We start from the raw sequence: 72,089 nt of genomic DNA on the forward strand, positions 1-72,089 counted from the left end.
CTGTTTTATCATTTCTGCTTGACTGAATTGATAACATGTTAACCTTTGCTTTATTGTTCCACTGAGTTGATCACTCACTCCCACGTTATGGGACGGTGTTGTACACACCAACCAGACCCTGTTTTAGTTTTAGATGATGGTGATGCGTATGAGGCGGAGCCGGACTTTTATGATGATGAGGAGGGTATCTCTTATATGCAGCTATCAGGCGGGTCTATGTAGACCATGTTCTGATCGACGGGGTTACAGGGATGCTGATTAGATACCATTACACTTGCTATTTTGCACCTTTGGAACACCCATGTATTTTTATTTTGTTCATTTTTGGAGTATACATGTATATGTTTAACCTAGTAACCTAATCATACTTCGGAGACTTACTACAGTTCATATATCTTATACATCTATTACAGTCTTTCGCTTACAAAAATTCACTTGTCTCTAGAATATGATATGCTGTTTTGGTATAATCCCATTCATGTTTAATGCACTAATACGGACAACATTTAATCATCATTATCTATGTTGCATAAGTGATGCGTTGGAACTCGGGGGTCGAGTTTGTGCTCAATCTCCAATTTTCAGGGCGTTACAATTTTGCTCATATAGTAAATGGGATATTGTTTATTTCCTACCTCCCTGATGAGGGCAGAGCTGACGGCCGAAGCCGAGATCACCAAGTATAAGAGTAGGGGCTCACCCTCTTTTGGTTTCGACAGTAAGGGAGGTGAACCCAGGTATTGCTTCAGCTCCTGGAATGGCTGCTCGCATTCAGAGGTCCACTCAGCCTTCTTGTGACCTTTTAGTTGCTAGAAGAAGGGGAGATATCTATTGGTAGCTCTGAAAATAAACCGTCCGAGCGCTGCCACTCGGCTGGTTAGGCATTGGATTTCCTTCGTTGTTCATGGGGAGCTCATGTCGAGTAGCGCTCTTATCTTCTCGAGATTTGTCTCGATGCCTCTCTGGCTGACTTGAAACCCAAAGAACTTGCCAGAACCTACTCCAATGACACATTTGGATGGGTTCAGCGTCATGTGATACTCCCGGAGGATTGAAAATGTCACTCTAAGGTCTGCGAGGTGGTCGGATGCTTTGACGCTCTTAACGAGCATGTCATCATCGTAAACTTCCATTGTTTGTTTGATCTGCTTGGCAAACATTTGATTCACCAATCTCTGGTATGTTGCTCCAGCATTTTTCAAGCCAAAAGGTATGACTTGGTAATAGTAGAGCCCTTTATCGGTGATAAAGGTAGTCTTCTGCTTGTCTGGGGGATGCATCGAGATCTGATTTTACCCAGAATAGGCATCCAGGAAGGATAGGCGTCCGCAACCAGCCGTGTTGTCCACCAGTTGATCGATTTAAGGTAATGAGAAACTATCCTTCGGACACGCCTTGTTCAGGTCCGAGTAATCCACACAGACCCTGCCATTTTCAGTTGGCTTTCCTGACGAGGACCACATTTTTGATCCAATCGGGATAGTGTACCTCCTCTATGAAACCGACACCGAGAAGTACGGAGACTTCATCAGCTATGGCTTCATATCGCTCGCATCGAATGGTCTTCTCTTCTGTTTCACGGGTTTGTGATCCGGGTCCACTTTAGCCTGTGGACCTTGACATCCAGAGAGATCTCGGGCATGTCCTCATGCGACCATGCGAAGACATCCTTGTGTTGTCGCAGGAAAGCCAACATTTCGGACCGCTGCTTATAATTTAATGAAGTTCTGAGCTGAACAGTTTTACTCGGGTCTGCCTCATCGAGCGGTACTTTCTCCAGGTCTTCCACAGATGAGTCCTCTATAGGTCCTCTAGGATTTAGGACGTTGACGGTAAGCGCTTGCTTCACGGAATCTTTCTTTACTGCTATCGTGTAACATCTCCGAGTCTCGCACTGATCACCTCGGAGGTAGCCTATTCTGCCCTCGGTGGGAAATTTCATCATTAGATGATAGGTGGAGACGACTACCCTCATTGCATTGAGAGAAGGTCTACCTAGGATAACGTTGTGGACTGATGGCACATTGACAACTAGGAAGTCTACCATGAAGGTGACTTGACGTTGTCCTTCTTCTGCGGTCACAAGGAGGGAGATGGCTCCCTCGGAGATCACCTTCTCTCCGGCAAAGCTGTGTAGGGGGTCTTCACAGGTCTGAAGCGTGACCTTGGAATCCCCATCCTTTCAAAAGCTTCGGAGTAGATAACATCAGCTGAGCTTTCGGTGTCGACCAAGATGCGATACACCTTTTGGTTGGCTATGGTCATAGTCACTACCAAGGCGTCGTCATGTGAATGCTGGATTCTACGCGCATCATCTTCTGTCAAGGTTAGATTGCATAGGCTGACTCGAAGTTCTTTTCTTGGCCTCTCAATTAAGTTGATGAAATGTTCTGGATCAGGCTTTCGAGAGTGGGCTTTACGGGCCTTATTTGGGTCTCCTCCACCGGATGAGCCACCGAAGATGGTGCTGATTTCGGTTGGCTCTTCTGCGGTGTTATTCGGTTGCTCTCGCTATTCTTTCCAAGCTGTTCTCTCTTCCTTGGTGTACCGGTACAGATGACCCTTACGAATAAGAGTCTCAATCTCATCTTTGAGATCCACGCAATCGGCTGTGTTGTGGCCGTGATCTCGATGAAAACGGCAATACTTGCATTTGTTTTGATGATCTGGGTCGGCTCTCATACAAACAGACTAATTCAAAAGCTTTTACCCTCTGATGTCCAATAGAATTTGCTCGGTAGATGTGTTGAGGGGGGTGTAGGAACGGAATTTACCCTCTAGTTTCCTGCTCGGACGACGATCGCGAGGAGCGCAGTCATTTGACCCTTTGCTAGATGGCTGAGGTTCTTCATTCCTTGGCCTCTTCTCCTTACCAGTCGACTCTGTTACTTGAACATTTTTATGGGCGTTGGAGAATTCTTCGGCATTAGCGTACTTTTGAGTTCTAGTGATGAGCTCAGCTAACGTCTTCAGTGGATTCTTCCCATTGGAGAAGGTGAACTTTCCCTCTTTCAACCCACTGAACACTGTAGAGAGCGCCATCTTATCGTCGTAGTCTTCCACCTCTAATGCTTCCTCATTGAAACGAGCGATGTAGTCCTTCAATGACTCCTTAGGCTCTTGCTTGATGGTGAACAGATGAGTATTTGGTTTCCGACTCTTCTTACCGCTTATGAATTGGGTAAGGAATAATCGGTTGAGTTCTACAAAGGAACCAATGGAATTGGGTTTGAGCTGACGGTACCAGTTCCGAACGGATCCTGTGAGTGTGATCGAAAACCCCCTGCACATCATCGCGTCCGTCGCTGTCTGGATTTGCATCCACGAACAATAAGTTTCCACGTGCTCGGATGGGTCACCAGACCTAGAGTATTGGATGATGAGAGGTATCCGAAACCTTTGTGGCATCACCTCGCTCATTATCGCAGAGGTGAAGGGAGGCTCGGTCTCTTCCATCATTGCTTGAACGGTGGTGGGAACTAACGACGGCTGCTGCTTCTTTTCTAGCGTCAAAATCTTATTGTTGAGCTCCGCAAACTGTGTCTCCCACGGATCTTTGTTTTTAGCCACCATCTCTTGTGTGTTTTCTACTTCGGGAGTTCTCCTTCCCCTCCTCCTTTCTAATTCATGACGAAGATCCGTTGGTACCAGGGCCAAGGTGACCGAGGCATTCGGCGGAACTCGAGTCGCTGTATTTCAGGCCGAAACTCGGATTTGGGTCGGGGGACCGAAACTGGTGCCCGAGCGGGTTGACGTTGAGGCCCCTCGGGTCTCATACTCCTCGGCACGGAATGAGCTTCCACTACCGGACCAACCAGTTCTGGAACAGGGTTTTCCTGAGCAGGATGTGGCTGTGGCTCCTGTTATTGATTCATCTAGTTAATTTCGTTGCGCAGGACTTGTATCTCACTTTGCATAGCTCGATACTTGCATAGCCGAATGCAAGAACGCTGGGAAGGCCTTGGGGCCGATTCAGCGTGAAGTAGTGAAGAGGAACGGGTCTGATCATTTTGCTCCGGTTCCGCAGCTGCCACTTTCTTTATTCCTCTCACCATAGTACTTGAGAATAGGAACTTGACATTTCGTATCAGATTCCCACAGATGACGCCAAAAAATGTTGAGGTCAAAATCTAGACCAACCTCCACTCAGTGCGGCGGACCTTCGACGAACCCTGAGCCTGTACAAGGGATGAGCAAAGGAGAACTTGGCTGAGTCGGGGGACCCTCCGATGCCTAAGTCAGGTCAAGGGAATCTGGGTCTAAGTTAAATGTAGGAAGAGGGGGTGAGATATTACGTACCTGTAGCAATGGGGTCCCTTGGGTATTTATACCTATGGGTTAGATGATCTACGTCTATTAATCTCGGCACGATTCGCTCAATCAGTGGGATATTGCGATCGTGGAGATATCGTCTGTAATCCATGGATTGTGTAGCGTATCGTGTCTTAAGAGAGCGTATCCGCGGTGGAGACATTCAGTCACGTCCGCGTTGGGTAGTTTCCTGATTCGATACTCGGAATATCTACATCTGGCCTCAGGCTCGGCCTTACCCGGCCCGATGCCGAGTGTTATTAGTCAGGACTGGTCAAATCCCCTTTGCTTCGGCTCTGGACTTCGGACTAAGATGGCCTCGGTTCCAAGCCTGGGACCAAGACTAGTACGCAAATTGACCTTTTTGTCGAGTTTTTAAACGAGGATAGTGGCTCGGAGCTGAGATGTGCCGAGAGAGGACTCGACCCTGCTTATCCTTCATACATTCTCGAGGTCTCCCCTCCGAGCTTTGAGGTCCGTAGCCGGCTTGACTCGTCGAGTTGGATTTCCCCACAACAGTTTCCATGGTCGAAGACATTTGAGGAGCATATTAACAATTGTGCTAAGTTGACTGATATCACATCGCATCATTCACATTTGTGTTGAGAAATGTATGGTAGCTCAAAACGTGCGTGCAACTAATGAGCAACTTATGACAAATGATTAATATACATGGCATAGTTTGATAGACCACGATTGTCTATGAATTCAAACAATTATCTCTACATTAATAGATATGAAAAGTGATTATAAAGATTCCTTACAACTGTTATTAAGGTTTTATAAATAGAAGTAATATCAAAGAGCTTCATACCCTTCCAACCCAACATAATGTGCATGTATTAATTTTCTTATCAATTTTATCTTTTATCTTATTTTAGTGTAGGACAACCTATCCGCACTGCTTTGTTAGACTAGACTTAGACTGTAAAGTAGTATAATCTCATCTATCTACGCTACTATGCTGGATCGACTTAAAATAAGACTAGTGTAATTTTCTTTCATCTACACTGATCGCTTGATCGTAAGAAAGACTTTTACCTTTACTTTTAGTAATGTAATTCCCTTCGTGTACACCCAAGTTGCTGGACTAGGGAATATTTAGATTTATAGTCTTGCCATCTACGCCACAGATGATGCTAAATTTTTGAGGAACATCCTTATAAGTTTTATTTCCATTTTAATTAATATGATTGGGTTCACGTATGTGTTGGACGTATCGAATTATCTCTGCTATCACAATGAGAAAAAAGTCATTTCCTCCTAAAGGTGAAAAGAATTCAATAGAAGAATGAACCCTCCTCCTTGCAAATCATTTGATTGTGCATATGAGTAGCTGAATAAACAACCGAAATATTTCAATTCTTAGTCATAGATGATTGCCTATAATCTCTCTGTCTATCTCAGCACTTGGCATCAAAGGCATTCAATTCGGGACAAGGTGTAAGAGGCTATAATATGCCTGGCATTATACGCATATATGCACAAGTAAATTTAAAGCCAAATACGTTCTTTGATATGCTCAATAGACCTATGTCAGTGCTTGATCTGATTCTGTAACATGATGAGCAGGAGATCCACAAGAACTTTTACTAACCCCGAGGACCAGGAGAATACAAATCCGCAAGAAGAAATTCCTGTGAAGGTTGGACCACACCTCCCAATTTTACCAGAGTTAGTTCTAGTAGAAGTTGGCTCCTCGTCATTTAGTAACATGTTCAAAAGTGTTACAAGCACCTTGTATAGCGTACCAACAAGCCTGTAACAACTGTGGTGGATTCAAATTGAGTAAACACAACTTCAAGCCGACTAGGTAAGACTTAAGGCTTACGGACCTTTTTGTTTGAAAGGTTTCAAGATACATATAAGGGCCTAGCTTACAAAACACATTTATAGAGAAGAATGGTGATTACCTGGGAATCTTGCATTTGTGGTGGTGAATGCAAGGTTCCTATGGAGGAAAGGTAGGAGGTCCTTTAAGCTTCTAAATCCCTTGGCCCCACCTCCTTCTACCTCTCCTTCTTTTTCTTCCTTCTCCCTTCTCTTTCTTCTCTCTCTTCTCTCTCCCTTATTGCTGGAACTTGTTGTGGAAGTGAGTGAGAGAGAGGGAGTGTTAAAAGGTTTTATTTCCTGGATTTGGGCCAGATGGCCCTGAGTTATATAATATCCTTCCAATGGCCCTGTGGGACCCCTTTTTGGCCGCTATGGCCACCCTGATGGGCCCCTGGCCACCAAATTTTTAGGATAGGTGCCTTATAGCCCGATGAAGGGCTGTGTAAAATTTGGCGGTAAACAGATGCGAAGTTTTTCCGTGTGGGTCCGATCTTCAAATGGCCCTGTGGGGCCTAGTTTTGGTTGCTAAGGCCACCCTGATGCCCCCTTGGCTATGAAATCTGTAAGATAAATGCTCTATGGCCTGATGAAGGGTTGTATAAAGTTTGACGATAAACAGAAGTGGGGTTTTACCGCACGGGTCCGATTTGCGATCAACGATCATCATCGCTCAATCGGGGTCCAGACTCTGCAGACGAGTGTGGGGAATTAATTTCAGCATTCGGCATAAATTTAGAAGAGATCCGACGGCTGAAATGCCCTATATTAATATATTAAGAAAAGAACCAGTGATTTTGAGTTTCAAGTCTCAGGCCAAGATTATGGCGAGTCGCACTTGGCAAGTGCCAACTGGACGATGCAATAATCTCATTTCCAGGCATCATCTAAATCCGTAGTCCACAATGAACTACAAGCCCAGTGAGGGAGACATTGCTCTAAAATTTCAGAGCTAGTGGCCCATTAACGGGCAGTCTAGATCTTGTTCGGGTAATTGAGTCATTTCTGGAGTAAACTGAGTAGGGAGATTTCTTGGGTACAGTTGTTGAGGTATGGATTGAATAAGTTCACAGTATAGCCTACTCGAAATTAATGAAAATGGTGATTCGGTCCTGATCATTCTAAACTTTCAGTTTTAGGTTAAAAGAGTGACTGGGTTGACTTGGTTTCATTGGTTTTTTACAGTTGATCAATCTTATTTGTATGGTTCTTTATCGGTACCAGCCGTGTATAAGCTCCCCTCGAGTGTCAATGGTTCATAAGTGATGACGTGGTTAGTTATTTAAAAAAAAAAAAAAAAAAAAGGATTTTTGGCAGACTCAAAATGACAAAAATTCGATGTGTTACATTGCCCGAATAATGCTAAATATGACCGCACAACTAACAACTATTGAAAAAGCTTCGACTTTGCGTGGTCCCAAGAAATGAAAAAAAAAAAAAAAAAAAGAAAGAGGAAGAAGGATATGACCAAATGGCCTCGTGCAGCAAGAGCCTTACATTTTAAATCTATCCACATCTTTTGTAAAATTTATTAGATTGTTTTGAAGCAAATCCAACCCGTTTATAAGTAGGGATTTTAATTTCATGTCATTAGTACGCTCTACAAAACTCCTTGTTACAAACCTCCCTACCGATCTCGGATCGATGGAGTAGTTAGGCTCCACAAAGCTCCCTGTTACAGCCCTCTCTGACAAACTCTCACGTGTAAAAGTAAAAAGCAACTCCGAAAAAAATCTTTGATACGCTAGCAGGGCGTGATGGATGATATGCGGGTACTTACAAGTTGCTTATTGTAAATCCAACCAATTTAAACTAAACTGTACAAATTATGAGCTCTAATTTAGACGTGTAATCACCCAGAATTTACGTATTTAATTATTTGGACTAGTCTAAATTCATTGTACCGACGAAACTATCCTTTTGTCGTGTTTCAACTAACAAGCATCCACGAAAATCATAAGTTGTGATTGCTTAGGGCCTGTTTGATTTTTCAAGATACATGTGAATCCCCGTAAACAAGTAATTATTATCTTTCCACCTTGTTTGAAAACGTAGAGTAATTCCACCTCCAAAACCAATACAAAAGTGTTGACTTAAACATGTGGACCCTACCGTAATGTATATGATATCTCCTCACCGGCCATCTATTTTATTAGAAACTTTTGAGGCATCAACCAAAAAATGAGGCAAATCCAACGGTTAAATGGCCCACATGAAAGGAAACAGTGACCTTAATTCGTCCATTATTGAAAGTTATTTCCTTCACTTAGCCCTAGATGGAGGTTTTTTTTTCATCATCTAACCCATTCATAGGGTTACACGGACATGGATAAGAAGAAAACACAAATATTAGCTCGATCTGAAACTTTTAAGGGCCCTAAGAAGCTTTTAATGGTATGTGTTCAATTCCCGTTGTTTCCTATGGTGTGGTCCACTTGAACTTTGGATCTGCCTCATTTTTTGTCTCATGCCCTAAATTCAGCTGACATAACAAATGAGCAGTGTGGATAAGTCACATACATCACAATGGGCCCCACATTGATTTCATAAATTTCTCGATATAAATATTAAAAAAGTAAATTGTTACATCAGCATTAGGAAAGATGCATTAACAAGCCTGTAACAACTGTGGTGGATTCAAATTGAGTAAACACAACTTCAAGCCGACTAGGTAAGACTTAAGGCTTACGGACCTTTTTGTTTGAAAGGTTTCAAGACAACCGTCCTACAAATATGCATGTATCCTTATAAACCAAATTCTCTTCAGGATCAACCGATGCTTCCTCAGTCGAGGATTAATCTGTTTGGAAGAAATTTACCACAAATTGAGTGAAAGACTCATTCGGCCAATAAGATCAAGATGCCTCAAAACTAGCCCTTGGCGCGTAGCACGTCCTAGGAGCCAAAGAGCCAATGCGGCAACCTCCTATGCTATTGGCATCTTCTAAAGGTAACCTGATTCCACCATTACTTAACCCAGCCACTCAGGAGCATCGAGAGCCTGCTCCTGTACCTTAGATGGCATGTGATGATTTTCTTAATTTAATTCAAGAAGTTGTAATCCACCAACAAAGTTGTCATATGAACATACCAACTTATATATAGCAAACTTTATCTAGAATGGATCAATCGGTACTATGAGTTGTCGAAAGGCCACCGTCCCCTTGAGTTCACTTTGTTCTTAGGAGAGTGGTTAGTCGACCACTGAGTATACCAATTGCTTCACCATCCAATATGGTGAGCTATCAAACCAAAACTTCTTAAAGCTTCAGCTATTCAAAAATTTTTCACTGAAATGACATTTACATAGTATATTAATTCGTCACCTAACTATAGTAACACATGGTTGAAAATGAAAAGTTCCATACACAATTCTTCATAACCGATCCAAAGGTATCCATGGCCGATCTATCTTGCTTAAGATAACTACCGAGTAAAACGGTTGATAAGTACATTACTCGTTTTAAAAAAAGGTAAGAAATCAATGTCTGCTCATCATGCTAGATGTCAAGTTTACTAAATTAGCTTAAGATAGCTTTGGATATCAAGTCGTGAAAAAAAATATTCAAAGGCATGTAATTTGAGGATCATTTTGATCTCTCCGTCCCACTTACTCACTACGAGTGGCTACTTTCATAGGAAAGCCAATGTAAATATTCCCCAATGAGGACTTATAACAAGGACCATAGTTGGAGTTAGAGACGGCAGAGGTGATGGATAGAAAGTCATTCATCTGCCAATTTCTAACTAAGAATGATACGGTTGCTCCATCAAGCCAAAATACATGAAAAAATATGTTTGAAGCCGGCAAAACATATTCTTTTTACATACTCATGTTGACGAGATCTTCGATCATTTATCAGAAGGGAAAATTATTAAGGTTCCAACAAATTAGAGAATTCTCTTGATGAAAGAACTTAAAAAGATCTAATACCGTAAGTGATATGGCACACGTTCTCACTCCATTGCATGGTTTTAAAGAACATTGTACAGGCCAACATTGACATAGGATTGCTCAAATTTCCCAAGAAAGAATATGGTGATTGGCACTAAGCCGCTTTCACACGTGAGCGTCCACATCAAAGGTTGGCTTCTAATTATGAATGGCCCACATCCAAGCTGGCCCTTATGATGGACGACCCACATTGATGGTGGGGTCCACACAATGGACAATATATATCAAACCTGGGCTCCATATGATGGGCAGTGAATATTGAAGATGGGCCCCACATGATGGATAATCCATATTAAAGTGAGCCCCACAAGGAAAGTTCGCATCAAAGGTCAGCTCCCAATGATGAATGGCCCACATTCAAGGGCATATAATGGATTGCCCACTTCAAAGTTGGGCTGCATGATGGACGGTCCACATTAAAGGTGGGCCATTCATGATGCACGACCCACACCTAATGTCCAACATTATGGACGATCTAAATCCAAGATGGCCCACTGTGATGTCCGCGATAGATCCCCTCGGTCCATCAGTTTTACAATTTCACAACAGGACAAGATCCCAAAAATGAGGCAATTCAAAAACAACAGTGGGCCACACGAGAGGAAACAGTGAGAGTGGAAAACCACTGCTGAAACCTTCACATCATACTTGCGGAGCCTCCGCACGCACACGCACCCGGCGCGGCTTGAGTGGGAGGTGGATGGGATCCCTTACCGTGGGGCCCACCATGATATATTTTCCTTATATCCACGCCGTTCATTCGTTTTGAAAATTTATTTTAGTGCAAGATCCCAAAAATGAAGTAGATCTAAGCCTCGGGTGAGCCATAACACAGGAAACAGTAGTAATCAACCATTAAAAACTTCGCATGGGCTAACGAAAGTTTTTGATGAAGCTGATATTTGTGTGATCTTTGTGACCTTATCAACGTGTTGGATGTCAAGTAAACATTCCGGTAGCCCCAACGAAGTTTTAAATGGTGGCCAACCCGAGGTTGGGCTGGGCTAGGGTTGAGCACCAACCTGACCCAACCCGCCTGACTTTCAACCCTAGTTAAATTGAGCGGTCAAAACGGATGGACAGTGTGGATGTAAGGATTATACATTACAATGGGCTCCACAGAGATACACCTGAAACTTGTATTTGCTTCATTTTCGGTTTCATGCTCTAAAATGAGCTGGGAAATTGGATAGACGGCATAGATTTACAGTAAATACATCTAGGTGGGCCCCACGTTCAGGGCTTCACCCACATTGCTGGCAGCCAAGTCGCGCTCCTCTCTTTCGTTACACCCACAATGCCCTGACCGTGATATATCTGTTGTATATCCACGCCGTCCATCCCTTATTTTAGATTATTTTAGGTCGTAGTCCGAAAGATGAAGCAGATCTGAATATCAGGTGGACCACACCAAAGGCAATTAAACGCCTATCATTAAAAACTCCGTAGGGCCTATTGTAATGTTTATTTGCCATCCAATCTATTGATAAGGTGGCACAGACCTGAATGAAGTGAAACCATAAAAAACAGTTTGATACAAAACTTGTGTCCTTAAGAAGTTTTTAATGGTGAGAATTTAATCCATACTGTGTGGTCTACCTGAGATTTAGATCTGCTTCATTTTTGACATGGTGACCTAAAATGATCTGGTAAAATGGATGGACGGCGTGGATATACACACACAAAAAAAAAAAAAAAAAAAAAAGGGGGAGAGAGATCGCCCCCTATGGTCAGCCTGCTTGGCTGTTACACCTGCGTCAGGCAATCCGCGCCCCCTCACCAGTACCGCAACCGGACTCAGCTTCCGTACTTACCCCTCCCGTACCAAGTTCGGTACCAGTCAGTTCTGTGGGCCCCACTATGACATATATATTTTATCCACACCGTTCATACATTTTTCCAGCTCATTATGATTTTAATACCAAACTTTAGGTATATCCAAATCTCAGGTGGGCCACACCACATGAAACAGCTGTGATTGAGTACCCACCATTAGGAAATAACTTCCTAGGCTTAACTGTATTGTTTATTTCCCATCCACCCCGTTGATAAGGTCACACAGACCTGGTTGAAGGGAAAACACAAATATGTGATTGATCCAAAACTTTTATGGCCCCCAATGAGTTTTTAACGGCCTGATGCGAGTGGATAAAACACATACATCACGATGGGTTACCTTCCCAGTACCGAGCTCATTACTGTTCAGTGCTGTGTGGGCCTCACCATGACGTATGTGTTTTGTCTCTTATTCCAAAATGAGCTTTCAAAATGAATGGACGGCATGGATAAAACACATATAGCATTGTGGGCCCACATAGCTTTTCCACCGTTGATCGGTTCCCCAGGGGTCACTGGCGAATCCGAGTCCTTGATTCCCTTTTATGTGATTCAACCTGCATGAATTTTGACCTTGCCTACGTTAAGAGGGCCTTTTGCCTGATGAATGGCCTGGATCTCACAATCACGACCATATTGGCATATATGCCATGAAGCCCCTGGTCCATCACCACGAAGGTGGTAAACTTGGCATTGGCCATCTGTCAGACTATTTTCATCTTGACTGTCCATTTATAGTGGCCACCATGCCCCATCAAACTGGTGGAGCCATCCTCACCATCCAATCCGTGGCTTTTAAATGGACACCTACAAACGAAATGGTCTACAGTTTACTTTTCCAATTAAACGGGTAGAGCTGAACGGTTAGGATCATCCGGACCATCCAAACCGCGGGTCCCGCTCTGCAAGGAGTATTGGTCGAAAACCAGATTGATCAGATAAACCTGAAAATCATTTGGTGGCGCCATCAGATGGTCGGTTTAAATAAAAATACCTACAGTCCAAATTTGAAGGAAAAAATTGGACGGTTAGGATCATCAGATTAGTATGATTCTTTTACATAAGCACCATCAGAGTGTTGATGATTGGACGTTCAGGATCTAGGCACGTTTATGCCACTTATGTAGTATGACCCACCATCCTCTGCCCGAGGATGAAATGAATCCGCAGATTCCCAAGGTTCTTTGCATGTTGACGTAGATACTCTGGCAAACTGTTGCTGAGCTGGCGTAGTTACTCTCTCTGGCGTAGTCACAAAAGAGGAAAGAGAATAATGATTTAATACTCCGGCGGAGTATGCTGAATGATACACAGGTACTTTGAAATTACTTAGGAATTGCATACATTGGATATAAGTCAAATGAACTGTCCACATTTTTTTTTTTCAGTTTGGATGTATCATGAACCAAAATTTAAACTTATATGATTACTTGAGTATCGGATTGATGGACATTTATTGAACGGCTAGAATTGGGAAAAAAAAAAATCCAATGGTCCCATTTCAATAAATAAGTGTCCATGAATCAGAAATTAATTGTTCAAACAATCTGATTCTGGGATTGTGACTTAATCAACAGTGGCTTCCACAATTTAGTCATTTCAATTTGAATTAATATATGCCACGTGTGTAATTTCTGATGCCTGCGTACCAAGCGTCATACACTGCCGAGTATATAATGGTCAGCGCGGAAGCGCATTGACTGTGACCATGGATATATTCCATTTCCCGGGGCTGCGTGGGGCCCGAAGAGATATCCGTGAAGAATCCGGAAACGGATTGATGTGTTTTGAAAGACTAAAAATAAGAAAGATCCAAAATTAATATAGGCCATACCACACGAAACAGTAAGGATTGAATGTATGGGGTTGACAGAAGTCTTGTATCAGAATGATATTTGTTCCTGAGATTTATCTCGTTGGTAATAACCCTATGAACGGTTTGGATGGCATACAAACATCATAGTCAGATCCAGGAAGGTTTCAACGGTGGACGTTTCCGTTCCCCCTTTTTCTTTTTGTATAGCGTACCAACAAGCCTGTAACAACTGTCAGAACAAGGGTGGATTCAAATTGAGTAAACACAACTTCAAGCCGACTAGGTAAGACTTAAGGCTTACGGATCTTTTTGTTTGAAAGGTTTCAAGACAACCGTCCTACAAATATGCATGTATCCTTATAAACCAAATTCTCTTCAGGATCAACCGATGCTTCCTCAGTCGAGGATTAATCTGTTTGGAAGAAATTTACCACAAATTGAGTGAAAGATACCTCGATTCAACACTGAGGTCTTGGTATCGATTCCCTAGTAGGGGTGGCTAACTGTGAATTGTGAACGGACAACGGGTGTACTAACAAGCTACAAAAATAAAATAAATAAATAAATAACCCACGAATTGCCATAATAGCCACTCATACGGCCAATAAGATCAAGATGCCTCAAAACTAGCCCTTGGCGCGTAGCACGTCCTAGGAGCCAAAGAGCCAAGGCGGCAACCTCCTATGCTATTGGCATCTTCTAAAGGTAACCTGATTCCACCATTACTTAACCCAGCCACTCAGGAGCATCGAGAGCCTGCTCCTGTACCTTAGATGGCATGTGATGATTTTCTTAATTTAATTCAAGAAGTTGTAATCCACCAACAAAGTTGTCATATGAACATACCAACTTATATATAGCAAACTTTATCTAGAATGGATCAATCGGTACTATGAGTTGTCGAAAGGCCACCGTCCCCTTGAGTTCACTTTGTTCTTAGGAGAGTGTGGTTAGTCGACCACTGAGTATACCAATTGCTTCACCATCCAATATGGTGAGCTATCAAACCAAAACTTCTTAAAGCTTCAGCTATTCAAAAATTTGTCACTGAAATGACATTTACATAGCATATTAATTCGTCACCTAACTCTAGTAACACATGGTTGAAAATGAAAAGTTCCATACACAATTCTTCATAACCGATCCAAAAGTATCCATGGCCGATCTATCTTGCTTAAGATAACTACCGAGTAAAACGGTTGATAAGTACATTACTCGTTTTAAAAAAAGGTAAGAAATCAATGTTTGCTCATCATGCTAGATGTCAAGTTTACTAAATTAGCTTAAGATAGCTTTGGATATCAAGTCGTGAAAAAAAATATTCAAAGGCATGTAATTTGAGGATCATTTTGATCTCTCCGTCCCACTTACTCACTACGAGTGGCTACTTTCATAAGAAAGCCAATGTAAATATTCCCCAATGAGGACTTATAACAAGGACCATAGTTGGAGTTAGAGACGGCAGAGGTCATGGATAGAAAGTCATTCATCTGCCAATTTCTAACTAAGATTGATACGGTTGCTCCATCAAGCCAAAATACGTGGAAAAATATGTTTGAAGTCGGCAAAACATATCCTTTTTACATACTCATGTTGACGAGATCTTCGATCATTTATTAGAAGGGAAAATTATTAAGGTTCCAACAAATTAGAGAATTCTCTTGATGAAAGAACTTAAAAAGATCTAATACCGTAAGTGATATGGCACACGTTCTCACTCCATTGCATGGTTTTAAAGAACATTGTACAGGCCAACATTGACATAGGATTGCTCAAATTTCCCAAGAAAGAATATGGTGATTGGCACTAAGCCGCTTTCACACGTGAGCGTCCACATCAAAGGTTGGCTTCTAATTATGAATGGCCCACATCCAAGCTGGCCCTTATGATGGACGACCCACATTGATGGTGGGGTCCACATAATGGACAATATATATCAAAGATGGGCTCCATATGATGGGCAGTGAATATTGAAGATGGGCCCCACATGATGGATAATCCATATTAAAGTGAGCCCCACAAGGAAAGTTCGCATCAAAGGTCAGCTCCCAATGATGAATGGCCCACATTCAAGGGCATATAATGGATTGCCCACTTCAAAGTTGGGCGACGGTCCACATTAAAGGTGGGCCATTCATGATGCACGACCCACACCTAATGTCCAACATTATGGACGATCTAAATCCAAGATGGCCCACTGTGATGTCCGCGATAGATCCCCTCGGTCCATCAGTTTTACAATTTCACAACAGGACAAGATCCCAAAAATGAGGCAATTCAAAAACAACAGTGGGCCACACGAGAGGAAACAGTGAGAGTGGAAAACCACTGCTGAAACCTTCACATCATACTTGCGGAGCCTCCGCACGCACACGCACCCGGCGCGGCTTGAGTGGGAGGTGGATGGGATCCCTTACCGTGGGGCCCACCATGATATATTTTCCTTATATCCACGCCGTTCATTCGTTTTGAAAATTTATTTTAGTGCAAGATCCCAAAAATGAAGTAGATCTAAGCCTCGGGTGAGCCATAACACAGGAAACAGTAGTAATCAACCATTAAAAACTTCGCATGGGCTAACGAAAGTTTTTGATGAAGCTGATATTTGTGTGATCTTTGTGACCTTATCAACGTGTTGGATGTCAAGTAAACATTCCGGTAGCCCCAACGAAGTTTTAAATGGTGGAGATTCATATGGTATGGTCCACCTAAGATTTGTATTTACTTTATTTTTGGGATCATTCCTTAAATTTAGGGCTGAAAGTTGGGCAGGTTCAACCCGACTGACCCATGACCGACTCGACAATGGGTTGGGTTTGGGCAAGATGTATAGGGTTTGGTATCATGCTTGGGCCATACAAACACCAACTCGAAAAAACTTGGGTTGGGCTTGGGTTAAGGTCTCGGGTTGCCCAATCCAACCTGAACCCGATTAATATATAAGTTTCTTATAAATTAATTATAATTAAGTACGATCATCTATGTTGAAGGCGCATGAAGTTCCAATGTCGTCAAGTTTCATTAGTCCATGTCATTTCCTTCTGATGACTCAAGTTAACAAGATACACTGAATTTCTCTCCCAATGGATTGCTTAGTACACAATACAACTTTTAAAAAAGTAATTATCCTATATTTTAACTTGTTTGTTTAGAAAAAATATTCTTTATGATAAATAACTACACATATGATTAATAAAATTATAAGTATAAAAAATAAAATTTGTATTAAATATATAATAAACTAATGTAATAATGAAAATATTAAGATATATCTTCCTGGCCAACCCTACCGAACCGGCTTGGGTTAGGCTTGGGCTAAGAATTTCCAACCCGAGGTTGGGTTGGGTTAGGGTTGAGGTATAGGAACCTTGGGTTGGGCTAGGGTTGAGCACCAACCCGACCCAACCCGCCTGACTTTCAACCCTAGTTAAATTGAGCGGTCAAAACGGATGGACAGTGTGGATGTAAGGATTATACATTACAATGGGCTCCACAGAGATACACCTGAAACTTGTATTTGCTTCATTTTCGGTTTCATGCTCTAAAATGAGCTGGGAAATTGGATAGACGGCGTAGATTTACAGTAAATACATCTAGGTGGGCCCCACGTTCAGGGCTTCACCCACATTGCTGGCAGCCAAGTCGCGCTCCTCTCTTTCGTTACACCCACAATGCCCTGACCGTGATATATCTGTTGTATATCCACGCCGTCCATCCCTTATTTTAGATTATTTTAGGTCGTAGTCCGAAAGATGAAGCAGATCTGAATATCAGGTGGACCACACCAAAGGCAATTAAACGCCTATCATTAAAAACTCCGTAGGGCCTATTGTAATGTTTATTTGCCATCCAATCTATTGATAAGGTGGCACAGACCTGAATGAAGTGAAACCATAAAAAACAGTTTGATACAAAACTTGTGTCCTTAAGAAGTTTTTAATGGTGAGAATTTAATCCATACTGTGTGGTCTACCTGAGATTTAGATCTGCTTCATTTTTGACATGGTGACCTAAAATGATCTGGTAAAATGGATGGACGGCGTGGATATACACACACAAAAAAAAAAAAAAAAAAAAAAGAGATCGCCCCCTATGGTCAGCCTGCTTGGCTGTTACACCTGCGTCAGGCAATCCGCGCCCCCTCACCAGTACCGCAACCGGACTCAGCTTCCGTACTTACCCCTCCCGTACCAAGTTCGGTACCAGTCAGTTCTGTGGGCCCCACTATGACATATATATTTTATCCACACCGTTCATACATTTTTCCAGCTCATTATGATTTTAATACCAAACTTTAGGTATATCCAAATCTCAGGTGGGCCACACCACATGAAACAGCTGTGATTGAGTACCCACCATTAGGAAATAACTTCCTAGGCTTAACTGTATTGTTTATTTCCCATCCACCCCGTTGATAAGGTCACACAGACCTGGTTGAAGGGAAAACACAAATATGTGATTGATCCAAAACTTTTATGGCCCCCAATGAGTTTTTAACGGCCTGATGCGAGTGGATAAAACACATACATCACGATGGGTTACCTTCCCAGTACCGAGCTCATTACTGTTCAGTGCTGTGTGGGCCTCACCATGACGTATGTGTTTTGTCTCTTATTCCAAAATGAGCTTTCAAAATGAATGGACGGCATGGATAAAACACATATAGCATTGTGGGCCCACATAGCTTTTCCACCGTTGATCGGTTCCCCAGGGGTCACTGGCGAATCCGAGTCCTTGATTCCCTTTTATGTGATTCAACCTGCATGAATTTTGACCTTGCCTACGTTAAGAGGGCCTTTTGCCTGATGAATGGCCTGGATCTCACAATCACGACCATATTGGCATATATGCCATGAAGCCCCTGGTCCATCACCACGAAGGTGGTAAACTTGGCATTGGCCATCTGTCAGACTATTTTCATCTTGACTGTCCATTTATAGTGGCCACCATGCCCCATCAAACTGGTGGAGCCATCCTCACCATCCAATCCGTGGCTTTTAAATGGACACCTACAAACGAAATGGTCTACAGTTTACTTTTCCAATTAAACGGGTAGAGCTGAACGGTTAGGATCATCCGGACCATCCAAACCGCGGGTCCCGCTCTGCAAGGAGTATTGGTCGAAAACCAGATTGATCAGATAAACCTGAAAATCATTTGGTGGCGCCATCAGATGGTCGGTTTAAATAAAAATACCTACAGTCCAAATTTGAAGGAAAAAATTGGACGGTTAGGATCATCAGATTAGTATGATTCTTTTACATAAGCACCATCAGAGTGTTGATGATTGGACGTTCAGGATCTAGGCACGTTTATGCCACTTATGTAGTATGACCCACCATCCTCTGCCCGAGGATGAAATGAATCCGCAGATTTCCAAGGTTCTTTGCATGTTGACGTAGATACTCTGGCAAACTGTTGCTGAGCTGGCGTAGTTACTCTCTCTGGCGTAGTCACAAAAGAGGAAAGAGAATAATGATTTAATACTCCGGCGGAGTATGCTGAATGATACACAGGTACTTTGAAATTACTTAGGAATTGCATACATTGGATATAAGTCAAATGAACTGTCCACATTTTTTTTTTCAGTTTGGATGTATCATGAACCAAAATTTAAACTTATATGATTACTTGAGTATCGGATTGATGGACATTTATTGAACGGCTAGAATTGGGAAAAAATAAAATCCAATGGTCCCATTTCAATAAATAAGTGTCCATGAATCAGAAATTAATTGTTCAAACAATCTGATTCTGGGATTGTGACTTAATCAACAGTGGCTTCCACAATTTAGTCATTTCAATTTGAATTAATATATGCCACGTGTGTAATTTCTGATGCCTGCGTACCAAGCGTCATACGCTGCCGAGTATATAATGGTCAGCGCGGAAGCGCATTGACTGTGACCATGGATATATTCCATTTCCCGGGGCTGCGTGGGGCCCGAAGAGATATCCGTGAAGAATCCGGAAACGGATTGGCTACTCCCCCTGACACCAGCCACGGAGCCGGTGGTCGGTGCACTGTGGGCCCCACCATGATGTATGTGTTTCATCCATTCCGTTCATCCATTTTAAAATATCATTTTATATCTTCATCCGAAAAATGAGAGGGATATAAATCTCAAATGGATCACACCACAGGAAAAAAAATAGTGATTGGATATCCATCATTTAAATCCTCCTAAGGCCCGATGTACTGTTTATTTGAAATCCAATCCGTTTATTAGGTCATAAAGACCCAGATGAAAGGAGAAAACAAAGATCAACTTGATCCAATACTTTTATGGCCCCAAAAAGTTTTTAACGGTCGAAGTTCATTCAACACTGTTTCCTGTAATGTGGTCCACTTGAGATTGGGATATACCTCATTTTTTGTGTATTATCATAAATTGATCTAGAAAAATAGATAGACGGAATGGAAGACACGCATACATCATGATGGGTCCACAGAGCACCGACCACCAGCTCTGGGGCTGATGTCATGGGGAGTAGCCAATCCGTTTCCGAAGAATCCACTCCGTCCATGTGTTTTGAAAGACTAAAAATAAGAAAGATCCAAAATTAATATAGGCCATACCACACGAAACAGTAAGGATTGAATGTATGGGGTTGACAGAAGTCTTGTATCAGAATGATATTTGTTCCTGAGATTTATCTCGTTGGTAATAACCCTATGAACGGTTTGGATGGCATACAAACATCATAGTCAGATCCAGGAAGGTTTCAACGGTGGACGTTTCCGTTCCCCCTTTTTCTTTTTGTATGGCCCTCCTTAGTTTAGGATCTGCCTGATTTTTATATTCCCGTACTAAAAAGGCCTTTAAAAACAGATGGACGGAGCAGATTTGTCACGGACATCTCTGTGGACCCCACACAACTCCGGGCAGAGGATTATCTGTGTGCCCCCGGGTCACAGGCAATCCCTTCCGTCACTGTCCGATCAAGATTCATCGCAAGAAAGTGGAAGCTAGTGGTCCACCTCCAATCATCCACAACGGACCACTCACGGCTGAAACACCAAAGTGGGGCCCACTTAAAGAGTTTCAGGGGCAATTCGGTCAATCCAAGAAAATCTGCACCTCCTTAAAGAAACTACTTTAAAAAACTAACGCGCAGGATCCTCTCGTTCAGATGCAAAGATTCTGAGGACTCCTTTTGCATGACTTGGGCGCCCGAGGAATTAAACCATCCTCGACCCAATTATTTCAATTTATGTAAGTGGGGCCCATGCTTCGATATCCAGTAATCCAAACCATTGATCTGATGAGATGCGTATCTGATGATGTATTTCTATAAAATCTCCAATATTGGATGCTTGTAAACCCCTATATCACTGGGCCATTAAACAATGGTTAGTTATACGGTTTAAAAAATTAAAAGAAAAAAGTGTTGAAAAATTCCAAAACGAGAGTTTTTATTTTTCAAGTCCCCCATCCACACTATGGTGGCCCATCATATAAACGGTTTGGATATTGAAACACGAGGATAGATCCAACGGCTGTTGTAGCAACATCTACGTAGGCCGGACGTATCTATAAGTTGGAATCTACGGACCTTTCACCAAATAATAACCGAAGATCCCAATCTCTCTCCTATCTACAACAATTTCTTGTTGGGGTAGTTTTGCCCCCACAACTCTCTATAGTCGATCCCTCCCTACTACTATAAATAATATTCTCCATCTTCCCCTCCCTATTACTACTACACCCAATTCACCTACAACCAATCTAGCGATCTACTATTAAGTAATTTTCTCCTTCTTCCCCTCCCTATTACTACTACTACACCCAATTCACCTACAAGCAATCTAGTGATCTACTATTAAGTAATTTTCTCCATCTTCCCCTCCCTATTACTATTACTACACCCAATTCACCTACAACCAATATAGTGATCTACTATAAGTAATATTCTCCATCTTCCCCTCCCTATTACTACTACTACACCCAATTCACCTACAACCAATATAGTGATCTACTATAAGTAATTTTCTCCATCTTCCCCTCCCTACTACTACCACATCCAATTCACCTATAACCAATATTTTGTTGTGGTAGTTTGTAACACAGTCTTGCATGGCTAGTGTGGTCCCTGTGGCCTACCAAGGCAACACATCGGCAGCGGTCGCCGATTGGCTCAACAAAGGCGATAACGCATGGCAGATGATCTCAGCCACTCTAGTGGGCCTCCAGAGTGTCCCGGGCCTTGTGATCCTCTACGGTAGCATCGTCAAGAAGAAGTGGGCCGTCAATTCGGCTTTCATGGCCCTCTACGCCTTTGCGGCGGTGTGGATATGCTGGGTCACATGGGCCTACAAGATGTCGTTCGGCGACCGGCTCCTTCCCTTCTGGGGCAAGGCCGGGCCTGCCTTGGGCCAGAAGTTCCTCATCAAGCAGGCTGCGCTGCCCGCAACGACACATTACTACCAGAACGGGGACGTCGAGACGGCGATGATCACACCGTACTATCCAATGGCCTCAATGGTCTACTTCCAATGCGTCTTCGCGGCGATCACACTGATTCTGCTGGCGGGCTCGCTGTTGGGGAGGATGAACATTAAGGCCTGGATGCTCTTCGTGCCGCTGTGGCTCACATTCTCTTACACAGTCGGAGCGTTCAGTATATGGGGCGGCGGGTTCCTGTTCCATTGGGGTGTGATCGACTACTCAGGTGGCTATGTTATTCATCTCTCTTCGGGAATTGCCGGATTCGTTGCGGCCTATTGGGTTAGTATAGTTGGTAACAAAATTCATGTGGATGGTACTTAAATTTCATATAGTATCGATCCTAATTAGTAAAAATTTTCATGATTTTTTTGGTGGTTGTCAATCGGACGGTAATGATTGGATTTGTTGTGGCCTAATGAATTTTATAATTAGCAAACAAAGTTCATATGTATGTTACTTAATTTCACATGGTGTCCATTGTAATTAGTAACAATTTCATGTATTATCTTTTATAGGTTTTAGTCAAATTACAATTTGGAGTGTTTGTGTTCGATATCGATGATTGGATTTGTCGTGGCTTATCGGGTTTTGTAATTAGTAACAAAATTTCATGAAGTATCTATTGTAATTAGTATAAATTTCATTTGTTATCTTTTATAGTTTTTAGTAAAATTGCAACTCAGGGTATTTGTGATTGTTTCCGATGATCAAGATTCGTCGTTGTCGCATATTTCATGTGTTATCTTTTATGGATTTTAATCAAATTGCAATTTGGGGTGTTTGTTTTGTTATCGAAGCGGGATTAGTATAAGTACTAACAAGGGTGGTACTTAATTTCACTGTATGAAATATGAATTGTTACTTGTACATAATCTTATGTGCCATTATTGCTATTTTCATATCTAATTGTGATTTGGGTGTGTTTGTGTTGGTCATGGTAGGTGGGCCCGCGGTCGACCAAGGATCGAGAACGGTTCCCGCCGAACAATGTTCTACTGATGTTAGCAGGCGCCGGGCTGCTGTGGATGGGTTGGGCTGGTTTCAATGGTGGGGATCCTTACTCGGCCAACATCGACTCTTCGATGGCGATCTTGAACACAAATATATGCGCTGCAGCGAGCCTTCTGGTGTGGACATGTTTGGATGTCATCTTCTTCAAAAAACCGTCGGTGATCGGCGCAGTCCAAGGAATGATCACAGGGCTGGTGTGCATCACCCCTGGTGCAGGTAAATTTCAATACTAAAAATGGTGTAAGAATATATATATATATATATATATATATATATATATATATATATATATATATATATATATATGGTATAAAATATTATTATACAGAAACAATATGACATCCTATGATTTAATATGTATTTATATGTATAAAAGTATTAATTTAGTTAGATTAGTCTTTTGAATATTTTTATATACATAGATTAGTTATTCCAGTTTCCATGGATTGTGCAGCTGAGATATCTCCCTTTGATTCTAAGAGAGCTTTGAGTTTGTATGAGTGGGCCCATGGATGAATATTCGTATCTGTTAATTTGATGGGCCCCACCTGGTTGGGTAGTCAATAGGGCCAGGCCTTGGCTGAGCAAAACAAAAAACCAAGATATGTTTCAATATCCTGATATTAAAATACAGCCCCCAGAGTACCATTGTAGATGGGCCTAGCAACAAGCTGGAAAAATCCTAGCCATTGGATCTTTGACCCTTTTGAATGTAGATAACAGTATTTCTTCTTTAATTCTCCTTGCTGGATACTTGTCCAAGGGTTCTGATTTTCCTATCTTGGAGAGTTTTGGTGCATGGGCCATCTACAGTGGGGGCCAATTTAATCCACTGATAATGGGCCCCACTTGTTCAAATTATTAAACTTTTGAAATAATGTCCCAATTGATTTGCCTAAATATTGGACAACTTTTTAAGTCTATGATCATGGCCCAACAATGGTGGTGCCCACTATGTGGATGATTAGGAAGGTCCAACCATTCAGCTATGTGGGCCCCATCCAGCCCATTAAAATTTAAAAATGACCACCATCTCCCAGTATCATGTATGTATACCAGGGGTGCACATGGAACTGGTAGAACCGGTAAACAAGACTGGAATCGACCAGCACGGTTTGGTTCGGTTCTGAAGTGTATTAGTTCAGGTTCTGAAAATTAAAGAATCGGTTAGTTCGTTTTGCTTTTCAGTTTAGGGTTCTGTGGAACCGGACCGTGAACCAGACCGTAAAACCAAACCAGGAACCAGACCCCCTTGGTCAATAAATATTTAATTTTTTTAACTTAAAAATCTAGACCATTCATCAAATAGATCACAACACGAATATCCGTGAAAATTTTCAGTAGAGGAGCTTGGGTTGGATTATAAAAAAACTATGCAATTGGGTTAGATTAAAAAAATAAACCATGCAATTGGGCTGAATTATAAAATGCCCAGAACCGTAGAACTGAACCGGAACCGAACCGGTTTTTTACAGTCGGGTTCCAATTCGGTTCTAAGGTGCAAACAATCCGGTTCCAGTTCTAGTTTTCTTGGAACCATCAGGAACGGTTCGGTTCCAATTTCACCCCAAAACCAGACCAAAACGAACCATGTGCACCCCTAATGTATGTTACATCCTTTTCAGGCCTTGTTCAAGGGTGGGCCGCTATGATCATGGGCATCCTCTCAGGCAGCATCCCATGGTTTACGATGATGATCGTTCATAAGCGATGGACCGTCCTTCAGAAGGTGGACGACACGCTCGGAGTCTTCCACACGCACGCAGTAGCAGGTTTCTTAGGTGGGGCTACAACGGGCCTTTTCGCCGAGCCAGAGCTATGTGCACTCTTCTTGCCTGTGACTAACACAAGGGGTGGGTTTTATGGAGGGAGTGGTGGGGTCCAGTTCTTCAAACAGATAATTGGGGCTGGTTTCATCATTGGTTGGAACATCGTGGCCACAAGTATCATCTGCTTGATAATACGGACGGTTATCCCGCTGCGGATGGCTGAGGAGCAGCTAATGGTCGGTGATGATGCGGTGCATGGAGAGGAAGCGTATGCATTGTGGGGTGATGGTGAGACGTATGATGTATCGAAGCATGGATGGTATTCTGATGATACATTGCATGGTCATGACAAGATCTCTAGTGGGTTCACTCAGAATGTGTAGTGGTGAAGGTTAAGGTGCGTCTGTTTGAAGGGTTGATACATGGAGCTTTTGTATATACAGTTGAAGGTTTTGTTTTTTGCATTGGAGGGGATGGGATTTGATTTTTTTAAGGAAACTGAAATGAAAGGTTTGGATTACAGAATTTTGTTATGATCATGAAACCGTATGGTCTACATTTATCAGAAGTGGGCATATAATTCGTCCTTGTTCAATGCCCTTGGACATGTTACACTTCGTTGTAAAAACAAATTTCGCAATTGGAGACTGAATCGGGATCCAAGTTTCTTTTGACCATCGATTGATGTGCTCCATACTCATGCCATTTGTATAAGGGTAGAGGTTAGCTTTCACAACCATTTCTCAATCAAAATGAAAGATTAATACAAAAATAAAATATAAACTACACTAAATAGGATCGATTTTATTAATGACTTGGCCGTGTTACAACCAGCATGCTTTACAACTATATAAAATAAAAATAAGAATAAATAAAAGTGAGAAGTAAAATAAGTACATGATGTGCTTGTTGGAATAAATAATCAAGGCAAGTGATCAGCAGGATACAATCGGAGTATGAACAACTAAATCGAAACTCAAATGAACATGATGATTTAGCAACTTAAGGTCGCAGATATTTAGCTTACTCTTAAGATAAATGTACCCCAACAAGAGCCACTAAGTAGTAGCAAACTAGACTAGGAAAAGTAAGATGGGCCTCAAGCTCTTCTTCTTATGCTCCTTTTATTGCTTTCTCGAGGTGGTGAGAGCCCTTTGTTGGGCTTTTAGATCCTTTAGTGGGCTTTTAAATCCTTCTTAGCAAATCTAGACTTGCCTAGAAAGAAAGAGTTCAGGACATACTGACTTTTCCAATCTTCTTTCATAGTTGATCCTTCATGGAGATGTTCATGGCCACTAAAGATTAGGCTTGCAACCCTCAAGGGCTAGCCCTAGACCAATCATGGCCAGTCAACATTTCTATTGAACGTAAACACTAATGGTTTGAATATCCCCCACATTGAAACATTATTGAAACAACGTATCAAATGTGCAGGATATCTAGGATGTACAAAAGGTGGGCCCCACCGTGATGTGAAAATCACACCGTTTCATTGATGAGGTGGACCACACATGTTTGGTCAGATCAATGGCTGTCCATTGATTATGATATTGTGGAGAATGTGATGAGTGGAGTGGATCACCTGATATTGGTGCCAGGTGGTCATCACAATTAGGGGTGGCTCAACATTCTTGGGGGCCTTAGGCAAGTCATAAAAATGAGGCTTTTTAGTTTAGAAAAATGAAGTTAGAGTTTAATTTACAAAAACGACGTTAGAATTTAATTTTTTGAGAACTTAATTAGCAATAAAGTAGTAGTTGTGGTCCTAGGTTTGAGGAGAAGAATTTATTAGGAATGATGCTATTATTTTGAAAAGAGATGATAGAGTTAGACTGTTATTATTGATAGTGTTAGTTTTTAGGATTTGTTTTTTATTTTCAATTTTAAATTTATAAACTAATTTTTAGATATTCTTATTTTGTAGGCCCTTCAATAAGTTTTATTTCAAAAAAATTTAGGCTTTTTTTGTTCTTCTTAATTTTAATTTTGCTATAATATAGGACCAGGACCTTCATAATTAGGGAGCCTTAGGTGATTGCCTCACCTGCCTACCCCTTGGAGCCGCCCCTGATCACAATTAGACCCACCTATGAGTGGAGTGTTCAACGCGTTCTTAAGTTAAGGGCCGAAAAACATGGTAGAGTCGGACTGGGCCCGTTTGGATCTTAAGTTGCTTAAGATAAGCTACTTATGCCACAAGTAACTTGACTTACTTCCTACTTAATAATACAATCATGTATGGTAAACCATATACTTCTCCTCTCTTTCGTCTCTCATTATTAAAGCCAGGCATCGAGTTGAGTTGGACAGAGTTAGGGCTGACTCGACTTGATCTCGTTTTGAAATAGGTCTGACCCAAACTCAATCTAACTCGATACAGAGTCTAGCATGCCTGACTCGATCCTAGTCCGGTCCGGCCTGGACTGATCTAGATCGAGTCCAATCCGGTTAGAAGTACCGAGTCGAGCTGAGTTGGCATCGAGTCGGATTGAGAGATGAGGGAGGGAGAAACTGAGAGAGTGGAGAGGAGAGAGAGGAGGAGGAGGAGGAAGGTGATGGTGGTGGGTGGTTGTCGGGCTTTGAAGATGAGGAGGATGGGGGAGGGAGTGAGAGAGAGAGAGGTCGGGCTTGGAAGATGAGGAGGATGAGGGAGGGAGAGAGAAATTTTGGGATCGGGTCGGAGTAGGGTACAGCTAGTAGGGTCAGAGAGTCGAGTTTCGAATCAAGTCAGGTTTCAAATCGAGTCGGGTCTAATTGGATCGAGTTTCGGTCGAGTCGGGTTGATTTACTAGGTAACTCGAACTCGATTCCATTTGAGTTCGGATCGGGCGAAGCCTACTCGGTTCGGACCGACTCACCCATTCGGCTCAGGTCGAGTCGGACAAGTCGAGTTAGCCAAATTGAGTCGTCCGGTGCCCACCTCTACTCGTGACGCCTCTTTTCAATAACTTATGAAAAGTAGAAAATCTATAATAATAAAAATTAATTAAAGTAACTAAGTACTTTTAAATTAAAAAAATTACTTATAATTAATCATAGACCAGGCTTACTTATCTGAAGTAAGTCACTTATCTACTGCTATACGTACAAAAAGTAACTTATTTGGTGGTATCAAAACATGCCCTTATTGTCCGGCTTGGCTAGGCCATAAGCAGGCCTGATCCTGGCCAAATCCAGGCCAAGGCCAAGTCCCAAAATCATGGAGCAAAAATATAGGTCCGAACCATACTCAAATTGACCCTAAAAGCAAGATGGGCCAGTTCTGTCAAGAACAGCTCTACATGGACCTTTCATTCGGACTCGGATTCGGTAGTGACCCTCCAGTACCAAGGTCGGTACTGGTCAGTGCTATGTAAGCCTGACCATGATTTATGTGTTTTATCCACGCCATCCATTCATTTTTCCAGCTCATTTTAGAGAATTAGGCCAAAAATGAGGCAGATCCAAATCTCGAGTGGACCACACCACAAGAAACAAGGGTGATTGAACGTCCACTGTTCAATACTTCTTGGGGGTCATAAGTTTTAGATCAAGCTGATATTTGTGTTTTCCCTTCATCTAAAAAATCATAGTAGATAATTCAATATGATAATCGGACTGATTTAGTTTCTCTACACAATCTTGACCGTCCATTTTCTATTTTATCATCCCTTGTGTCATTTACAAGCTCTGGGGACGTCGCTAATATCTCCATAAACGTGGGGCGTTAGAAAACAATCCATATTTATTTATATATTTATAATAATAATATACAATTAAAAATTATTTTTTGACCTGCTAGGTCAATTTGCTAGGAGAGGATTAGGTGAGGCCTTTATCATGGGCTCCACCTTGATGTATATATTCTATACCCATATTGTCCATCCGTTTTGTTAGATGATTTTATAAGATGAGCCCAAAAATGAAAAAAAAATAAATAAATAAATAAATAAATAAATAAAATACAAATCTCATGTGGACCCATACTGTAGAAAATAGTGATGGAACGCCTGCCATTAAAAACTACCTAACACCCCCCTTAATGTTTCCACAATGTTTATTTGACATCCAGACATAAATCTAGATGAAGGGAAGAAAAAACATATATCAGCCTGATCCGAAACTAGTGGCCCATTAATGGTCAACCACCACTGTTCCTTATGATATGGCCCACCTGAGAATTAGAACTGCCTCATTTTTTGGATCATGCTCTAAAATGATATGGAAAAAGATGTAGAATAAATATATTAAGGTGGGCCCCAGGGTAAGGGCCACACCGTCTTGGGTGAGGCCAGGGTGCACCTAATCCGCTTTCCGATTCACTCTGAGTCCTGAGCCAACTCAGCCTAGTGATAGTCCGAGTCGGATTCCAAGTCTGGGTTTGTCAACTAAGGGTGATCCATCAATCATTTTCGACGATCCACTGACATTTTTCTACCATTTTTTAATACCATAGATATATTTAATTCAAGTGTGTATTCATTATTTTAATTAAGGGTTTAAATAGTGAATATTTTAATAATTAAATAATTTGCAAAATATCAGCCATTGACCAAAATAACAGCTTGACCGTAAAGCGATAGCAACCGTTCAGCAACCAAAACAGTCCCTATAGCATCGACCATTATTGCAATGAACATGGGTTCGGTGAAACCGGCGTTGTAACGCAGTTATAAAAAGACACCTACGACAAAATTCCGCTGACGGACAATGGGCTGGATCACTAAGCCAACCTACAATTTTAATGATCTGGATCGCTAATGGCTCGTTTGGATACCACCCAATAAGTAACTTTTTTAACTTATGTAAAGTAACTTGGTATCCAAACGCGCCCTAAACAGCATAAATGTAAATGACAGAAAAGTCTATGATGGTTAGGAGTGCTTGTTAGAAGTGTAAGGTTCTAAACACATGCATGTATATGATGATCCAATTCCATTCATTCATCATAAGGCTCCATAAATGGGCCATAGACCAAAAATTACTATGCTCGGAGAATCCTCACCGTTGAAAAAAATGTCATATAAAACAATACCAACTAGATTTTAGTGATTTTTGTGCACCATTTTTAAATGGTTAGGATTGTCTTGGCCTATGATACATTCATTGCCATTCTCATTCCCAATGAATGAATGGTTCAGACCATACACATTCCACAATCTGCGCCCATGCTTTGGTAATCCAAACGATTGTTCTCTTGCATCCTATAATGAATGGACCATATCCCAAAAATCAGTCTTTGGACCTTTTCGAGTCGAATGTGGACAATTGCTGAATTTATCTTCTTATCCATCTAATCAATGGGCCACAATCAAAAGGTTTCCAGGATATTTTTTTTTGACATGGTCTATCCACCCTGCGATGACCTAGATCAATGGTCTGGGTTGCAAAAGAATGGGCCCCACTCAAACAGCATCATCCTAAGTTTTATGGAGCATGCAAACAAAATGACTGCCAGTATGAAGATTATAGAGGAACATCCCAAGTTTTATGGAGCATGCAAATAAATTGACTGCCAGTAGGAAGATTATAGAGGAATTTTTAGCAGATAAGAACCCGGGGTGATGATATATTTGAATACAACAATCACCTTCACTAATCTCAGTTGAAATGAACTTGTACAACCTATTTGGATAGGAAAATGCATACATTCAATCCCAACAGAATTACAAATACAGTGTAACAACAACCAAATGCATATACATCATTGAAGATTCTGTTCTTGAAACCATATGAAAAACTAGCTAAGGACTAGCCTTAAATTTTAATTTTATTTGTTAAACTCCAGAATCTAAACATAAATGATCGCTTCGGGATCCCAAAACAACTTCCCTTCTAATCTTCCGCTGTTCTCTGCTTGTTGCCAAGGCCGCATATGGATTGGCAATCGATTCAAATTGCAACAATTGTGTTGTACCGAAGTAGAAGTGAATGGTTATGATGTATTTTGGATGACAGACGTCAAGAGGATATTCGAATCGCACGGTTAGTCATACATGCGTGTGGGATTGGGTCATCTGGTGGGCCACACATATATGAGGAAGATGGACGTTAGAAACAGAAGGGCCCACAATCTACACCCAACATACATGCACAGCCAACTCGTATGAGTGGACCACCTGATTGTTGGAGCAGGGCATGTTAATGGGACGCCCCACCTGATGAATGGCCCAGAACTCACACACATGAGCAACATTGGAATGTGAGATGCGAATCTCCTCATCTGTCTTCTCACCATGATCTTATCTTTCTCACAGTGTCTTTATTTCGATTCCAACAGGAAACAAATGTACAACTTGGAATCAGTTACCAAGTGGGACTAGCCCAGCTTTCCAAAATTCACATCGCTACAACTCAATTATCGCAATCTTAAATCAATCGCACATCCAAACATGGCCCAAGCGTTCAAAGATTCAAGAATGCTCCAAAGACTCCAAATCACTAATTGCACATACCTTACAAACATAAGCAAGATTAATCTCCACAAGAAAGCAATCAGCCAAGGTTCGAATTCACCCAAGGAGGGATGATGATGTCTTCTCAATGTTCCTCCCAGACAAAGACGAAGATCCCAAAGCCTGTAAGGATGAGCTGGAGGATGGGGCCGGGGCGGAAGCCGCAAAGGTCGAGAGAGCACTAACATTAGCACTGCCACTAGTGCTACTCAAAGACCCCTCCATGGCCTTCGGTGCCGGTGGCTTCTCAATGGTCATGATCCCTTCTAGCATCTGTACTACCTTCCCCATCGTCGGCCTTTGAGATGGCTGCTCCTGAATACACCAAAAGCTCACCTGAATCACCCTATCGAGCTGTTCGACATCTAGCTCCTCATCTGCAAGCCTTTTATCCACAATGCTTGTGATACTTCCCCGGTCAAATTCTTCATACGCCCAAACAGAGAACTTCTTCCGACCCGTGTCCCCCGACACATCGAAATTCCGCCGTCCACTCACAATCTCCAACAACACCATTCCATAGCTGTACACGTCAGACTTGGACGTGATGGGGAGATTTGCAAGCCATTCAGGGGCTAAGTACCCGCGGGTCCCTCTAACACTCGTCAAGGTCCGGTACCGATGATCTTTCGGATTTACGAGCTTTGCAAGGCCGAAATCTGAGACCTTGGCATTGTAATTCTCATCCAACAAGATGTTCTCTGGCTTTATGTCGCAATGAACAATGCAATCTCGGCACTCCTCGTGCAAGTACGTTATCCCCCTTGCGGTCCCAAGCGCTATGTTGAACCGGCTGCCCCAATCCAACTTCCCCAACGATTCGTCAGAGAAAAGGAAATTGTCGAGGGACCCATTCCGCATGAACTCGTAGACCAACAACCGGTGTCGGCCTTCAGAGCAGAACCCAATCAAACGCACCAGATTCAAATGGTGTGTGCTACTGATCGTCGCAACCTCCATCCGGAACTGCTTCTCCCCTTGCTCAATCCCTTCGAGCTGTTTAACCGCGACCACCGTCCGGTTCGCAAGGACACCACGATAGACAGCCCCGAATCCTCCAGCACCAAGCTTCTCTCGGAACCCTTTGGTCGCACGCTGAAGGTCTTTATACGAGAACTGAACCGGTGCACCAGAAGCATACTCAAGAAGTGCATATTGTGCTGACAGGGTGCCAAATTTGGGGCTGTTCCTACAGCAACACCACCAAAGCCCGAATTCCATGAAAACCAAGGCCAGGATGGTGCCCAATACTACGACCGCGACCACCCAGGCCCGCAGCTTCTTCGACGAGGCCAGTGTCTGGCCAGCTGCTGGCGGAGACTGGTTGGGTTGCGCCGGGGCACAGACCTTGACAAAAGAAGTGCTCGGGAGAGCTGGTGACTGGTAGCCGCTAACAAAATCCGAGACCTTCAAGAAACACAACCCTGAGCCATCGGATAACGAAGTGGATGCAACGCACGACCCACCCCCCAGGCAATTCAGCCGGCAGGCAGTAATTCCAACAAAAAAGACCTCGTTCGAGAGCTCAGGTGGGTACGTCAGGAATTGGGTGTGGCTCATTTCCAACATGGTTGAACTCCCTGGACAATCCGCAATCGCCTGCTTCCTCCTACACCCCATACGCTGATTGTTCGGATCCACAAACTCAAAATTCAAAGACGGGCAGCCGCACAGCGGCTCTGTATCATTATAACTACAAATACCCATGTTGCCACACCACCCGAAAACCTGGCACTGATCTAAGACAGCGGCCCACCGCGGGTTCTCAACCCCACTGCCCCTCACAGAGCTATAAGCCCTCAAATTTCCATCTGAGTCCAACCTCAGAAACCTCACAGTATCGCCGCCCTCACCATAATCACTGCTATATGCGATCGGGACAGAGCCCGGGAGAGAAAGATCATAGAGCCGTAGAATTCCGACCGATTGGAGGGTCAGGCTGGGCGATGTAAGGCTCCGATTGAACGTTGAGTTCAGGCCTTGATTCCAGTAAATTATGGAATTACCCCATTGAAGCGTTAGGTTTCCGGATTTCAAGAGATTAAATGAATAACGCCCAGATCGCAGAACCTTACCCATCGTGAAATTCTGGTCTTGTAAGATCGTGTCCGTTGGATTTTCAAAGGTGGACCAGACGGTCGTGGTTCCATTTTTGAGAACGAAGTTACCTGTGTCTTCAAGGGCGGCGGATGTGATCCCAAGGCCGGTGGTGTTGGATTGCCAGATGGTGGTACCAGAGCCGTTGATGAGGCGGAGATTGCCGTTGGAGAGGAATTCAAGGGCCCCACCTATGTCGACACGGGCATCGGCCCCACCGGCTTTCCAGATGGCGATGCCGCCGGAGTAGGAGATGGCGGCGATGAAGGACGAGTCTTCGGTCCGGTTGAGGAACTGGAAGGAGAAGGTCCCATTAGGGGACGGCCAGGATAAGCTGAGGTTGGTGGGGCGGAGGGTGGACCCCACTGAGATATCTTGAGAACGGAGAGTTGGGATGAGAGAGAAAAGGGGGAGGATGGTGAGGAGAAAAGAGATATAGTGGAATTGCATGTTTCGTTGTCGGTGTTCTGCTTGTTGTGGGTGTTGCTGTGGGAGAGTTATTAGAGAGAGGGTTTGAAGTGTAAGAAATGAAGGGATTAAGAGGGATGCTTGATTGTGGGTGTTTTGGTTGTTGCAGGTGTTATTTGGGTGTTTCGTTGTCGGTGTTCTGCTTGTTGTGGTTGTTGCTGTGGGAGAGATATTAGAAGGGTTAGAAATGAAGGGATTAGAGAGGGATGCTTGATTGTGGGTGTTTCGTTGTGGGCATTATTGTGGGAGGGGTAGAGAGCGTGGGAAAGAGGGTTTGGAAGAAATTGCGGTGGAAATGAAAGAGAAGACCGGGGATTATGTGGAATAATCACGAGCGATTACACTTTTTAAGACACTCGCCTCTCACACGTGGGAAAGATGGCACACATGTGATCAGATCTGTTCGTTAGATGGGTGAAACCGGTTGGATCCCTTGTGTTGAAAAGTATCAGATTACTGATGATCTGTACGTTTACGTTGAATATTGACCGTTGTTAATATCTATGACCGTCTATGTATTTCGTTGAATGATTCTCAGTATACCAGCACGTTTTCTAGATGGTGATCTACAGTGGGGCCCTTTTAATGAACAGCTTAGATCTTTCACACGTGTGGCACGTATATACGTAGGGGAGGCGAGTTCAAGAATGCACTCGCTCGAGTTGACTCAGAGAAATTTTGTATTAGCACCGGGAACTGCATACGCCGAACACAAGCGCCCCCACGTGGGGCTAGATTTTGCACGCTTTCGAGATCTGGAACGTTTATCATGCGGGCCCCACATAATTGAAATATTTTATTCGATTCAATCATCTGTTGTATCATAGATGAGTGGAGAATTAGACGGATGAAAAATGATATATGAAAATTATCATTTGACTTCTATCATTGGACATTTGAAGAAGAGATACGACCTCAAATTTATATCATGGCACATTAAATAATGGGCCTGCCTAATGGACGAATCAGATCGTCTCCATGTTTTCCATGTAAGTACGTGTTGGGTCCTTGGATTTGAGGGATTGCATCTGTAAATACAAATGTCATCTAAGGAAGACTTTAAAGGAGCGGGGGCTGCTGTTTTAAGACTCTTGCTATCTGTTCCAGTCGTAGCCTTTTGCACGCCATATACGGCAGGGATAGAGTTGTTATAATACATCATGATGTAGTAATTTGAATACATCGCAACTTTAGACTTTGGTCTTGTAGTCATAATTCAATGATCGGTGCCGTTTATATGATGGGACCCACATATATGGGATTTTCAGATGGAAAATAAAACTCTTCTATAGAGTATTATGAGACTCGAATCATTTGAATTTTTCCTTTGAAAATATACGGTCTATATATTCTTCAAACAATCAAAATTAGAAATTTTTTAATAATATTTTCTATATATATTCCATCTATTGTTAATCACATCATATGAACCGTTTGGATCATTTAAAAATACCTGATCCAATGGATAAACGCCCGACATGTTATATTATATTCAGTCGGGATATATTCTACCAAACCTTGCCAGAAAATAAAAGAGAAATTAACGACTGTGACCCCACCTTTTATCCAGCGGTTTTTCTGAGGCAATACAAACTTAGAATACGCAGTTGGACCTCCTCGTACGGAGTCGGAATTTCTGGACGAAAATACCCCTCCTCCTGACGGAAACGGATTCGGTACTCCCGCTACCTCCAGCGAATGGCGTACGGTCGGTGTTCCGTGAGCCCCACCATGATGTATGCTTTTCATCTATGCGTCCATATATTTTTCCACATCATTTTATGGTATGAGACCAAAAATGAGTTATATCCAAATCTCAAGTGTACCACGTTACAGAAAATAGTGTTGAATGAGCATCAACCACTAGAAACCATTAGAGGGCAATAAAATTTTTGGATGAACTTGATTTTTTTTTTTCCTTCATCTATTTCTGTCTGAACTAATCAACAGATTAGATGTCAATTAAACAGTTCATTGTTCCTTAGGAGAAATTTAATTGTCAATATCCAATCAATATTATCTTCTTGTTGTGTGGTCCACCTGAGATTTATATCCCTCTCATTTTTTGAAAGAAAGACTAAAATGAACTGAAAAAATGAATGAACAGAATGGATGAAACACACACATCATGGTGGGGCTCACAGACCACCGACCACAGCCATTGGGTGGTGGCAGGGTGAGTAGCCAATCCGTTTCCTTTCCTTAATATCTTACTCCCTTCTTTCACACCTGTTGCTTTCACTCCCTTCTCAAAATAACAGTCTTTCACTCCTTTTCAACGATAAACCGACGCACGGAGGTTATTCTTCTCATTTTCCTCATCGAATCTTAGTGAATCATGTAGATATCATCATTCTACATTTGCCATTTTCTTTCTTGGCTAGGGTTACGTGAAATCCCACGAAGTGGCTACATTTGCAATCCTTGAAAAGGTTGAAAATATTTCCTCACTCCAAAGCACCTCTCTTCAACTTACATTTGACCTGTACTACGGTAGTCGGTGGTACGGATGTTTTTAAAAAATGCTCAGCTCGTACAATTGCATTGCATGTGAAGTTCGGTCAATTCCATGAATTAGGCTTACTCAATTTCATGTGTTAGGCTTAGTTAATTTTATGTGTTGATCGGTCCAATCCATGTGGAACTCGCTCAATTCCATTTGAAGCTCACTCAATTCCATGTTAGAGCTCACTCGATCTCATGCTATGCTCGCTGAATTTCATGTTTACCCTGCTGAATTTCATGCTAGGATCGCTCAATTTAATGTTTGCCCAACTTAATTTCATGGTAGATAAGATAAAGTCAATTTAATGTTTGCCTCGATAAATTTCATGCCAGGAACACTCAATTTAATGTTTGCCCAGCTTAATTTCATGGTAGACAAGATAAGTTCAATTTAATGTTTGCCTCGATAAATTTTATGCTAGTATCGCTCAATTTAATATTTGCCCAGCTCAATTTCATGGTAGATAAGGTCAATTTAATGTTTGTCTTGATAAATTTCATGCTAGGATTGCTCAATTTAATGTTTGTCTGGCTCAATATCATGTTGTGCTCGCTCGATTTAATTTTTGCCCCACTCAATATCATGCTATGCCCGCTTGATTTAATGTTTGCCCCGTTGAATATCATGTTATGCTCGCTCGATTTAATGTTTGCCCCTCTGAATATCATACTATGCTCGCTCGATTTAGTGTTTGCCCAGCTCAATATCATGCTATGCTCGCTCGAAATATCATTCGCTCAGCTCAATATCATGTGACGCTCGCTCGATTTAATGTTTGCTTGCATAGCTGAATTTATAGTTTGTCCCGCTCAATTTTTTGTTTGCCTTGTTCAATTTCTAGTTTGCTCGGCTGATTTTTTGGATTTTCTTGTTGAATTTTGTAGTTTGCCCCACTCAATTTCTAGTTTGTCTTGCTCAATTTTCATGTTTGCCCCGCTGATTTTTTAGTTTACCCCGTTGAGTTTCATGTTTGCCCTGCTCAATTCCATGTTTTCCCAGATCAATTTCTAGTTTGCCCCGCTCATATTCTCAATGTATGAGCTCTGGTTGTTTATTTGATGCTAGGTCAATGAATTTATTGATGGACTTATTTGATGCTAGCTATGGTCAATTTAATCCAAGTTGATGCGCATGTGATAGGCTTAATCAATTTCATGCATTAGGCTTATTGAATTTTATGTGTTGATGGGGATTACATACACTCGATTTAATGTTTGCTTGCATGGCTTAATTTATAGTGTGCCCCACTTAATTCCATGCTATGCTCGTTGAATTCCATTTCGCTCAATTTCATGTTTGCCCTGCTGAATCTCATGCTTATCCCCCTCGCTGAATTTCATATTTGCCCTGCTCAATTTGTACGTTGTCTCGCTCATTTTTCTAGTTTGTCCCACTCAATGTCATGTTAGATTGCCTTACTCAATTTAATAAAATAAGATACGAAATCATTCGTAGAAGGCCTAATCCATATAAGCTCTGGTTGTTTATGTGAAAATTTAACGTGTTGCTTACTCTTTATTTCCTTAAGCTTTGTATCATTCTCATCTACAAGGGAAAGCGAGTTTTCGGTCTTCTATTATTTAATTGAGTTTTGCCTTATGGGAAGCTTCCGTTGTTTAACGATTTATTGATAATTTGTCATTGTATTGAATTTTGCAGATAATGGCTACGAGAATCATTTGTTGCTACGGCGGGGAGTTAGAATGTGAAAACAAGCAATGGACGTACACGAGTGGAAGTACGAAAACTATTTCGCTAGATGTAGATACTACGTATGAGGAATTTCTATCCAGAATGTACAGGATTATTAAGAGAATATGAATAGATTGTGATATTCAGATGAAAGTTTTGTATCCCTGCTCTAATAAATTAATCCCTCCTACCGTTCTTGAGGACGACGATGATGTCAAAGTGTTCCTGGCAACACAGTTGGAGCATTCGAAAAAGTTCATCCCTTTAGTTATCGAGACAATCCAACACATTAATATGACAACACACGTTGACAGTGTGGTAGAAGAGCATGGTGTGGAATTTGAATATAAGCTAAATCCATTACAAGTAGTAGGAACAAATGATCAACTGTCCGAGCCGCCTCAAACATCAAAATTTGTGAGTACCCAAGTCTGCGGTGCACGTGACCTTGACCTCATTTGTGATTACATGGTACCGCTTCTAGCAACAACAGCAGATACATCAATCCTGAAAGCAACATCCCGCATCCAGACCTTCCTGAAACATCAAACTTCAACACCCGTCAAGTTCCTATGCCGTTTGATGATGCTGCATTCACTAATGCAGCAATGCTGGAATATACGGATTCATTGAGTGAATCGATTGAGATAGCCGTTGAGCAAACATTTAAGTACAAGCGTCGGTGCCAGCATGTTTTGAGTCAATTTGCCCTTCAAAATAAATTTCAGTACAGGGTACTGTACTCAAATTCTAGGAGATTTACGGTTGTATGCTTCGAAGAAAGATGCGAATGGAGGGTTCATGCATCACGCGTGGGTGATTCAGGAATTTTCAAGATACGGACTTATAGGCCAAATCACACGTGTGGCATGTCATGGATGAGGAGCGATCACCGGCAAGCAAGCAGTAAGTTAGCATGTGATTTGGTTGTTAGCCGCATAGAGCAACGCCTAGGGTTGAGGCCACGTGATATTATCTTCGCCATGCAAGAGAGGTATAATATTGTTATCAGTTATCGGAAGGTATGGGCAGCCAAGGAGCTTGCAATCAATCAGGTGATGGGGTCTTATGAAGACTCCTACAATCAACTCCCCTTGTATTTACATGAATTGAGGACGGGACTGCCCTGCATGTTAACAAAGAGACTTTCAAGTTCGAAAGATGTTCTGTTGCGCTTGGACAATGCGTTAGAAGTTTTCAAAAATCATTGCGGAGGGTATTAGCCATTGACGGGACACACTTAAAGGGAAAATACAAGGGTGTTCTATTCATCGCCACAGCCTTAGATGGGGACAATCATATATTTCCAGTTGCGTTTGGCATCGGGGAATCGGAGAACGGTAGCAGTTGGAATTGGTTCCTTACTTACCTTAGCGATGCGATAGGGTCTGTGGATGATTTTGTGATTATATCCGATAAACATAAAGGTTTACTGAAAGAGGTACCCCATGTCTTCCCACGTGCAATTCATGGCTACTGCGCATATCATATCTACAGAAACTTGGTGGACACCTTTAAAGACAAGTCATTGGAGATGTACTTTTGGCAGGCAGTGAAGACATGTAGGGTGGCTGAATTCGAAAAATTAATGCATGATATCGAAATGGCCAACCCCGCAGTACATGCATGGCTGACAGAAATCGGATACGAGAGATGGACATCTTCACACTTTTCAGGAAAAAGATTCAACTTGGTTACTACAAACATTTCCGAGTGTGTCAATGCCCTCTTCAAAGAAGCACGCGAATACCCCGTTACGAAATTGATAGAAGGGGTTAGATTGAAGATGCAGGAATTGTTTTATAAGAGAAGAGAATCTGCGGCATCGTTTATAGGGCCATTGACAGCATGGGCGGAGCAGCAGTTAAAGGATCTTGTGCAGAAGGCGCGAGATGTTCGCTGTCATCCTATTTCTCGAGATGAGTACTATGTTGTGGGAGATTATAATGATACAGTCAAGCTCAGTGAGTTTTCGTGTACATGTCGCGAGTTTGGCGTGAAGGGGTACCCTTGTATACATGTCCTGTCAGCATGTATAAACTACGATCTCCCTCATTACTCATATTGCTCCCCATTCTACACGGTGCAAAATTACATAGCTATGTATAGCGAATCGGTCTACCCAGTACGTGACAAGAGTGAGTGAGAAGAAATTTCGGTGGGCTTTAAGGAGTACTGTGCGCAAATCAAACCTCCAGGACAAAGAAGGTCAGTTGGAAGACCTAAAAAGCTGAGAATTTCATCGCGTGGAGAGGAATCGAAAACAATAAAGTGTGGGCGATGCAAACAAACTGGGCATAATCGTCGGAAGTACAAGTTTCCCATACCTGAAAAATAGTATACTCTGTAATTTTTATAGTGTTTTGATATATAACATACTTTGAAAACTTGGTGGATGTTGAATAAACTCTCTACGTTGTCCCACAGTGTTTTCAGTTTGTCCCGCTATGCTTGTCAAAAAGGAAAATGCTCATGGAAATCATTGCAGGGCAATTGCGCGGATACTAGAATGAGTAAAAGTAAAAACATGCCTGATAGACAAGAACTTCACAGGCATAGAAGGAAAATCCCTTAGCCCACTCATTTTCATGTTTGCCTCGCTCATATGTCAATTTACCCCGTTGTTTTTCTAGTTTGCCCTGCTCAAAATTCAGTTTGCCCCGCTCATATTGCATTTTATTTTGCCCCGCCGTTTTTCTAGTTTGGCCTGCTCATATTTCAGTTTGTCCCACTGATATTCTAGTTTGCCCCGCTGATTTTCTAGTTCGCCCCACTTATTTTCTAGTATCCTCCGCTGATTTTGTAGTTTGTCTATCTCGTATTTCAGTTTGCCCTGCTGATTTTATAGTTTGCCCCGCTCGTATTTCAGTTTGCCCCGCTGATTTTCTAGATCACCCCGCTTATTTTCTAGTTTTCTCCGCTGATTTTTTAGTTTGCCCATCTCATATTTCAGTTTGCCGGGCAAATTTTCTATTTGCCCCGCTCATTTTCATGGTTGCCTAACTCAATTTCATGCTTGGGATGAGAAATGACAGAATCAATCTGAGATGCATGATGAAGGAGATTGAGAGTAATAAAATAAGAACATCCACACACTACTGCACATCATAAACCAAAGCGGAAACACTTTCATATATAATCTGAGTTAGTACAATGTTCCCATACATAACTATCCATGAAAAAAACGTAAATGATGCCAACTACTAACTATTATAGTACTAGATGGAAATGATCCACTTCTTACTACACATTAAACACAAAGCACATAACTCCTAACACAGCTAAACAGAAGTGAAGGAGTCCATATGCATCACAACTCCCTACTGTGATACCGAGTCCGGCGAGGGAGGAGGCACTCCCTCCTTCTGTACACAACACAACACTGCCTTTATCGTTCGCTGCATACTCTTCATCTTACGCTTCAGATAGTCCTGGTCCTTCTTAATCTCAGATAGTTTCGCCTCGATCGCCCCTACACGCTCATCTAAACCTTGACGTGTATTGGGCACTTTATCTGTATCATCACCCTCTCCTTCTTCTTCAGCCTCATCCTCTTCGCTACCTTCTTCATCTTCTTCTTCATCTTCAGCTATCTCGTCACCCATTTCTTCCAACCGCCTTGCCTCTTGTTTAGGGCCACATTGCATGCGATTTAAGGTGTCTTCGGTTATCACTCTTTCTGGATGTGAAGGGCCGATGGATGCCCTAAACCCATTTCCTCGGGCTAGCTTGCAAATTAGGCGGCCAAATGGGAGGGAGAGATTACATCGTTTACTCTTCACAGACTTCACTATATGGTAAAGGATAATGGAGGGCAGGCACACATTCTCCCCACGCCCTATCTGGTACATTATTTCTGCATGGTAGACAGAAACCTCCGTACTGTTTCCCTTTCTCGAATATAAATTATATGTGAAGATGTAGTGCAATAGTCTGTAAATTGGAATCATTTCTTTTTTTCTGAAGCTACTATCTCTCCTCCACTCTACGAGGTGGCCACACAATCTCCTACTTAGCTCACCCCTGTGCTGCGATGTGTTCAAGTTCCTAGTGTCTATAGGGATATGAACCGTCCCCAGTGACACGCCAAGTGTGTTCGCAATGTTTTCTACCCTGATCGGAATCAGCACGTCTCCAAATGAAATGTCAAATCCGAGTGGGTTGACACTTGCATTAATAATTCGAGAATAGAAAAACCGTACATCATGCTCATTGGCTGAAAATTTACCTTCAAAAATAGGTCCCCAACCTTGATGCAAGAGCCGATCTACCACGTCATTTTCGGCAAACAGTCGGTCCCCCACCGTGATTTTGAAAACCACTTCCCTATCGTGATAGTGGCCCGCATCCAATGTCCGGAAGTTTCGGTCGTGGCCCCTCTTTGACCTCCTTTCACGATGAGCCGGTCCAGAACTCGTTGCACCAACATTGACCGTCCCTACATTTCTACTCTTAGGTGGTGATGATGGAGTCGCAACAGCCGCAGCAGCTCGCCTTATGCTTCTTTGTTGAGACGGAGATGATGGACTTACTTGAACAACTCTCTTCTTCCCCATGAGAATGATGGGTTTAGAAAGGTGTTAGAAAGATGAAGAGATGATTGTGGAAGATGTGGAAATGGGGTTTTGAAATTGAGGAGATGGTAAAAGGATTAGAAAAAAAAGTGAAGGAAGATAAAGAATGGGAGTGGAGATGAAGAAAGGTTTAAGGTTTGAAAGATGGAAATGGAGATTGTGGAAGCTGTGGATAATGGGTTTGGAAGTTGAGAGAGTTTGAAAGATGGAAATGGAGATTGTGGAAGATGTGAAGAGGGAGTTTGGAACTTGAAGAGATCGTAGAAAGATTGAAAAAAAAAAAAGGAGGGTGAAGGAAGATGAAGAAAGGGGAATGGAGATGAAGAAAGGTTTAGAGAAGTTGAGATATTAAGAAGAAGAGAGGGTTTGTGTGAAGGAATTTGAGGAAAGGGGTATGGAATGGGAGGGTTTGGGCGTGTGGGGAGTTAAATACATCATGCCATGTGGGACCCACTTAATTTTTTTTTAAAAAAAGGGGGCGGGCGGTAGTGCCGCCGGACCAGCGGTAGTGCCGCCCGCCCCCTCTCTTTTTTTTGTAAAAATTTCAGTGGGTCTCACATTTCTTGCAACATTTGATAATTTTAATGGGCCCCACACACAGAAATACAGTTTTAGTGGGTGTAGAAATACAGTAAGATGGCTGTACCAATTTGGAGTGGTTATAGTCTTTTCTACAACATTTACAGATTTTTCCCTTTATTTCAATTTTTTATTTTTATAATTTTTTAAAAAAAATAGAAGATGTGAGATCACATTTGCCGATTATGCAATCACACATGATGGAGTGCACATAATCACTTCTGCGATCTGACAACGTTGCCTGTAACGTTGAATGTATTAGCTTGGTTTTCTAGTTCATGGTTAGGGCTGCACCAACGTTTGCTCGGCCCATTGCTCATAATTTCATGTTCAGCTTCATCAGTAAGTTACCATGTTAAGAAATAAAGGTACTTCAAGATGCGAATTTTTTTTTATTAAGTGGATATATGATACAAATGGCTAATGTTAAAGATGCATATGGAGCCTTAATGCATCATGACGTGAACCTTGTTTCCTGATGTACAAGTCTGTACAAATGGGCCCCATTGTTTGGTGACCCATGGTGCTAATCTGATTGGTACAATCTGGGACCGAATTGCTCAAAAATCTCCCAAATCGGAGATCCATGGTGCTAATCTGATGTGTGTGTGTGTAAAGAGACAATTTCGGCCGATATGGATCTCAAGTATCTAAAGTAGTGAACGTTTCATGTACTTCATCCATTACATCTGCGTCTTCAAGTGAAATCCTTGTTACAACAATCCCAATCCTTGTTACAACAATCCCAACTAATAAAACTTGGAGGAATCTCGTTATGGCCTGACCCTATAAGGGGGTCAAAGAAGGTCGAAGAACAAAGCAGGATCTGATGCACATCAGGTACCATTTAATAATGGGTACTGCTCCAATAACTCATAAGATAGGAGAATTATGTCAATCAATTTGGTCTGACCAATAGATAAGCTACCTAATAGATGGGCCAATGATAACAAAATTGTTGTATGCAGATGTTCCGGCCATTTGACACTTTTCTCTGCAGTGCTGATCTATACATATTTGTCCTATACAAAATTAGGTGATGGATTTGACAGTTGTGAACTTCCGAACAATGTGATCTTTGGACTGGCTCATCCAAGAGGTGGCCCACTGATTGGATGGTCTGGATAAATTTTCAAGTGCATCAATTCAATGGTTTGTAGGGGTGGCACCGTTTAGTAGATGGTACCAATGCGTAGTGACTCCTAAACCACAAAAGAATACTTGAATTCCTTCCAATAAATACATGCTTTTACTCCGCTGGTCTCTAAAAATGACTATTCCAATAAATACATGATTCTACTCTGCTGGTCTCTAAAAAAAAACTTGTACATCAGATTAGCAATCCCATGGGTCTCAAGACAATCCACTGCCAACACCATCATTACCTAGAAATCCATGCCATCCACCGTAATACCATTCAATCCCTTCCAAACCACCCGGCCAAACGGGCCCTAAAATCAGCGGGGCAAACTAGAATATCAGCGGGGGACACTACAAAAACAGCGGGGCAAACTACAAAATCAGCGGGGGAAACTGGAAAATCAGCGGGGGAAAATATAAGGGCCCGTTTGGCCAGTCGGATTGGAAGGGATTGGAAGTTAAATCCCGGGATTGGCCGGGCGTGCCAAACAGAGTCGGTGATCTGATCCCAATCCCACCGATCTTAAGACAATCCACTGACAACATCATCATTGCCTTTAAATCCCATCCAATCCATCCTAATCCGTTAAAATTTGCCAGGGACGTGCTTGGTTCGAGGGATTGGAAGGGATGGGAAGGATTAATCCCGGGATTGGCCGGGCGTGCCAAACAGACTGGATGTAGCAATCCAGGGATATAGCAATGTTCAAATGGATCTCAAGACAATCAACCGCCAACACCATCATTACCTAGAAATCCATGCCATCCACCGTAATACCGTTCAATCTCTTCCAAACCACCCGGCCAAAGGGGCCCTAAAATCAGCGGGGCAAACTAGAATATCAGCGGGGGACACTACAAAACAGCGGGGCAAACAACAAAATCAGCTGGGAAACTGTAAAACCAGTGGGGCAAACTAGAAAATCAGCGGGGCAAACAGAAAAATCAGCGGGGGAGATATGAAAATCAGCGGGGGAAACATGAAAATCAGCGGGGGAAACATGAACATCAACGGGGCAAACTAGAAAATCAGCGAGGCAAACATGAAAATGAGCGGGGCAAGCATGAAAATGAGCGGGTCAAGCATGAGAATGAGCCGGCCAATCTCAAGCACTGAGTCACAGCAACAACATACTTGATCGATAAGCATAGCGAGGCAAACGAAAATTATAGTGGGACAAAGTATAAAGTTCATTTCATCATCCACCAAAATTACAAAGTATGCTATACATCATAACTTACAATTCTGACGAATATGCCAAATTTTTTCAAAGTATGCTATCCACCAAAATTACAAAGTATGCTATACATCAAAACTTGCAATGTATGCTATACATCATAAATTACAATGTACATTCAACGATGTATATAATACAATGTATACAACATATTTCCAAAATTCATCCCATGCCCTAAACAAATATCATCTACAAACTAGAGACAAGCAATCATATGCTATTGACTTCCTCCAAACGGTGGTGAATTTTTGCATGTCTATTCTCGCCAAGGTGAGACCGCTACACAAAATGTCGATGTATTTCATTACGAATATACCACAGTCATAACCATTGTCCTGCTTCGGCGCATATTCATCGACTCTGATGGTCCACTTCTTCCCTTCAAGCGCAGTGCTGTCTCCAGTAGCATGGAAGAGGATGGGGAGTGCATCAGTCATCATCTTCATCTTTTGCTTGTACTTCGGCAATAAATGGGTGCACAAGCTATCCACAATAACAATTTCTCTTGCTCTAGGATAGATGACTAGCAGAAATCAATGTGAATTCTCGTGATTTATGGGCGCATAGACCTGTTCGTGATTCACAGAATAATATATTAGTCAAACATGATAGAAGACATAACAGTAAGAGATGATGTTCTGCGACAAGTGCATTACCCATTCATAACATCAAATTGCTTTGGCGTATGGTCTATCTCGCTCCTTGGCAATTGCGTAGGCCGTACCCATCTGACCTAATAGCTCGGCCTGTTCTGACGCTGATTTGGAGGCCTGGTATGCAGTCAAAATAGGCAAACACCCCTCAAGGCTTTGCTGTTACAAACATGATGAAAGTTCACGTCATATTGTAAGAAAATTAAATTTTCAAACAGATTATGGATTAGCGCAATAAACAGTTATCGTAAAATACGTAGGACAGAATTTGCAATCTTGAGGATATGCTATTGTAAGGTCGGTATGCCTTTTCTCAAGGAACTCGATGTATGTGTCGATAGCCTAATCAATAGGATAGTACGATTTAGTCATAGATTAATATAACACATAATTATATGTCAATCAATGGATATCGAGAATAAATTAGTAATACTTACCTCGCTATCAACCCACGCATCCTTCAGCCATATTGTACCGAACCATTTTTCCGCTGTCATGGCTTTGTTTGCTTCATACCAGTCCTCTACCTCTTTAACCTCATGTGCGGATAGTATCTTGAAAGGATCCATCTGTAGAGAAAACGGTATCGGAGAAGTTGCAAAAGCTGTTACTTGCTCGGGTTCGGGAACCGCCGCAGGGGTTGTATTGAATGCAGATAGGGATAAGTATGGAGAAATTTTGTAATATGACGGCTTCGGTATCCTTTTGGTTCTCCTTTCATAAACAGGATGAGAAGTTGATGCATTCAATACATTACCTTTCACATTACTATATGACTGCACATCTAGGTCCCCATGTCCATGCTCTTTATCGTCCATATCATTTACTTCCCCTCTCTTCCTCAACTCCTCACCCTCCTCCATCACAAAATATCCCCTCCGTGTACGACTACATTCCTTTTCCTTAATAAACTCCTCCCTCTCATTCACTAACTTTTCCTTGTCCTCAAAAAATAAATCATTCTCCCTCTTCAATTGTTCTTTCTCATTCAGCAACCTCTCCCTCGCGGCAAACATTGCTTCTTTCCTTCTCATCTCTTCCCTCTCTTTTCTCAATTCTTCCCTCTCCTTCTTCAATTCCTCTCTCTCCTTCTTCAACTCTTCCCTCTCAATTCGAAATTCCTCAATAAAAGCAACATTCTTCATAATACCCCCCTGGTCCCTCTCCCTCCATGCCTTTCTCATCGTTATCATCTGACTCATCCTCCTCATGATCAGTCTCATTACCCTCATCATCATTATCTTCATGGGTCTCGGTAAGCTACAAGATGTATAGATGGATATGTAAGAGTAAGGATAACTTTATAATGACAGAAATTTATAGTTTATTTTTCATGACATCTCACCTGGAAACTGTCACGCACCGAGTGAACGGCATCCGTTTCCTATTCTCGTAGAGTTGGTTCTAATTTCGTAGCTACTAATGTCTGGAAAAGAACAAAGAGTGATGGTAAATAATAAAGCGTATACGTCAACTTAAGCAAAGTAAGTACTGCTGATATATAAACTTACAGCTTTATTATCGAAAATAGCATTTATTCTGTTGTACCTCCAACATTTCCAGCCTCGGTATTGAATGAAGCGCGGAATTTGATGGGGAACATATGAAATAATACACTCTTGTAGGGCCGAAAATGTCTCTACTGCCCATACCTGTTAGGATGAAATTGTATATGGTTAAAAATCTATAATTGAATATAGAGGGAAAACATAGGAAAGAAAAGGTGGTTTTACTTGTACGGGAAGGACACAACCACATACAGTGTACCGACGGGACATTGATGCGGCAACAGTAGATTCGATTCCTTGCAACATTGTATAGTATCCCAGACTGCCCCAGGGATACATATAGAAATCATCTAACGAGTCCACCAGGTGAATATAATCCAAGTTGCACATGGTTTTCGGTTCGGTTCCCCTAAGAAAGCACTCTACAACTAAAAGTAGGGCAACCTTCACGACGTCCTCATGTTTATTGGTGTCAACTAATCTCTCAAACACATCCATTAGGTGCTTCTTTAAGATTGGATATTCTTTGAAGTATTTATCTCTTAATGTACTCGTAGTGCGACGATTCTTCGGTACAGTAAGATCTCCAATCTTAAGACCAGTAATGAGGGCGAAGTCCATCTCCGAAAACTGCAATCGCCTCCCCCTGATCTCAAATACTGAATCATCTTTGTAGCTTAATAAAAGAATGTGAAATATAGCCCCTATAAATCTAAAGCAAGTAACATGCAATAGAAACGAAAAGGGGGATTGCCTAAACAGATTTAGGTGACTATTGTATTTTTCCACTCCACCCTTCACCTTCTCAAACCACCATGTCAGTGTACACTTAGATGTTGGGTTGGAGATTACGGCAGAAGATTCATCACCTACAGAAATGAATTGAAAAACAAATCAAACAGACAATTCACAAGATAAACATAGTGTACAAACTTGGAATCATTTCTGAAAACAATGTAGCATTTCATTAATTTGAACAAGTTTCATATGAAATATAAATAGAAAATGAGCAAGGAAATACCAAAAATTGGACAGAGACAAACAATCAACGTGAGCTATACATTGATCGGAGCTAACAAGAAATTGGAAATTGAACAGGGCAAGTTGGACAGTTTACCAAGTTCAACGTTGGCCAGTTTAGTGAACATTTATAGTGGCGAATCAACAACAAGATGTTATTTGCAACTACTTTTATAGTTGGTTCATTGGTCATATTTTCTTCTTGAAGAGAGTTGTCATCTTCAAAGAAGCACGCCAAACTCATTATGCCCACTGTTTCCCACGGTATGATCCACTTGAACTTTTGATATGCTTCAATTTGGGGCTAGACCCCTCAAAATAAATGAAAAATCGGATGGACTGTGTGGATATATTACATACATTCATTGTGGGCCCAACTGAGTTTACATAGTACAATGGGAACGTACTATTAACTCAGTACGCAATCCGATTACGCTTGCTACGCCCCATGATAGTGTTTTATTTGTAATACATCATGTTCATCGGATTATGTAATTCCCATCCGTTTTCATCGCAATATGTATACACCAAAGCCCCATATGTGGAAGGGAACCTAGACATTGAGGGTGGACACCTAGACATTCAGTGGGACAAACATGAAATTGAACGGGGCAAACTAGAAGATCAGCGGGGGAGACTAGAAGATCAGCAGGGCACACTAGAAGATCGGGCAAACCTAGAGCTCAATGGGGAAACTAGAAGATCACGGGGATATGTGGAAGGGAACCTAGACATTGAGGGTGGACACCTAGACATTCAGTGGGACAAACATGAAATTGAACGGGGCAAACTAGAAGATCAGCGGGGGAGACTAGAAGATCAGCAGGGCACACTAGAAGATCAGCGGGGCAAACTAAAAGATCAGCGGGGGAGACTAGAAGATCAGCGGGGGAGATTAGAAGATCAGCGGGGCACACTTGAAGATCAGCGGGGGAGACTAAAAGATCAGCGGGGGAGACTAAAAGATCAGCGAGGGAGACTAGAAGATCAGCGGGGGAGACTAGAAGATCAGCAGGGCAAACTTAACAAATAATTTCATAGCTTGAGCCAAAAAATCTAAACATATCCAATGTTCAAATGGACCACACCATATGAAATTTTGAGTTGAACTTCTAATGCTGATCATTGCTTAGGGGCCATAGAAGTTTTGGTTCAAGCTTACAATTGTGTTTTCTATTAATCCATATATGTATGATCTTGTGGTAGAAATCACTATGCCCACTGTTTCCCACGGTATGATCCACTTGAACTTTTGATATGCTTCAATTTGGGGGCTAGACCCCTCAAAATAAATGAAAAATCGGATGGACTGTGTGGATATATTACATACATTCATTGTGGGCCCAACTGAGATTACATAGTACAATGGGAACGTGCTATTAACTCAGTACGCAATCCGAACACGCTTGCTACGCCCTATGATGGTGTTTTATTTGTAATATATCGTATTCATCGGATTATGTAATGTCCATCCGTTTTCATCGCAATATGTATACACCCCCATATGTGGAAGGGAACCTAGACATTGAGGGAGGACACCTAGACATTCAGCGGGACAAACATGAAATCGAACGGGACAAACTAGAAGATCAGCGGGGGAGACTAAAAGATCAGCGGGGCAAACTAGAAGATCAGCGGGGCAAACTAGAAGATCAGCGGGGCAAACTAGAAGATCAGCGGGGCAAACTTAACAAATAATTTCGTAGCTTGAGCCGAAAAATCTAAACATATCCAATGTTCAAATGGACCACACCATATGAAATTTTGAGTTGAACTTCTAGTGTTGATCATTGCTTAGGGGCCATAGAAGTTTTGGTTCAAGCTTACAATTGTGTTTTCTGTTAATCCATATATGTATGATCTTGTGGTAGAAATCACTATGCCCACTGTTTCCCACGGTATGATCCACTTGAACTTTTGATATGCTTCAATTTGGGGGCTAGACCCCTCAAAATAAATGAAAAATCGGATGGACTGTGTGGATATATTACATACATTCATTGTGGGCCCAACTGAGATTACATAGTACAATGGGAACGTGCTAGTAACTCAGTACGCAATCCGAACACGCTTGCTACGCCCTATGATAGTGTTTTATTTGTAATACATCGTGTTCATCGAATTATGTAATGTCCATTCGTTTTCATCATAATATGTATACACCCCCATATGTGGAAGGGAACCTAGACATTGAGGGAGGACACCTAGACATTCAGCGGGACAAACATGAAATCGAACGGGGCAAATTAGAAGATCAGCGGGGGAGACTAGAAGATCAGCGGGGCAAACTAGAAGATCAGCGGGGGAGACTAGAAGATCAGCGGGGCAAACTAGAAGATCAGCGGGGGAGGCTAAAAGATCAGCGGGGCAAACTAGAAGATCAGCGGGGCAAACTAGAAGATCAGCGGGGGAGACTAGAAGATCAGCGGGGCAAATTAGAAGATCAGCGGGGCAAACTTAACAAATAATTTCGTAGCTTGAGCCGAAAAATCTAAACATATCTAATGTTCAAATGGACCACACCACATGAAATTTTGAGTTGAACTTCTAATGTTGATCATTTCTTAGGGGCCACAGAAGTTTTGGTTCAAGCTTACAATTGTGTTTTCTATTAATTCATATATGTATGATCTTATGAATAGGTTTGATAACAAACAAACATCACTGTTGGGCCGACTATGGTTTCGGCGGTAGAAATCATTATGCCCACTGTTTCCCGTGGTATGATGCATTTGATCTTTTGATCTGCTTCAATATGGGCTCAACCCCTTAAAATAGATGGAAAAACGGATGGACATCATGAATAGTAAATTCAATGTGGGCCCAACTGAGTTTAAAATATAAAAGGTGGGGTCCTTAATCTTGCTCGGGTGGTAACCTCTCAGTAGTTTCAACTCCCGGTCAAGAGTTCGAGTGCCATAGGTGGTGAAATTCCACCAGCGTGAGTGTGCGCGGTGTGTGTGCAGCGTGAGTGTGTGCGGTGTGTGTCTGTCCGTGTGTAATAATAATTAAATAATATATATATACCTGTCTTGTGTGCTTTCTTCGCTGGACCCACCATTTCGAGAAGAAAAGATGAAATGCTGATAAGGGGCCGACAAAAAGGGTGTTTTTTTGGGTCTTTCTACGGGAAATGCAGTGGGGAAATGGGGGGTGAAAGCAACGGCAGGGAAAGTGGCAGCAGAAAGGGAGAGGAAAAGCAAAGAGAGGAAATGGAGAGGAAGAGCCGTTTCCGTCAGGAGGAGGGGTATTTTCGTCCTGAAATTCCGACTCCGTACGAGGAGGTCCAACTGCGTATTCTAAGTTTGTATTGCTTCAGAAAAACCGCTGGATAAAAGGTGGGGTCCACAGTCGTTAATTTCTCAAAATAAAATGAAATGCCTAATACAGACAGTCATGCGATTCGCGGGTCTAAAAATGAAAAGGGGATTCACGGGGGCGCGGATTAGGTACTACCCTGCCTGTTCCGAGCTCGGGACAGGCTGGGCTTCGAGGGGCCGGCGTGATGTATGGATTCCATCCACACCGTCCATATATTTTTTTTCAAACAATTATAGAATATAAACCCAAAAATAAGAAAGATCCGAGGCTCAGGTGAACCACACATAGGGGATTAAATTCCTACCTTTGAAAATTGTTAGGGACCATAAAAATTTTGGATCAAAATGATATCTGTTTTTTCACTTCATCGTGTAAAAGACCATATCAACATGTATGGAAAATAAACAAATGGTGGCCCTAAGAAGGTTTCAGTGGTGGGTGTCCTTAGCTCCTTTTGATTCCTGTGGTGTGGTCCGGTTGAACCTTAGATCTACCTTCCTTTTGGTTAAATAATCTAAAATGATATGGAAAAATGGATGGACGGTGTAGATAAAAGTCATACATCACGGTGGCATATCGGTAGCCCTTCGAAGCCTCCCAAGGGCAGACATGTACGGTATACCGTCAATTCATCAGGTGGCCCCCACTGATGAATGTATACCGTATACATTCAACATACATATGCGGCCTAGCCAGCGAGCCGACTGGATTCGTCTTTAAGCCAGCTCATATTGACCATGAATCTACCTGATGAATGGCTTCGATATCACACACGTGTGACATGGTAAGAGTGCGTGAATCAACTCTTCAACCTCCCCTGCGCGAATTCCCTCTCCATTCCTAGAATCGGATATTTTTCATCCTCCTTCCGAGGAAGGATTTATATTCGGATAGCGTCTAATGCTTGATACCCATTCACTCAGATATACATAGCATATGTGTAACTCGAATTTAACGGTCCACATTTTGGGACCGCTGTAGATAGATCACAACCGTAAGATCAGATTGACTTGACTAGCTTATCATATGATGCGATCAACCGTCCATAAGAAGCCTACCAATCAATTTCTTAACAAATAATTTCAACCTAAGATTTGGTCTGTGGATCATATAAAGTGGGGGCCACTATTTGAACGGATTCGATTGAGTTATATATATGAAATGATGGAATTTTTTAAGTGTAGGAGTATGAACCATTGCCTCAGCCAGAGTACGGAGAGTTTTGATTAATGAGCAGTGTATTCCTATTTATGGAGTGTCCAAATCGTGGGTCATATGGTGATAGCGTCGCTACTAGATTGCATGGATCGGACGATCTTAACAAATTAGATGTTGCCTCTCGGATTTGAATGGCTAAACATTGTCTATCTAGCTGTTCAATTTGATGGCCATCAAATGGATGGTTAAGATCACCTGAGGATCATCATTGTGATAATCGACTAAGATCCATCCTTGATGAGGAGGCCCACAATTTATGGATGTGCCCTTGTTCCTTGAATTGTAGTCCAAGAGCTATCAGTAGCTAGTCCTTTGGGGATGGAGCCTGGGCCGCCTCAGGTTGGACTTAGACTTTAAATTCAGGACCTTTTTTCAATCAACCTATGTTTAGGCCATGTATGACTTTTCAATAGATCGGTCTAAGTGGGGCTTAGCTAGAGGTGTACATGGCACAACTCACTTGGCTCGGCCACTTGCTGAATCCAGCTTGAACTCGGCTCGGCTTGGTCCTCAAGCTTGATTGGTCAGCTTAGCTCAATTTGGTCAGTAGCTCGGGCCAGTTTGAGCCAAGTGCGCTTGTATGGCATTTTCACAAACACATGGTCTGCACCTTCAAAATCTCATTGTTTATAAAACAACAACAATAGTTTTACAGGTATTTTATCAAACACCTTATAAGCAACATAAACATGAGGAAAAAAAAGAGTATTTGTTTCGTACACATACCTTTCTTGCCACCAGCCACACTTCATCGAGTCATTTCATCAAACACTTGGTGAGCAACAAGAATATCAAAGTAACTGAGTGACGCAGGGAAGGACGTGAGGTCGAGCACCGTCTTCCTCGAGAGGATAACGATTCCGAATCCACAGAACTTCTCTGGACTCCTCAAAGAGACTTCTCGAATCCACGAGGAAAAAAAAGCAGAAAATAGAAATAAATTTGAAATTGATTAATGAATAAATAAAAACGAGTTCACAACCCTTTAAATATGGGTACCAAGCAATGGGAAAGAAATCAGAATCAAACTATAACTAAAACTCCTAGAATTCGCGACTTACTATAAATGGTAAACTTACTATTTATAGATGGCCGTGATGTCTACTAGTGCGCAAGGTTTTCGGCCAAAAATAGTAAGTGTCCTATTTAGCTTCACCAAACCATTTTCCTAATTTTTCTAAGCTTTTTTCACGTTGAACGCAATTCCTAAAGCCCAACGGATGAAGAGTTATAATCAAACTAAAACTTATTATTTATAGTAAAAATGAAATTAAAATAAGGAAACGACCTTTGATTTGGTGGTATTTTGCAAATCCGGCTTGGGCAACCTTGCGTAGCGGGGTTGGTTGGCTAAAGTAGCTCGTTCTACCCCAAAATCATATATTTTACGTCAAATAACTCATTCCGAATTGCGAGATACGCCTGCTTTAAGGTCTGATGGTCTGGATCACTTCTGTCGTCGACCGGGCCTTTTCTGATCCATCTTGGCCATGTAACTGTCCGCGACCCGCTCTACATTACCGAGTCACAGAACTGAATCGATCTGAGTTCGATTCGAGTTGGGTTCGATCTGAGTTGAGTCGAGCTCGGGCAAGCTCGAACTTGGTTCAAAAATTTGTTGAGCTTAAAAACATCAACTCGACTCGGCTCGAACTCAGTTTCAAACTGAGTTAAATCGAGCATTTTCGAGTTGAGTCAAGCGAGTTACCAAGCTAACTCTGCTTGTGTATAGCCCTAGGCTTAGCCCATGAATTGGCTACAACTTGTAGCCAACAATGTGAGTGAGACCCTAATAGGGCTAACCTTAATGCATGTGCTATGTATCTATGTTCTTCATTTATTTTTATGGATTTATTTTAAGACATGGTTTAAAAAATGAAGCAGATATAAATTTCAAGTAGATCACATCATGGGAAACATTAGTCCACTATAATATTTATTGACCATCCAACCTATTAATAAGGTCGCACAGATATGGATGAAAGGAAAAAAGAAAACACAAATATTATCTTGATTCAAAACTTTTATGACTCAAAAAAGGTTTTTAATAACTACAGTTTCTAATATTACAGTCCACCTGAAATTTTTATCTAGTTTATTTTTGAGACCATATATTAAAATAAGCAAAAAAAAAAAAAGATAAACAATGGAAATATACAATGCATATATTGAGGTAGGCCCTTACACTCTAGGGTTCCAGTCCTTGGCCGAGTGTAAGACTCTGAGGAGTGTCAACATAAGGTCTTGAGTTCAAAACCCATAGGTGGTGAAATCCCACTACGGCATGCGTGGGTGTGTGGTGGGTGTATGTGTAAATAAAATAAAATAAAATAAAAAAAGGCCCTTACACTCTAGGTCTCACCTACATCATTGATTTTGAGCTGCAACCAAGTCATACTCACCTATTAATACTTGTAAAGCTAAGTTTGTAATTGAAATGGCCAAGCTTATATGTCCTAGAGGGGGGGAGGTGAATAGGACTATGCCAAATTTAAAATAAATAAAGTGAGATAGCCAAATAAATCAATACACAATGTTGAATGCAGTCTCAAAATATTTATTGTTCTAAGGACAACCATGCACCATAAAAATGGTAGGGCAACCTTACTTGAACAATTAGAGAAACTGAACCTTAAACTAATAAAGAGATAGCAAGGAATAAATTGCAGAAATATAAATCTAAACTATTACAACATTCCCCACTGAGCTTGAAATAAAAATATTACAACATTCACATCCACATATACATCCCACAAATGAATAATTAAAGATATGAAATATAAATCACACAACCACAAAATACAAGGGATTATAGTGGTTCGTCTGTGTGTACACCAACTGTTAATAAACAGCCATACAGCTACTCCACTCCTAATATCTTCACACAGGGGATATCAGCGTTCACTATCAAAGATAGATTTTTCAGGTTCACCCAAAACCTTTACAATTGTGTCTTTCTCTGTGGGCTTATACAATTTAAAAAATCCATTTTCTGAGTTTTCCTGGCTCTCCTCAGATAACCAATACAATGAGATTTTTCTAGCAAATCTCAAAAGAAAACCAAATGACAGTAAATTACTTAAACGTAAAATATCTGAATTTCTCCTTCGTTGTAGTAGCCTAGAAGAACCAAGTCAGAGTAGAGATTTGAATGTCAAAGTTCAATGTCCAATACTCACTTTATAATGGTTCTAGGTTCTAATAGATTTTAAATTAAACCAAATGGGGCGTAGCTCTATTTGATTTTGATTCCAAGAAGACAGAATACAACAATTCCTCTTTTCAAATAAGATTGGAATATAGGAACAAAATCAAATAAGAAAAGCTAAAGCAAGAGAATATTAAATATACACACTTAGCTTAAAATGGAGCACAGATTTATCTCTCAGAAGGCCGAATTAAAGTAGCTTGAATTTTATTTTATTTTTAATTTAATTATGAGATTCGCGCTCTATTTATAGGTGAGCAAATCACGTCTTCGACTGGTCTAAAAAAACTCTACGACTGATCATAGAACCAACAGATATTTGAAAATTTGGCGCGATAAGATCTGACGGTTTCACGACTGGTCGTAGGTAGTCTATAACTTGTCGTAGGTCTCCTTCGACTAGTCGTAGGTTGATCACGACTAGTCGAAGATAGCCGAATTTTAATACTGTACTTTGAGTCGTAGGACTACGACTGATCGAAGCAACAATCGACACTGTTCATACGACTAGTCGAACAGTCCCTAAGACTAGTCGAAGCCTAATGGAAAATTTCTGAATTTTGCAATAAACTTATGACTGATCTAGGAAATTCTTAGACAGGTCGAAGCAGTGCTAGGACTAGTCGAACAAGGTCCAGGACTAGTCTTAGAACAGCCTAAACTCACTTATATAAAACATATGAATTATGTATCCAGAATGGCCTACTCTAAAGGTCAACCTAAGGTCAGTCATACCTCAATAGTGAAGTAAAGACATTGAAACTTAAAGACGAGTGACCTTTGAAAGTAATAAAGCTTGAAGTCTTGATGTAGCTCAGCTTCTTGAGATCTTGAGGTTGAACTTGAAAGCTTCTTGAGATCTTGACTTGAACTTGAAAGCTTCTTGAGTAGAGCTTTGTTCTTCACATGTGCAAGCTTCATAACAGTGTCTTTGGCACCATAAATTTGACAACAAAAGGGGGTTAACACTATAGCACTTACAATCTCCCCCTTTGTCAAATTAGTGACAAAACACACTTCCAATATATGTTACATAACGCAGAATATCTGATTAAAGAATCATGCACCAGTTGTTATCAACCGGTATACTAACATGATCGTGCAAACCTGTAACATGATCCTGCAAACCTGTAAATCAATATTCAACATAACATACAGTCCACCTCTCTGCACATACTCCCCCTAAGTAACATACATCAAACTCCCCTAAACGTAATGCAATGCTACTCCCTCCTCATAATATAATCATTAGACACATACATCCTTATCCATTCTCCCCCCTTTTGTCACAAGAGGACAAAGGAAGCGCATAACAGATGATTGAGGAGACAGAAGTAAAGAGATATATGAGAAGTAATAAGACAAGATATGAGTAACCAGTGTAAACAACCCACATAATTCATAAACTGAGTTAAATCAAAGAGAGCTACAATCTCAAAACCAGTTAAGCTAGTGCAAAAGTAATAAAGTTATAACATACTAGCAAACTTAAAAGAATTAATCTGAACCAGATGAAGGAGCAGGGATGGAAGGATCAAGTTGATACATGCCCTTGTTCAAGCGCCTAAGATATTTGCGCATATGCTTGAATTGTAAATCATAGGCAACAGATATGTTTTCCATCTTAACATTCATATTCTCAACCTTATCTTCCAATGCACGTAGACGTGCATCAAACTCAGAAGGCTCATAATCTAGATCAGTTGCAGAGTCAGATTCAAGTTTGTGAAAAATATCATCCATGTTGATATCATCAGGAGGAAGATCACTAGCTTCTTCCTCATGTTCAGCTTCAGCATTGCCAACACCAGCACCTTGACCAGGAAGGAAATCAAGCTTCATCTTATTGATATTGGAATCGTTAAATATCAGATGATGGATAGGGGCCTCTCCAACCGGCATATCGACTAACATATGCGTAGCCAACACAATCATCAAATAACCAAAAGGAATGTCACTGTGACCTGGATGAAGTCAAAACTGAATAATGGAGTGACAAATCAAGGATGGTAGACAAACATGAGCACCGCTAGCAACAACATGAAGAACACGGACCATGAAGGAAGTCAATTCAGATTTATTATCCGATCGAGGATACAAGTTAGACACAAAAATTTTGTGAAGAACTCTATATTTGGGTAACAGATAATTTGAGGGAAGAGCATTCCCTTTATGTGTCCATTGAACATCCAAATTGCATAAATCTTCAATGAGCATACGTTTTTCAGATACTGAGGGTTTTTCAGATAAGGTATGGATAAGAATGCCCTCATCATTTACAAGAATTTTCATAAGAGCTGAAATCAAATGACGATCAATGTCAAATGGTCCTTCTCTTGTGGCTATCTTAAAAGATAAATTTTTCAATGAAAAATCACATATGCATGCGAACATGGACTGGTCAATGGACCGATAGGCTGGCCACCCCAATGTAATAAGTTATCCCAACCTACAGCTTGGAGCATAGGAATGATATCAAAAGGAGCAACATGATTAGTATCAACACGATGTTCAACAATAACATTATGTAATCTGATGTCCCGAACATAAGATGGATCGTCCGCGAGAACTCGAAGATGACGCTTAGTGATAGGGGCTGATCTGGAGGAAGAATATGGACCACGGGATGTAGTCTTTCTCCCTCTAGATACCATTTGCAACAAGGATTTCAAGGAAATAAAGAGTTACAAAGGATTGAGAAGTGGATTTTCTCAAATCAGATTTTAGAAAAGAAAAACTCCAAATCTCAAAGAAATTTGAAATAGATAACTTCAAGAGAAAAATAGAAGAAATTTAGACTCAAATCTACAAGAAAAATGCAAATGGAGCACTAACCTTGAAGATTTTGAAGGAAGGGTTCGACTAGTTGTGCGTCGGCCCATTGGAGAGTGAAGAGGAAATGAAGAAGATGAAGTATTTTCCCCAATTTGAAGTGATTCATGCGATTCACGACAGGTCATGGATGTACACGACCGGTCGTAGCACGACTGGTCGAGTATCGGCCAAAAAAAATCTGATTTCCAGCAATATATACAAAATTTAAAATCTAATCAAGCAAATATATACAATATGATACAAATAGGCATAAATACTCATTTTAAAATATACATGCCAAGATCAAATTTTATTTTGTTAAACCTGCTTTTGTCGAATGGTTTAGTGAAAATGTTAACACGTTGATTCTCGGTAGAGATATATTCCAAAAATATAACCTTTTCTTTTACTAACTTTTGAATATAATGAAATCTAATGTCAATGTGCTTAGTACGAAATGCTGAATTGGATTTTTTGAAATATTTATGGCACTGGAATTATCACAATATAATAACATAGAATCCTGTTTAATTCCATAATCACTTAGAATACGTTTCATCCAAACAAGTTGTGTACACGCATTACCAGCTGCGATATATTCAGCTTCAGCTGTTGAAAGTGATATAGAACTTTGTTCTTGCTAAACCAAGAAACTAAACAGTTTTCAATATAAAAGCAACCACCACTAGTTGATTTTCTATCATCAAGATTACCAGCCCAATCAGCATCCGAGTACCCAGCTAATTGAACACTAGTCTCATGTGGATACCAGAGACCGAGATTAATAGTACTTGCAAAATATCGTATAATTCGCTTGACGGCAGTCACGTGCGACTCTTTAGGATCAGACTGATATCTTGCGCAGATACCAACACTTAGAGCGATATCAGGTCTACTAGCAGTTAAATACTGCAATAAACTACCAATCATACTTCGATATAATTTCGGATCCACATTTTTACCTTTAGAATCTTTTAAGAGTTTCAAAGTTATACTCATAGGAATATCAAAGCTCTTGCTATTCTCAAATCCAAATCTCTTAATCAAATTCAAAGCATATTTAGATTGAGAAATGAACATTCCATCAGGTTTTTGCTTAACTTACAACCTAAGGAAATAATTTAATTCCCCAACCATGCTCATTTCAAACTGAGATTTCATCAAATCTGTAAACTCAATAGTCATGTTAGTACAAGTAGATCCATAAATGATATCATCAACATAAATCTGTACTATTAAAATATGATCATTATGTTTTTTAATAAACAGAGTCTTATCAACACATCCCATTTGAAAATTATGGCTTAATAGAAACTTTGTTAGTTTCTCGTACCATGCCCTAGGAGCTTGTTTTAAACCGTAAAGTGCCTTTTTAAGGCGATATACATGATCAGCATTTTTGGAGTCTTCAAAACCCATCGGTTGTTCAATATAGACTTCCTCATGCAAATCGCCATTTAAAAATACACTTTTCACATCATTTGGTAAATCTTAAACTTTCTAAAACATGTAATGGATATAAAGTGTCTAATTGATTCAAGACGTGCTACTGGTGCGAAGGTTTCATCAAAATCAATACCTTCAATTTGAGTGTAACCTTGTACCCACTAACCTAGCCTTATTTCTAATTATATTGCCAAGCTCGTCAAACTTATTTTTGAAAATCCATTTGGTTCCAATGATGTGTTTATCTTTAGGTCTAGGTACGAGATACCAAACATCATTTCTTACAAATTGGTTAAGTTCTTCTTGCATCGCAACAATCCAGTTTTCATCAGCAAGAGTTTCTTTTACATTAGATGGTTCTATCTGGGATGTAAAACATACGTAATTACATATATCCGCAAGTTGTCTATGAGTACGAACACCAGTGAGAGGGTTTCCAAGAATCTGTGTGGTTGGATGATCTTTAACAGTCCTTAGTTAAGAATCAGTCTGATTAGATGAGGTATCAGATTTATCAATTACCAGAACTTCATCATTATCTGAACTTGAGACTGGTGTGTTTAAGTGATCATCAATGACTACATTGATAGACTCTTGAATCACACCGGTCCTTTTGTTCAAAACCCTATAAGCTCGACTGTTTAAAGAGTATCCTAAAAAGATCCATTCATCACTCTTCGTATCAAACTTTCTTAGATTTTCACGATCTCGTAAAATATAGCACTTGCTGCCAAAAACTCGAAAGTATTTGACAGTAGGCTTTTTATCGAACCATATTTCATAAGCCGTTTTATTATTACCTTTACCAGTGTAAACCCGGTTAATGATATAGCAAGCTGTATTGACTACTTCAGCCCAAAGATTCTTAAAGAGCTTCATACTATTTAACATGACATTAGCCATTTCTTAAAGCACTCTATTTTTCCTTTCAACTATACTATTTTGTTGTGGAGTTTTGGGCATTGAGAATTCATGTAATATTCCCTGGTCGCTACAGAACTTCTCAAAACCGCTATTCTCAAATTCAGATCCATGATCACTACGAATCGTACTGACTTGAGAACCTTTTTCAGTTTGAATCCTTTTGAGAACCTTTTTCACTTCTTTAAGGGTTTCTGATTTGTCCCTTAAGAAGACAACTCATGTATATCTGGTAAAGTCATCTACTATTACCAAACTATATCTTTTGCCACCTCGATTTTCCGTCCTAATAGGTCCTACAAGATCCATACGGAGAAGCTCGAGTGGTCTTGATGTGGTATCAAAATTCACCTTTTTGTGTGAGTTCCTCATTTGTTTGCCAATCTGGCATTCACCACATATTTTATCTAATTTTTGTAGTTTGGGTAGACCTTTTATAAGTTCCCTTTTGCTCAATCTATATAGATTTCAGTAGTGTACATGTCCAAGATGTTTGTGCCACAAATCAGTCTCGTTTATATGGACCATGTAACACGATTGATTAGATGAGCTGGATTCACTAACAATATAGCAGTTTTCAGACGTTCTACGTCCAGTTAATATTACTGAACCCTTGTTGTTTAAAATCTCATAGCTTTGATTAGAAAACTGTACACTATGGTTATTATCACAAATTTAAGATATGCTTAGAAGATTACGTTTCAGTCCTTCAACATATAAGACATTTTTAAACAAAAGAAGGTTATAGAGTTGAACCATACCTTGGCCAATGATCTTACAATTGCTTCCATCACCAAAAGTAACTGACCCATCAGTCATATCTTTAAGATCGGTGAATAAAGTCTTGTCACCTGTCATATGTCTGGAGCATCCACTATCTAAATACCACTTTGAATGGCTTGTAGCTTTAAAAGCGGTGTGGGCAACCAAGCAAGCAACCTTAGGAACCCATTTCAGAACTGTTTTGGGTTTGGAAATATAGTTGGTCTTCTTCTGTCTGTTGTTATAAGGATGACCTACTGAGTTAGATTTTAAGAGCTCCTTGAGTAAATCAACCATCTTTTCAGTTAGTGGGTTTTTGTTCTGATTTTTGAAGTTGACATAGCTGCTTTTTGGTTTTTGAAAAGCTTTTGTATTTTTAGAAAACCCTTGACTAGTATTTTTTCCTTTTGAGTTAGAGGATTCTCCGTTCACAAACTTAGGAGGAGTATACTTTTGTTTAGGAGGAACATTTTTGTCGTAGCCCAACTCAGATCTATCGCCACATTTTCTAAATCCGGATAAAAGTTTTTCTAACTTTGGATCTCCTTGGGCATACATCCATGTATCCTTTAAACTCAGAAGAGAAGATACTTCATTTTTAAGTTTCTCATTTTCAGATTTCAGATTTTCAATCAGGGAGGTTTTGAATTTTAAATCGCATTTTGATTTTTCAAAACAATCTGAAATTTGGAATTTTTTCTAAAATAAGAGATTCATAAATTTCTTTGAGTTTAGAAAATTTCTCTTTTTGAAGTTTCAATTTCACAACAATTTTACAACTTTCCTTGTATAGGGCATTGTAAGCGTATTGAAGATCATCTTCATTTTCATAATCATTATTCAGATTTTCTTCGCTAATTAAATCATCATGATCTGAAAAAGTGAATTTAGCTATAGTCATAAGGGCTTTAACTTCACTGCCCGACTTGGTTTCAGAATCTTCCGATTCAGAAGAAGCTTTAAAATCAGATGATTCATCCTAAGTAGCCAACATACCCTTCCTTTTTGGTTTGTCCTTTTTAGGACATTTGTTTGCTAAATGCTCATATTCTTGGCAGTTGTAACATTGACTATCTTTCAAAGACTTCCAAGTTTTAGATTTAGGTTTTGATCTTTTCTTATCATTTGATTTTTCAAAATCAACCCTCTTTTTACTCTTGAAAATCTTGTAAAACTTTTTCGCTAAAAGAGCCATATCATCTTCAGAATCAGAGTTATCTTTAGAAGATTTAAGAGCGATAGATTTACTTTTAGGAGCTTTAAAATTTAACTCATAGGTTTGTAAAGAACTAACTAGTTCTTCTACCCTCATATTATCCGTATCACGAAGTTCCTGGATCGCGGTTACCTTAGAGTTGAACCGTTCAGGAAGTGAGCGTAGTATCTTTGCACACACTTTACTTTCTGGGATTTTATCGCCGAGACCCCACATTGAGTTTACAATGTCATTTAATCTAGTGTAAAAGTCTATAAACATTTCATTTTCCTCCATATGAATTTCTTCAAATTTGGTAGTGAGGAGTTGAACTTTAGATTTTTTTACAATTATAGTACCCTCATGTGTCATTTCTAATATATGCTAGGCTTGCTTTGCAGTATCACAGGATATGATTCTTTTGAACTCATCCGGTGATAGTGCGCAAGTGATTGCATTTAGTGCTTTTGCATTGGCACTACTCTCATTTTGGTAGTGAGGAGTTGGACTTTAGATTTTTTGACAATTGTAGTACCCTCGTGTGTCATTTCTAATATATCTTATGCTTACTTTACAGTATCACAGGATATGATTCTTTTGAACTCATTTGGTGATAGTGCGCAAGTGATTGCATTTAGTGCTTTTGCATTGGCACTACTCTCATTTTTCTGAAGGGTCGTCCAAGAGAAATAAGGAGTTACTCTCATTGATTTTGTATCATCGATACCAGTCACTTCAGGGGTAGGTGGGTTCCATTCAGTCACTGTGGCTTGCCACACACTTTCATCCATTGATTTGAGGAAGATCCTCATTCTGGCTTTCCAATAAACATAGTTGGAGCTATCAAAGGGTGGAGGCCTAGTGACTGAAAGGCTATCAAAATTTGACACCTTATATAAAGCTTAGATTGTTAGCTCAGGAATTAAATCCAAAAAAAAAAAAACAATAAGAGTGAGCTATTAGGCTTTGATACCACTTGAAATGGCCAAGCTTATATGTCTTAGAGGGGGGGAGGTGAATTGGACTATGCCAAATTTAAAATAAATATAACGGAAATAAAGAAAGTGAGATAGGCAAATAAATCAATACACAATGCTGTATGCAATCTCAAAATATTTATTGTTCTAAGGACAACCATGCACCATAAAAATGGCAGGGCAACCTTACTAAAACAATTAGAGAAATTGAAGCTCAAACTAATAAAGAGATAGCAAGGAATAAATTGCAGAAATATAAATCTAATCTATTACAACATTCCCCACTGAGCTTGAAATAAAAAGATTACAACATTCACATCCACATATACATCCCACAAATGAATAATTAAATATATGAAATATAAATCACACAACCACAAAACACAAGGGATTATAGTGGTTCGTCGTGTGTACACCAACTGTTAATAAACAGCCACACAGCTACTCCACTCTAATATCCTCACATAGGGATATCAGTGTTCACTATCAAAGATAGGTTTTCCAAGTTCACCCAAAACCTTCACAATTGTGTCTTTCTCTGTGGGCTTACACAATTAAAAAAACCCCTCTTCTGAGTTTTCCTGGCTCTCCTCAAATAACCAATATAATGAGATTTTTCTAGCAAATCCCAAAAGAAAACCAAATGACAGTAAATTAGTTAAACGTAAAATACCTAAATTTCTCCTTCATTGTAGCAGACCAGAAGAACCAAGTCGGAGTAGAGATTTGAATGTCAAAGTTCAATGTCCAATACTCACTTTATAATGGTTTTAGGTTCTAATAGATTTTAAATTAAACCAAATGAGACGTAGCTCTATTTGATTTTGATTCCAAGAAGACGGAATACAGCAATTTCTCTTTTCAAATAAGATTAAAATATGGGAACAAAATCAAATAAGAAAGCTAAAGAAAGAGAATATTAAATATGCACACTTAGTTTAAAATGGAGCACAAACTTATCTCTCAGAAGGCCGAATTAAAGTAGCTTGAATTTTTTATCTTTATTTTTAATTTAATTCTGAGATTCGTACTCTATTTATAGGTGAGCAAATCACGTCTTCGATTAGTCTAAATAACTCTACGACTGGTCGTAAAACCAACAAATATTTGAAAATTCAGGCGCAATAAGATCTGACGGTTTTACGACTGGTCGTAAGTCTCCTTCGACTGGTCATAGGTTGCTCACGACTAGTCGAAGATAGCCGAATTTCAATACTGTACTTTGAGTCGTAGGACTACGACTGGTCGAAGAAACAATCGACATTATTCATACGACTAGTCGAACAGTCCCTAAGACTAGTCGAAGCCTAACAAAAAATTTCTGAATTTTGCAGCAAACTTACGACTGATCTAGGAAATTCTTAGACAGGTCGAAGCAGTGCTAGGACTAGTCGAACAACGTCCAAGACTAGTCTTAGAATAACCTAAACTCACTTATATAAAATATATGAATTATGTATCCAGAATGGCCTACTCTAAAGGTCAACCTAAGGTTAATCATACCTCAATAGTAAAGTAAGGACATTGAAACTTAAAGACGAGTGACTTTTGAAAGTAATGAAGCTTGAAGTCTTGATGTAGCTTAAACTTGAAAGCTTCTTGAGATCTTGAGTTAAACTTGAAAGCTTCTTGAGATCATGAGGTTGAACTTGAAAGCTTCTTGAGATCTTGACTTGAACTTGAAAACTTCTTGAGTAGAGTTTTGTTCTTCACATGTGTAAGCTTCATAACAGTGTCTTTGGCACCATAAATTTGACAACAAAAAAGGGCTATCAACTATAGCACTTACAGTAATATAAACAATTTGTAAAAATCTTCATTTACTTATATATTACTACTGCACCTCATACCCTGCATTTGGCTTTTGAGAGGAGACTTTTCTAGCACGAGTTCAAAGCTTATGCAGAACAATGCTGGCTAAGCTTGCACAAGACCGTTGAGCAATAATCAGAAGTCTACATTGGAATATCCGGCCAGAGTATTTGGATGTGAGGCTAGATCTAGATGCCATGGCAACATCACTTGCACCGTTCATTCACAGGGTTGGTTAACGGTGATAGGCCAAGAATCTCTTTAATTGAGTATTCTTAACCATCAATCAGGACTATGCGGGAAACGTGATGTTTGTGAGAAATCCACACCGTCCATCCGTTTTAGATCTTTTCAGAATATGAAATCAAATATGAGCAGGATCCAAAAATCAAGTGGGCCGTACTAAAGGAAAAGGTGGTTAGGGAAATTTCTACCATCGAAACCTTCATGGGTCTACAGAAATGTTTACATGCCATCCATACCGTTCACAACGTCATTCCTACTGGGATGAACCCTAAACACAAATATTAGCATGATTCAAAACTTTTGTAGCCCCACGAATATTTCAACTATGGAGGTTTAATCATCAAGTTTTCTGCCCAATTGAGTATTGGATCCGACTCTTTTTTGGCCTCATGCTCTAAATGGTCTCACAAAATGGATGGACGGTGTGGATTTCTCACAAACATCACAGTGAACCCCATCTAGGTTTCTAGCCAAGAACTTCCTGCCAAAGGCTTTTCTCAGGAAATATGCGTCCATTGATTGTGGCTTGAAATGGATGTTAGATAGCAATAATCCCAACTCAGTGGAAAAAACCTTTGAGATGAATGGCTAGGATTCATCCATTAGAGTTACAATTTGTATGTGGTCAATCATGGGCCACCAAATAACTAACCCAAAAATTGATCAAGACACAAGAAATGAGAACCACACCATAGATGATCGTATCAACTTATATTTTAAGCAGGGTAAATTGAAATCACCCTAATATACTAAGGCTTACCTTTGATTTATCTAATACTGATGGTGAAATCTGACGTCCCTGGTGGACGACTGTAGTTACTGGACACCAACTTCCTTGTTGGCAGGACTCTATGGGGCCCACCGTGGTGTATATGTTTTATCCTCGGCATCCATCCATTTTGGTAGCTCATTTTAGGCCATGAGCCCAAAAAATCGAAGCATCCATTTTGGTAGCTCATTTTAGGCCATGAGCCCAAAAAATCGAAGCATACCCAAAGCTTAAGTGGACCACACCACATGAATCAGTGGGATAATGACATCCACCGTTGAAACCTTCATGAGGCCCACAGTGATGTTTATTTGTCATCCAACCCGTTCATAAGGTCACACATACCTGGATGAAACACCAAGACAATTAACAGCTTGATCTAAAACTTTTGTGATCCCTGCAAAGTTCTTAACGGTAAATATTCAATCTCCACTCTTTCTTGTATTGTGATCCACTTGAGCTTTGGATATGCTTCAATTTTCGGCTTATGGCCTAAAATAATCTGGCAAAATGGATGGACGGCATGGATAAAACATATAAATCATGACGGCCCCCACGAAGTGGGTCAATCTTCAATCCAGGACTATTGAACCACCGTTCCTGTCTTTCAAATATTCTGATGTAAGAAATGTTGTGTTTCCAAATTCCTTCCAAACCGGTTTGAAATTTTCAAAGCTGCAGTGGTAAGTTTTCAAATGGTGTTTTTATTTTTTAATTTTTCAACCCTACTTTGAAATAAACAAGCAATATTCTACACGCTTCATAAGAAGTGGTCATTTTGAAGAGTCTTGAGTAGAACCTAGAACGTGTGACCCCCACACGAATGGCCCGGTCTTCTGTTTTTTAACACATGTGGCCCACTCAAATGATGGTCCACTCATTGAATGAATGTCCTCTCTTGAAAAAGACTGCTACTGATGGTGACTACCTTAAAATAATTTCAAGTTGGTAGGTACTGAAATTTTGATGAATGGCTGAGATCCAATGATGATGAAATGTTTTGGTAATTGCGGAATGACAATTCATTGAATTTTAGTATGTTTTATGGGTATTTTGAAACTATACCCAATGAAATAGGGTTATAGGAAAAAAATCAATATGCATTGTTACTAATTACAGTTACGGGCTTTGCGTTGTTGTAAATCCGAGCTCTCTAATCTTACGGTTCAATAAATAGGGATTTTTACTGCTAAATTCCTCAGGAATTGCGTTGTTGTAAAAATGTTATGAAATTGTATTAGATGAGATTAAATGGTATGAAATTGTATTAGATGAGATTAACACCATTGTTGCACAATGATTGCATGTATGGAAATAACATGGTATTTTGGCCATCCAATCCTTATGTTCGAGATAAATTTCTTGCCATGGGAAAAACACTGGATTAAGTAAAACCCCATTTGGTGGACTATGGAATTGTGATCTATTGATAGAGTTTTCCAATGGACCCTCCTTGGTTAACCTTCTAAACCCTGCACAGGAGAAAGTAAGAGACAAAGGAAACTTTGGCTAGTACAGGGACCCTCCAATGCCTATGTTAGGATTTTGGGTCTTTGTAGGAGATTATTGAGTTACCAGTTCTGTATATGGGTGAGTATAAGGATATTATCGAGTCACTAGTCATGTATATGGCTAAGTATAAGGATATGTATGCGGACCTTACATTGGCTAGAAGTACCCCTATTTATATGAGAGAGAATATCACACCGTAACGAGTCTTTCTCAATTAGGATTCCTAATATGTCGGAGATCTTCTGGCATAAGTTTCTAGATCCGCTAGGGATCTTCCCGAGGTCATGGTTGTCCGAGATCCTTGGGATCTGATTTTATCTCCCAAAGATCTTGGGAGAGATCTTTAGGCCGTTGGAGGGATTCCCGGACTGTTAATTTGAGAAAAGGTCGAGCGGTAGAAGTACCAGATTCAGTAGAAGTAGACAATTTGAGCCTTTAGGCATTTATCTTGTCAAAGATTGTACTGACCTATGGCTGAGCTATGTCTAACTGATGGTCGGGTTTACCTGTAGCCGACATATGGCCGAGTTATATCCGACCTATGGTTCAGGTCGACCTATAGCCGACATATAATTGACGTATGATTATGCCGACCTATTCAATAGGTTGGCCATTTGAGTGGACTTACAGTTGTGTCTTATTTGAATAGACTTACAGTTGTATTGACCTATTTGAAGGTCGATCTTTTTTTGCCAGTAGATGCCTCTTAAGTGGGTTAACCCTATTGGGTCCGTGCTAGTTTGTAGAGTTGGTTCGTTCCATAGGTCGTTCTATTTTCCCCCCAACAGTAAGCCCCCTTACTTTCGAGTCGACTTCCAGAGGCTCAGGAAGCAAGTCAAATGTAGCCTAGGTCGCGTTACGTCGTTGTAAATGTCAAGTATGGCGGCCAGTACGGTAGTCGAGGTGTGTCAGTAATTATGTGCGGCATAGTCGAGGTGGTGTTTCATAGCTCAAGGTCACGTGGTCTGTCAGGCCACCGTTTCGATGTCAGACCAACGAGAACACGACACATGGCCAATCCTCGATATTAGGGTCGCACCATGTGTCGAGACGGGGTAGTGGAGAGGACGTCGTACGGAATTCGCATTGATGGGTGTACTCAAGGGTCGCCACGTGGCTCTCCAATATAAGGAAAGCCCTAATACCATAAAAGAAACCCCTTTGCATTTTTCCGTTTTTAGTCGTCTCCCTTAGGCTACAGAAGCGATTTTCGACGAAGTGGTCGGGCATCATTTCTTCCCCGGTGACCTCCATTCTCCACTCTCCCCCTCCTTTCTTTCCCTTCCTTTGTCAATGACTCTCAACATCCATAAAAGCCACCATGTCTGACTCTTTGAGCTCATGAGAGGGGGCTTCTGACGGCGATAGTGGGATGAGTAGCCTTCGGACGATATCGAACCCACCGTTACCGTTAATGATGATGGCCGATGCCGATTTTCAGGCATCACAGCCATCGAGGGCGATAGAGAGGTCCCCGACAGAGAGGTCGGTTAGGGTGGACTGTGGCCTGTCTGGCAAAGAAGATCCGGAGGAGTCCTTTGGCGAGGAGGGTCTGAGAGGTCTTGTGCTCACAACCCTTGCTAATGCGGAATAAGCTCGGCTTAGGCTAGGGAATCACATTCTTGAATCCGTAATCCTCCGAATTCCCTTGCCAGACGAGCTTCCTGATTGTCCTCCAGAGGGGGCAATTACCATTTTTTAGGTCACCCTTCAGTGCGCCTTTAGGCTCCCTCTGCAAGATCTGGTAAGGCGGGTACTCACTGATGGGCCTGCCTAATGGACGAATCAGATCGTCTCCACGTTTTCCATGTAAGCACGTGTTTGGTCCCTGGATTTGGGGGATTGCATCTAAAAATACAAATGTCATCCAAGGAAGACTTTCGAGGGAGTGGGGGGCTGTTGTTTTAGACTCTTGCTATCTGTTGCTGTCGTAGCCTTTCGCATGCCATATACGGCAGAGAAAGAGTTGGTAGAATACATCCTACTTTATTAATTTGAATACATCGCAACTTTAGACTTTGGTCTTGTAGTCATACTTCAATGATCGGTGCCGTTTATATGATGGGACCCACATTTATGTTAGTTTAAGATGGAAAATGAAACTCTTATATAGAGTATTATGAGACTTGAATCATTTGAAAATTTCCTTTGAAAATGTACTGTCTAAATATTTTTGAAATAATCAAAAGTAGTAAATTTATTAATAGTATTTTCTATGAATATATTCCATCTATTGTTACTCACATCATATGAAAGGGATCATCTAAAAATACTTGATCCAATGGATAAACGCTCGACGTGTTATATTATATTAAGTCAGGATGTATTCTACCAAACCTTGCCAAAAAATAAAAGAGAAATTTCCAACCGTACGACCAATATATGGCCCACAACCTTTTTAAGCCCATTTCTTTTTAATTGGCAAGAATACTCCCTAGGCGTATGGACGCCCTTGCACATGACGAAAATGCCCCTGCTCTAAAACAGACATCAATTGCGGGATACAGTTATAGCTACGGTTATAATCCGTAGCCATCGATAACCGTAGCTCGGCGATCAATCGTAGATTTCGCGATTCCTCCCCCGATCTATGGCTACGAATTATAACCATAGCTATAACCGTATACCTATCCATTTTTATTTATTTATTTATTTATTTTTTACATGGAGAATTTTATTCTACCTACATTTTTCTCTAACACATATTTATATAAATATGTATATATAAGCATATAAAAAAAAATTATCTCTTTTTTTCATTTCTTTTTTTATTCATATAACAAGAATATCTTCCAAACGAAAATTAGTTACTTGACGTACCATATATGATTTTTGGGCTGAAAGTTGGGCGGGCTCAACCCGACCAACCTGTGACCGACCCGACATTGGGTTGGGCTTGGGCAGGATGTATCGAGTTTGGTCTTGGGGTTGGGCCATACAAACACTAACTCGATAAAACTTGGGTTAGGCTCGGGTTGCCTGACCTAACACGAACCCGATT

At 40.9% G+C, this 72,089-nt stretch overlaps 2 protein-coding genes across 2 annotated transcripts; one reads left to right on the forward strand and one right to left on the reverse strand.

The window, feature by feature from the left end:
- The first annotated feature begins 21,379 nt into the window (after positions 1-21,379).
- Positions 21,380-25,542, forward strand: LOC131230324 (ammonium transporter 3 member 1-like). The gene is made up of 3 exons (XM_058226185.1): positions 21,380-22,477; positions 23,140-23,425; positions 24,835-25,542. Exons 1-3 carry the CDS (start codon positions 21,827-21,829, stop codon positions 25,359-25,361), a joined length of 1,464 nt encoding a protein of 487 aa, XP_058082168.1. The 5' UTR covers positions 21,380-21,826; the 3' UTR covers positions 25,362-25,542.
- Positions 25,543-30,527: 4,985 nt separating this feature from the next.
- LOC131237496 (G-type lectin S-receptor-like serine/threonine-protein kinase At1g34300) lies at positions 30,528-34,172 on the reverse strand. The gene has a single exon (XM_058235301.1). The coding sequence runs from the start codon at positions 33,957-33,959 to the stop codon at positions 31,470-31,472; it is 2,490 nt and encodes an 829-aa protein (XP_058091284.1). The 5' UTR covers positions 33,960-34,172; the 3' UTR covers positions 30,528-31,469.
- Between the last annotated feature and the right edge of the window lie 37,917 nt (positions 34,173-72,089).

This window comes from Magnolia sinica, chromosome 2, assembly GCF_029962835.1.
Source record: "Magnolia sinica isolate HGM2019 chromosome 2, MsV1, whole genome shotgun sequence".
Taxonomy (NCBI): domain Eukaryota; kingdom Viridiplantae; phylum Streptophyta; class Magnoliopsida; order Magnoliales; family Magnoliaceae; genus Magnolia; species Magnolia sinica.

Excerpts from the sequence above, each read along its gene's own strand:
- LOC131230324 (XM_058226185.1), top strand. The coding sequence starts at position 21,827 with ATGGCTAGTGTGGTCCCTGTGGCCTACCAAGGCAACACATCGGCAGCG. Across the intron at positions 22,478-23,139 it reads GATTCGTTGCGGCCTATTGG|GTGGGCCCGCGGTCGACCAA; the intron begins GTTAGTATAGTT and ends TGGTCATGGTAG. Across the intron at positions 23,426-24,834 it reads GTGCATCACCCCTGGTGCAG|GCCTTGTTCAAGGGTGGGCC; the intron begins GTAAATTTCAAT and ends CATCCTTTTCAG.
- LOC131237496 (XM_058235301.1), bottom strand. The coding sequence starts at position 33,959 with ATGCAATTCCACTATATCTCTTTTCTCCTCACCATCCTCCCCCTTTTC.